The 72,089-nt window shown below is 40.8% G+C and overlaps 3 protein-coding genes and 1 pseudogene across 3 annotated transcripts; 3 read left to right on the forward strand and 1 right to left on the reverse strand.

The window, feature by feature from the left end:
* Positions 1–7,411: 7,411 nt before the first annotated feature.
* On the forward strand, positions 7,412–8,789 carry LOC147461488 (uncharacterized). The gene has a single exon (XM_086505751.1). The coding sequence runs from the start codon at positions 7,914–7,916 to the stop codon at positions 8,787–8,789; it is 876 nt and encodes a 291-aa protein (XP_086361877.1). The 5' UTR covers positions 7,412–7,913.
* Positions 7,484–13,226, forward strand: LOC147461489 (uncharacterized). The gene is made up of 9 exons (XM_086501066.1): positions 7,484–8,011; positions 10,153–10,522; positions 11,375–11,916; positions 12,120–12,242; positions 12,316–12,387; positions 12,466–12,558; positions 12,636–12,701; positions 12,783–12,869; positions 12,963–13,226. The coding sequence occupies exons 3-9, from the start codon at positions 11,683–11,685 to the stop codon at positions 13,224–13,226; spliced, it is 939 nt and encodes a 312-aa protein (XP_086357192.1). The 5' UTR covers positions 7,484–8,011; positions 10,153–10,522; positions 11,375–11,682.
* On the forward strand, positions 9,388–10,927 carry LOC147461490 (uncharacterized; annotated as a pseudogene).
* A 38,514-nt stretch (positions 13,227–51,740) lies between the features above and the next one.
* On the reverse strand, positions 51,741–57,695 carry LOC147461491 (gibberellin 2-beta-dioxygenase 5-like). Its single transcript, XM_086509037.1, has 3 exons — positions 56,485–57,695; positions 52,277–52,628; positions 51,741–52,015 (listed from the first exon to the last, which is right to left on the reverse strand). Exons 1-3 carry the CDS (start codon positions 57,084–57,086, stop codon positions 51,755–51,757), a joined length of 1,215 nt encoding a protein of 404 aa, XP_086365163.1. The 5' UTR covers positions 57,087–57,695; the 3' UTR covers positions 51,741–51,754.
* Between the last annotated feature and the right edge of the window lie 14,394 nt (positions 57,696–72,089).

Consider the following 72,089-nt stretch of genomic DNA (forward strand, 5'->3'; position numbering starts at 1 on the left):
CAGCATCTAGATCATTGGTAATGCTGGTTGGAAGGCTATACAAACAGGGATCATATCAAATCCTTAGGCTTTGTGTTGAATCAAGTGAACAGGACTTGTATCTAAACCAAGCTCATGTACAAACAACGGGGTTTCACAATGGGCATGCACAGACGTATCAAAGATTGATGAGAATGGGTGTATATTGGCCGAAATGGAACAAAGTGTTCATATGCATATCAAATCATGTGTTATTTTCACTTTTCAGAAGCCAATAGAACACGTGACTTTGTTCAAATTATATGTAGCACCCAGATGGAGTAACTACATTATAGAATACCTCACCACCGGGATACTTCCTGAAGGGATGAGTAGATTACGTATCAAAACGATCACAAAAGAGGCAAAAAACTATGTATTGATTGAGGAAAATCTTTACAAGAGGGGAAAGGACAATCAATTGAGAATGTGTGCGATGGAAGAGGAATACGTTCCTATCTTAGAGCTGTTATAGAAATGATATTTTATGATTTATTACAGCTGACAGGTGGAAAAGACTAGACCCAGCTTGGCCTATGAAAATGTATTTGTATATCATGTACATTTTATTATTCAAGTGCTCTTTTATGAGGTTTGGCCAATTATGACCGGCCGGCCAGTTTGTAACCAATTTGACCATTCAAGAAATCTATAAAACAAATACGTGCAAGAGGGAAATGGTCACTCTTGCACGGAAGGAGATTGTACCCAGTGCTTGTGTCTTCTTCTCTCCTCTCCTCCTTTCTCTCTCGCCATGCCGGCGTAGCACTCCGCTCTAGGAGGTGCGCCTACACGCGTTCTGTCACTCTCTCACCGCTCTCTATCTCTCTTTTTTCGTGTATATTGTCGATTATGCATCTATGTGGTTGCCAGGTATGTCGATTAGTCTGTTCTATGGTTTGTGTATGCTATTTCAGGTATTTTGCAAGGAACTCCATGCTTCCGGCTGTAGCAGTGGTATCAGAGCATAGAGCATCGCTCCTGGTGATATGTGGATGTAGCAACAAAGGCTTCTATGCCACATAGAGCTAAGTTCTTCTTTCCATGATTCTTGTCAAAATATATATATATATATATATATATATATATATGTTGTTTTTACTAAGAGAACTCTCTTGTTTTACTGGAAAAATCTTGATGCATGTATCAAGTGATTCGTGCGTGCCTATTTCCTTGAGTACGTGTTCATATTTCAAATTAGTAGGCTCAACAAATCTCTTGTTTAAGAAGATGTCTAGGAGTACATGTACAAGAAATAGCTATGAACTAGTTTGCATGCTTTGCATGTATCTATAATAGATGAAGAAGAAGCTAGAGAATTGTTTGAGGAGATTGATTTTTAAGATTTGCGGGAAATGAAAAAAAAAAAAACCTTTGGTGCTTTTGAATGACACTATGCTACCCATTATAAAAGGGCAAAGGATGCCAAAGATTAATGTGCTCGCCTATGAACCTCCATGAATCTCCTCCCTTGACCAATTACCTTATCCACATTTCTCTCTTTTCATGTCGGCTCCTTCATCCGATTCAGGTGTTTCTCCATCGACCTCTAGATCTCTAGCAAAAGCCGCCCATCGTTTCCCAAGGACTGCGCTTTTTCTCACTCCCTAGGTTTGTGATGTCTCCGGCTCTTAAGCGGGCAAACGATTACCAATATGCAGTAGTAGCAAGGTGGGCATAGGTAATAGAAGGAAGCAATTTGGGAAAAACTGGAATCATCAATAGCTTGCATCACCATCAATAGCTAGAGTGTAGAGCTCACGACGAGCTAGCTCTACCCTACATTCAACCGGAATGGTTGCGGCTGGCTGGGTCCGATCCGTCACCCTTTAGATGACCACAACCGCCACATAATTGCATGCATATGCCACTATCCAGCTGCTGATGCATGTAGCTCACCAGCCACAATAACTGGGGCTCGTGCCGCTTAACACCTAGTGCATGCTTTTCAGAGCCATCAAAGACTGTTAGTACCTACAGCTAGTCTTGCACTTGACTATTGTAACCACCCATTGATTATTGTGCACCACAATCTGGCATGGATTCCCCGTCTCTACCCTTTGCATGCACCAACTAACGATCTCAAATGCTTCTCAAAGTCTAGCCGACAACCTCACACCGTTGCAGCAATAAGGAGCAGTGCATGGGCGCATGCCAGCTCTCGCACAACGCTCACTATCTCTCTCAATAGCCCATGGCTATTTTTTTTCACCGACCGCCACTCACCCACTCCACTCGTGGCGCCAACTTTTTATTAGTGGGCTTGAGTGATGACAGCCGCAATCAAATCACTGGGTTCACAAGGAACTTTAATTCAATTCCTACATAAGAAAAACCTATGTATCTTGTAAAATGTATCTATTCTACTAGTTATAACAAGCTGGATTTCCTATATATATCTAGGAAAAGAAAATGTCTACATAACACGACGACTCTATACAGGAAAACAAGTGGATTACTAGATAACATGCTATTCAATATAAGAAAATGGTCGTAACTTCTATTTCCTATATAGGAAAACCATAGTTAACTAGCAGACTTCTATTAGACAATACTCTCTATATAGGAAATGTAGACACGTATTTAACTACAATGTAGTTAATGTAAAAACTTTTTTTATCTGTAAAAAAAGTTCACCAGAGTTGTTTAGCAATGCAAAAAAAGAACCATCTATACTACTACTTTATATAGCTTAAAAAAATATCGAGCTGTGAGCGTTGCCACGTGTGTCACAAATGTGCGTGCACAACCGAGAGAGAGAGAGAGAGAGAGAGAGAGAGAGAGAGAGAGAGAGAGAGAGAGAGAGAGAGAGAGAGATGCGGTACATCGTGGGTCACAGAGAGAGGATTTGGATATCTGTTACAACGCTCTGTGTGTCACGGGTCTGAGAGAGAGAGAGAGAGAGAGAGAGAGAGAGAGAGAGAGAGAGAGAGAGAGAGAGAGAGAGAGAGAGAGAGAGAAAGAGAGAGAGAGAGAGAGAGAGAGAGAGAGAGAGAGAGAGAGAGAGAGAGAGAGATGCGGTACATCATGGGTCAGAGAGAGAGGACTTCGATATCTGTTACAAAGCTCTGTGTGTCACGGGTCAGAGAGAGAGAGAGAGAGAGAGAGAGAGAGAGAGAGAGAGAGAGAGAGAGAGAGAGAGAGAGAGAGAGAGAGAGAGAGAGAGAGAGAGAGAGAGAGAGAGAGAGATGCGGTACATCATGGGTCAGAGAGAGAGGACTTCGATATCTGTTACAAAGCTCTGTGTGTCACGGGTGAGAGAGAGAGAGAGAGAGAGAGAGAGAGAGAGAGAGAGAGAGAGAGGTGTTCGTCATGGCTGTGTGTGTGTGTGTGAGAGAGAGAGAGAGAGAGAGAGATAGAGAGAGAGAGACGTGTTTGTCATCTGCTGCTACATGGTGTGTGTGTGTGTGTGTATGTGTGTGTGTGTGTGTGTGTGTGTGTGTGTGTGTGTGTGTGTGTGTGTGTGTGTGGTGTGTGTGTGTGTGTGTGTGTGTGTGTGTGTGTGTGTGTGTGTGTGTGTGTGAGAGAGAGAGAGAGAGAGAGAGAGAGAGAGAGAGAGAGATGATGCCCTGTTTGAGTGCAGGATCCCTAAAACCCTAGGGACTAGTGACCTATCACCATGGTGGGGATACTCTATAAAATACTCGCAAAATCCATTGCTCTCAGGATTGGTCCCGAACTCAGAAAACACATTCACCCAGCTCAAACAGGATTCATTGGAGGGAGGTCAATATTTAATAACGTTTTGACAATTCAGCTGGGCATAGAGCATGTGTTATCTTCACAACAAGACATGGTAATTTTTTAGATAGATTTTGCCAAGGCATTTGACACAGTGCACTAGGACTATGTGCAGCAAACCATGCAAGGTATGGGGTTTGGCCCTCGGATCAGCAGGTGTATCTCTCTGCTTGGTGAACATGCTTACTCCAGATTGAGCATTAATGGTAGACTCTCGGACAAAATATACATTTCCAGATCGGTAAGACAAGGATGTGCCGTTAGCCCTCTTTTTTCTGTTGTGACCTCCCACTCCCTGTATGCATACATGGATCAATTGGCACAACACGGCTATTTGCAAACCCTCGAATTAGGAGGTAAAGACATCCCGGGAAAAGGGTTTGCGGATGACACCTTTCTATTTTTGAAGGCCCACAAAATCAATATTCACAGATGTATGAAAACTCTAGATATGTATGCTCTTGCAGCTGGTCTTACACTAAAACTATGTAAATCTAATTTGGTTATTTGACTCTCTGATTTGGTATGGGAAAGGAGTTCCTAAGGGTCATGTTTTTAGACACCTTGGCTACGCAATTGGGGTCATGGTCTCTCAAAAACACTTGCAACAGTGGGTTCTAGAGAGAGTGTTGGCTAAAATTGCTTCTTGGCACTATGATGAATGGCCTTTACATGTCACGCTCAGAATCGTTCATAGTATTCTCATGCCTTATCTGTTGTTTTATTGCCCTTGAACATCTGGTCTGATAAAATTCTTCAGAAATGCATCTCAGTCTTGGCTAGCTTTTTGTGGAACTCCTATCGATCTTCCAATGCTTTGGTTGCTTGGAGAAAAATTGCAGTACCATACTCTCAAGGAGGCTTAAACATCTTGAATCTACAGGTCCATGATCAGGCCAAGAGGACCTCCCTTACGAAGCATATGCTGGCTTCTGATACCGACTGGGCTTTATTCTTGTGGAAGCTGGTTGACAAACCAGTTGTTTACTTCCATGGAATCTAGAATATGTCAGCCTGGGATAAAGTTGTTCATCTGCTCCTCTTAAAACAGGATATGACGTGTCAAGCATGCTAATATCTTCTTGGAAGATGATATGCTCTGCTTTGGTCTGGCAAGGTAGGTCTAGGTGTACAGGAAACTCATTGGGGGGCGGAGAGCTTGTTCTAGAGCTTTGCTTTTAAAACCCACTAGCCAGGTTTTTGGGTAAGGTTGCACTGTCGATGCACAGAAAAGGTCTCAATCAAATTCAAAAAATGGTTGATTCTAACCTCGACTTGAAACTCTTTTCGAATACCAAATGACAATATAGACTAGGGTTTGGCTTCAGAATACCTTGGCATCAACTATGTGCTTAGATTCACGGCTTGCCTCTTAGAGATGCTCTCAATATGGAAGAACGACAGCGGGATTGGAACGTTCCTAATCAAGCAATTAATTGGTGGACCGCTAACACCTCTGTCTTATATGCTTTGTTGTTACCAAAACCAAATATTTTTGTGAAATGTAATTCACAATGGTCCCTTCATTAGGATGCATATTGGTGGCAAAAAACTCTTGCAGATGTATGGTTGATTCCTAACCAGTTTAAATTCAGACTTTTTTTGTGGAGAGCTCTCACAGGTGTATTGGCCACTGCCATGAATCTAAAGAAAAAGGGTATTACCTCTAGAAAATGCATCAGATACTCTTGTCCTGAAACCACTAGACATGTATTCTGGTCATGCAAGCCTGTTATGGAATGGTGGAAGTGGGCAAAATGGAGGTGGTATGATGCTTGGGGGATCTCCATATCTAGGTATCAGATGACCTTTTTCAAGCTCCAAATCCCAGAACATCGAGTACTTGAGTTTGCACTACAATCCTTCAGAGTATGGTTCTTATAGTTTGTATGGAATATGAGAAATCAATGTACATTTGATCGGGACCAGAGTTGCAATCATATAGTTCCCATGTTTGTCATTAGAGATAGGATGACGGAAGATGCTCTCTTTAATTGATCAAGCCTTCAGAGACAAAGTGGTATGGATCATACAAAAGCTATCAGTGTGACAACAGATTGTAGATTACTATAATATAAAAAGCAAGTTCTCCCCCCCAAAAAGAGAGAGAGAGAGCGAGAGAGAGAGAGAGAGACAGAGAGAGAGAGAGAGAGAGTTTTGAAACGTAAGGCGTGAGCAAAACTTTTGAGTATGATTCTGGAAGGAGCAATGCACATTAACCTTAGTAACCGCAACCACAACCCATTCTGTGAGAATTCTAAGTACCTCTAAGCCCATCGATGCGACGTCAATACCTTGCAAAGCCATGAGCTTTGTCCATTGCTTTGTCAATATCCCTTTATTGAGGGTTGTAGCTCATTCCAATATTACTAACTCCCTCACACCGCCTCCATATCACATGCACAAAGACATACACCAACGCTTGTGTCTCTTGTATACAAAGCAAAAAGGAATGTAATTTATAAGCATCGAGACGGCTAGGTAACTCGAAAAGAAAATCAAAGATGATCATTTTTTAAAATTTGAACGTTTTTCAAAATTAAATATTCTTCAAATGAGAGAGACGTTTAGCCATGGCATACACATAACTTTTTAAGAGATTTAGGCTATGCTTAGACTTCGCTAAGAGTAAGTACGGACATTCATCCTACTGCCGCCTTTGAGTGGGTCATTTGCATATTGACACCGCATGTTATTAACGGTGCTCGTTCTTGTAAACATGCATACGTAGGTTATGGCTTGACAAGAAGTAGTAGAAGAACTAGTTGTTGAGATAGCATGTCATCTTGAAGGGATGATCGTTTGGCCAGAGAAAAAATTTTATGTCTTTGGGAGAGAAAGGCCACCGATACGCATTTCAAGAATAGTTATAGATGACACCAGTTGGTGGCCCAAGAATATGGCTTTAGTGCTTTTGAAGGAAACCTTAAATCCAGTTGATTATTACAAAGTAGTTTTCCATGATGTAATTCTATATCTCCTAGGATTTTAAGTGATAGGCTTGCTGTAATTAAAAGCCTCAGTCTGAGCAAGAAATTGTGTCTTGCATGAATGTATACATCATCTATATTAAAAGATCCAACAAGCGTATTCAGATTAGTCTTTTAATGTATGTCGCTCTCTAATTATTGAAGTTGCACAAAGATGCAAAGTTTTATCTAATTTGTATCTGCGATTTAAAGTATGTGGCACTATAGTGGTCCACACTAGGATCATGTGTTAATGTGGTTTATGGGCCACTATAGTCCGTGTAATCATGGCTCACGACATTTAGGTGATACAGGCATGCTGTGATTAAAATCATCTATGTTAAAAGATCCAACAACGTGTATATGCGACTTGTAGTACTTGGGACTACAACCTTTGACACTAGCGTCATGTACATGCAGTCCAGTGCTCTAATTTTCTTGCAAAGTATTACTATGGCAGACATATAGTCCTTTTGCCACCTTTGAGTGGGTCATTCACATATTGACACACGCATGTTATTAATATAATAGTTTTTGAATGCACGGTGCTATCTAATTTGTATCTGTGACTTAGTGTATGTGTTACTACAACCTTTGCCACTAGCATCATGTGCAAAAGTTTTTTTTTGAGTCATATAGTCCGTGTAACCATGGCTCATGACATTTAGGTGATACCTGCATACATGGCTTCCACCTCCAAGACTTTCAAGTGTGCATGCACGTATAAATGTGCATTTACATTGGAAGGATATCAAATGCTGAGCAAAAGCATCTTTTTTCAACATAGAAAACAGGAGGCACTCCATAAAGTTCACCCAGATGTCCATTACAACATAAATTTAGAAGCCCTTCAAGGTCAATCACCTAATGTGAATGAGCTTGATAGTACACCACCTCTCCAGAGTGCATCCGACAATGACACCACACAAAGAATGTGGTGTACATGTTCTGCATTTTGCCAGGGTGGAAAATATGTTGGGAAAATGACATTTTTCAGGCATGCACAACTAAGGAGTGTTGCAGGCAATCTAGCAAGTGAGCTTGGGTTTGTAAATCGAGATGGTGTGGAGGTAAGACACTTTGATGACAATATACCAGATGTGGAACCATCAGATGCTTCTTTGAATGTGGAAGAGGGCTTTGAAGAGGGCATAGAGGTGAGATCGGCAAGTACAACTGGAGCAGATGAAAACTGCCAACAACCCAGATGTCCAGATCATGCACCGCTTGGAATTGCAATTTTATGAAAGATCATTCAATTCCAGACATTATGGGATGAATATACTATTCGGTGACATGGGTGGGGAAAAAATAGGCAAGCATGACTCCAGTAGGGAGGATCAAAGCCTTAGCAAAATCTTGGTTCGACTTGAACATGATTGGGATGGTTTTTTGTTTGGCAACTATAGAGTACCTGCTTGCTGGGAGCAATTGCAATCACTATTTCAAGGGCTTGGTATGGTACAACCTCTTCGATATAGAGTCTGCATGGGTGAAGAACGGAATCGCCATGAGCCAGAGCTCCTACGCCCAAGCAAGGAGGACAACTATGAAGGATGTAGTGTGGAAATTTGTGCATGCATCACTAATAGTAGAAAAAGGAAAGCGAAGCGTGATTACTTGGCATGTTGTGAAAGGTGCCCAAGTTGTCAAAAGCCTCACAAGGAGACACTAGCCTTTGATTATCTCCCAATTGGAAGACAGATTGAGCTTATGTTGAAGAGAAAGTCTTTGTGTCATGGCATGCTCTCCATGTGGAGAAACCAAGACAAGTGGTTGGGAAAGCCACCTGAACTACAACCGGAGTTTATCCATGATTTTTGGGATGGTGCAAAATGTCGTATAGTCCAGCACTTTTGGGACCCACATGCCACATTTGAGCTTCCAGTTATCTGTACAACCCCAGGGTGTAAAAAGGTGTACACAACATTTCCTCCTTCATCCCATCCGCAAGAGATTCAACAAGGGTGGAATGAGCAGACTCAAGAATATATTTTTGTATGTAGAGATTGTCGCAGACGTGTAGTCTCTAATAAGCGATTGATTGAGGTATGGTTTTAGAAATATTGGCATGCTACTTTTATTTACTTTTTTTTTAATTTGATTATTTTCATATGGAATAATAATTTTCCAGGGAGATCCCCGTAACCTAGCACTTCTATTGCATTGGGATGGATTCCAATCCTCTCGCACCACACAGAAAGATAGTGGGGTTGTAGAGATAAAAATTTTGAACATGGGCAAGTCTTCCAATGTTAGTGTACTCCCAGTACTGTTCCTCCCATTTTGCTCCAAGAAAGTATCCCGAAACAATAGTGGTCTATTTGGTGCTTTTCTACGTCCTCTTATGGAGGAATTGCAAGACTTGTTCATGTCAGGAATAAAAGTACACTACAACTATGATGTCAACAAAATATTTGGCATGGGAACTGAACGGCAACAGACATGCATATTACGCGGGATGCTTATGATGGTGAGTGGAGACCATCCTGCCCAATGCAAAATAGGACTCTTCAAGGACAGTGGCAAGCAGGGTTGTCGAAGAGATAACCCCAAAGCAACTCTTGATGCTAGTAATCCAATGTATAGAGGGCGATATGTTTATGATGACAATAGACGACAAGCAAGATATCCACCAACAAGACGCTCCATTTTGGAAATGTCCAATGCAGTAACTCAGGCCAGAAGAGCAACCTCTCAAACTCAAAGAGAGACTAATCTTGCACATGCAGGACTATCTGGAGAGTCAGTGTTGTGGAAGTTCTTTGACTTATATGGATTTGACTTGTCACGTGACTTGGTGTATGATACAATGCATGTTCTTCCATTGAATTTTTTCAGTAAGTATACATCAAATGTCATGCGAGGATTGCAAAATGAATCAAAAAAGAAGGTGGATGAATGTTGCAAGCTTGTATACAAGCTTGCACCACCATCAATTCGCAATGGCAGGTGGCCACACACTCCTAGCAAGTACTTTGAAGGTTTTGAGGTAGAGGAAAATCAAAAATTTGTTCAGTGGTGTTTGCCATATGTATTGAGTGTCATCAACGAGGTATCAAGACCCATGTATGAGCTTGGTCTTCTCCTAATAGACATTGCCCACACATTTTACAATTTTAGTCGTGAAAAGGGTTGGACCAAGGAGAGTATCAAGATAATGCGATCATTGTTCTCATCTTGGCGAGTAAGGAGCGAGGAGTTCTTTGGTCCAAACTCTTCACCATTGGAGCATGTTGCTGGGAATGGGGAATTGCTTGATGACATTATCAGGCATGGATCTCATGATGTATATTGGTGTTACATTTTTGAAAGGATGGTCTCCATATACATGGGAGTAAAGACAAATTAAAAAAATAATGAGATAACTTATGTCCACTTTTACAAGCGCGTTTTGTTTACATGGGTTACTCGCATGCTTCAAGAGGAGAAGGATGGGTTCCTGCCGCACGAGAGGAATTTGTCATTCTTACACCAAAGGTTGATACTCCCAGATGATTTCACTCTACTGCATCCTATGAGTCCACAATGCCCTATCTTCCATGAAAAAGGGCTCTTGGAACTCTCATCTCTAACAAAAGCCAGGGAGCTATGGCATAAGATTTTGGCAGATTATGAACCGGCTTACTGCCACAACATGATTAGAGCCAAAGGGATTGGTATAACCAAGAAGAAATGCACAAAGAGATGCCTTTCAGATGAGGAGAAAAGGTACTTTCAGCAATTGTGGGCGATGACAGTTAGTGAAGGTGAAAATACTCTTGTCACAACCTACCAAAAGATACTTTACCAGGGTGAGGCTTTCAAACTTGTTGATCATGTGACTGTAAAGCAGGACAATGGTGATACTGATGCTCTTCTTGTAGGGCATTAGAAGGCCAAGATAAAAACATTGTTCTCTATCGAGTACAATGGTCAATATTATTTGTATTTTGGGGCAGAGTATTATAGACAATGCATATCCTCACACAATGGGGTTGACGAACTAATAGTTCATCATGCAACTCGAATGAGCATTGTACAACAACAAACTATGCCGTACACTTGGGATTGTGTAAGACCAATCTCATCTTTGATGCATAAGTTCATACCTCTTCCGTTGACAGGTAACAGGCTAGTAGCATATGAGGTGAAGGATTTGATTTAAAGAAAGCGGCTTACAACTCTCGGAGAGGTCGGACATGCACCCCCTTGGTTAGAGGTTGGTGATATTGTTCTAGCAACCAAAAGTGATGGTGAGGATGATCTTGTACACGCAGTTGTTAGAGAGATTGACCACCAAAGCAAAAAATGCAAATTAGCTTGGCTAGTACATGATAGTCTTGATCATTGTACATGGAGAATACAAAGCCAGCAGTACGAAGAGAGAGATTGGAACTCATGCAAAGTAGTGATACATGACTTTATTGTAGTTAGTAGGAGGTGCATGTCTTCAAGAAGTGATGCACAATTAAATTTGACAGTAGTTTGGAGATGCACAAGTGCTTAGCCTTTGATGTATCAAACATTAAAATACTTTAATTGATTGGAAAAAATATTTTTCTTTTGGTTTTTAAGTTTTCTTTACACTTTATATGATTTAAGGTATAACTTGTGACATTGTAGCTATTACATGGCTTCTCCATCTGAAACAATGTCTCTCAAAGACACAATAGCAATGCTAGAGAAAAGGGTAAAAGAGCTAGAATCAAGTGGTGGAGAGTCCTCTAAGGCTGATCATAAGAATAGTAAGGCAGCTGGAAGATTGGCTCAACGGTAAAGCAAGGCTATACAAGTTGCAAAGGAAGACACAGTTGAAAAACCAGTTCCAACATATGAGCAACTCTTTCGCTTCCCACTCAAGAAAAGTGATAGAGATCCATCACTATTGTATGGAAAAGAGTTCCTTGCAAAGTATTACGCTGACAGTGTACATGCAGTCCATTGCTCCAATCTAAGAACTGTTAGAGGTTTGATGAAAGCATTTGATTCCAAGCTTTGTGACCTACGGCACAATCTAGAGGGGAAGGATGAACTTATGAGCTTCATTCAAGAGCACCATGATGAAATTGAGGAGGTGACATTCCGTGGTGCAGAGTACCATTGGAAAGTGGAGGACATCTACACATTTTTCTTGCGTCACAGGCAAGCAAAGCGAAAGAATGAAAAGAAAAAATCAACACTGGTCAATACCACAAATTTAATATCTGTAAGCCACACTATCATTATTTTCCATTGTTTTTAGCTATCATAATAAGATTGATTATGTGAAGTTGTGCTCTGTAGGGAACCGACTTAGTGAATGCAAAGGCGGAAGACAAAGAAAAACAGCTTGTGGGAGTTTCTACATTCTTTATTTTTTTTGTTTATTTTTAATTAAAGTTATTTAGAAATGTTATACATGAATTGTAGATCGAGGAAAATCATTTACAACCTATCAATGACGAAGTGTATCATCCTCATATTGACTTTGAGAAAGACCAGAATTATTCAGAGGCAATTATCATTGGCATGCAAGTTGAAGCCCTTCTAGATGTATATGTCTTCTCAACTTATACTATGTCGAATTATTTTGTACACTTTCTTTAATCTAGTTATTTACTATTAGGATGTAGAAGAAGAGGATGAGGCTTTAGCTTCAAATGGTTCTTTCTTGGCTCTTATTGAAGATGTCACAAAGGTATGTCTATGTTATTGTCCTTTACAATAATTAAACTAGCTATATATTTAATGTTTTTTATTCTGAGAACATGCAAAGGTTGATCTCATTAAAGAACAAATGGATTTTGAGAGCTCTCATGAGGAAAATCAAGTGGATGTGAGCTCTAGAAAGAGCAAGCGTGCACCTAAGGTTTACTCACATCTTTTAACTTTATATGTTTCATATCCTTGTATGCTTTGAGCTTTAACTTTTTTTTTTTGATGAAGTGGAATCAAAAGATGATGGATATGATGCAAACTAAAAAGGCAAAAAAAGATTGCACCAAGAAAAAGGTAGTTGTTATCTATTGCCCAAAATTTCATAGTCTAGAGCTCTAACTAAATTTTTACGCTTTCAATTTTCTATGCATACAGAGTGTACTGAAGAATGTTCTTAATGAGAGTGTTACTCTTCAAAACACAAAGGCCTTCAATGAACTCTCAAATGGGTCTCATGAATATGTAAGGAGATTGATTTTAGTTGTACTCAACTTTTGGCATGGATTAAGCTTTTTCAATTAAGTAGTGACTTTTTACAATTGAACTTTTATTTAGGATATGAACTTTGATAAAGACAACCAAGAGACGATTTTAATCAAGTTTTTAGAGGTTCCAATAGTTGATGCATTGTATATTACGTTAAAGGCTAGTTTCAATCTAGCAAAGCGTAGTACGGATTTCACAGGAGATCGTCAAGAGCAAAGTGTGGATGGAATGCGCTCATCATTTGTAGTGTACCTTTTGGCCACAAACAAAGTTAGAATTTCCAAATGTGACTCTTCTCCACTAAGTGTGGATGATGTAATTGTGGTTGAGTGATGTTATGCTAATTTGATTATTTTAATGTAACCTTGAGACCCAAAGAAAGGGTGAACATTCTTTCATCAACTATTTTCAATTGTTAAATTTATGACTTAGATTGAATTCTTCAAAAAGCTACTCTGAGCTACTCTTTTATGTTGTTCTTTTCTTATGAGGTAGTCTCTGCTCCAAATACCCATTCATAATGAGTTCGATGCAAAGATTTAATTTCTTTGATGCAAGATCTACGACATATTTGTGAGAGTTGTTATTATAATATTATTATTTTAATTATTAAATCAATAAATTTGTATATAATAAAAAACTTAGATTTAGGTTATTCACTTACGTGACTCTTTTTGTCTAGCTATTGTATATAAAACTAACGTGAATATTACTATATAGATTTTCTTCCGTTCGAATTACTATGTAGTTTTTTCTTGTGCATATGTTGGTCAAAATTCTATATAGTTTTTTTTTTGTGCGTGTTGGTCAAAAAGCTACATAGTTTTATTATGTGGGTCATTTTTACTGCATATATATACAATAAAAGGTTCCGTTTTTACTAGTTTGGACTTTTCCTACATATGTTCAAGTTTTATCTAAGAAAGTCTTTTTTTTTGCTATGTAGGAATTGAATTAAAGTTCCTTGTAAAAATCTCGATGTCCATGGATACGAGGACCTGCTCAGCCCTGAGAGAGTATTGCGTCAGTCTTGTGATCACTAAAGAGCTTCGTCAAGGTCAACCACTGCAGAGCTTTGTCAATGGATGCCGTTGCAGGTGGTTGTGGGAGGGGGAAGATAAAGAGAGAGAGATAAAGAAAGAGTTCTTCACCGCACGAGAGAGAAGGATGGCCACTTCAAGAGAAAGGAGGTGTTTGCCACATAGTCAATGGCTGCAGGCGATGAGCATGCATGGTCACCTTTGGGTGGTAGGGAAGTAGTGTCAGATTAAGAGGGAGGCCAAGGTGTGGGGTTGACGGTGGGCAAGAACTGAGAGAAAGAGACAATTGGCTGGCACACTTTCCTTGAAGATGTGCGCCATTTAACAAACATGGCATGCCAAAGGGAGGGGGAGGTGGTGGGTGCTGCATGCCAAGGGAATGGGTGGAGAAGGTGGGCGGCATACTGTTATACGCAGTGGCGACTACAGTGGGGAGCAAGAGAGAGTGATAAGTGTGATCTACACTGATAATAATTACCAGCCAATGCTTTTGCAAGTGTCATTACTACTTCTCTCAAGTCATGCACACTTCGTACGTAAAAATGGCCATGCAAAGTAGAGGGACCGCAGGTCATCAACAACCGGTTGGTGGGCTCAAGCATAAGTTTCATGAAAACTTTAGAGAGAGAGTGGTTGGTGGACACATGGGGAGAAGAGAGAGTGATAGTTGATCAAAGAGAGGATTTATAGTTGGTGAGAGAAGTAGGAGGACCGCAGGTCATCAACAACCGGTTGGTGGGCTCAAGCATAAGTTTCATGAAAACTTTAGAGAGAGAGTGGTTGGTTGGACCACCATAAGAGAGAGAGAGAGAGAGAGTCGATAGTTGATCAAAGAGAGGGAGTTGATAGTTGGTGAGAGAGAGAGAGAGAGAGAGAGAGAGAGAGAGAGAGAGAGAGAGAGAGAGAGAGAGGAGAGAAAGATGAATAGATGGTGGCTAAGGCTAGAGAGATTGAAAGCTACCAATCGTGAGTGTAGGTGCATGTACCAAATGGTGGGTGTAGGTGCATGTACCAAAGGGTGAGTGTAGGTGCATGTACCAAATGGTGGGGTGTATAGTGTGCATTTTAATTTGGCTATAGCCATGGCATTGAGCTGGGCGTTTGACGATGGTGATGGTGATGACTGTTGCAATGGCGGTGATGATATCAAGAGAGAGGGCAATGCGATTATGCAATAAACTAAAAATTACCCTCTTCTTGTGAGGTGATTCCCACAACATGGTCATAAAGGCTCTATCTACTGCGAACAACTATGCAAGAGGATTCCTATGACAATAAAGGAAAAGCTTCTATCATTCTTCTTCTTTCATGATAACTTTGTCTAGAACGTGTTCTAGTTCTATTGCTTCACATTAAAGCATACTATATAATGTCATTTTCATAATTAATATATATATATATATATATACATATATTAGCCAAGGTGACACCTGGATACCGGCTCCCTCCTAAGGCTGGGTTTGCACTAGTTTGAGCCTTGTCGAATAGATCTTTGAGGTCTCTTGAGATTGTCTCTACGGTGTAAATCACTTATTCTTCTTTGTTTCTTTCTATGTTTGTTTAAAATATTGGGGTGAAAGCATGTTAACATGTCGCTCTTTTTGCTAGCATATATTTAAAATTTTGGACGTCCGGTAAATTTTTTACAAATAATATCAAAATTTGTTGAAGGTTGTACATTTGGTTTCCTTGTTTCAAGAGCTCATAGATCTTGGAGATGTAGCTCATGTTATTGTACTAGTTAGCATATGTCAAAATTGTGCTAGTTAGCATTGTCAGGGACATGAAAAAGTGTGACAGATTAACATGCTTTCATGCACCCATTGTCATCTTTGTAAAATCCTCAAGGTTCATCGCTACTCGAGTGTTTACTAATATAATGCATCAACAATATTAATTTCTCGTGACAATATTCAATTAAAATAATTATATCTAAATTACAAATTCCTTAACCAAGAGCAAACATGTACTTCGCTAAATAGATGCAACATGTCTCAAAATGAAAAGAGAGAAAAAAAAACATATGTAAATATTGATATCATGTGCACACTTAGCTTTGATAATAATCTCCATAGCCCTGCATCCTTCTTTTTTTTCCTTATTTTTTTCTTGTACTCCATGTAACATATAGAATCATTGCTTTAAGATCTGATACCACTGCTACAAACGAAGCACACGGTGGCCCTGCAAAATACCAAAATAACATGTTGCAAGCCATTAAATTGAAAAAACTGCATACCTGACACCTCCACGAGCACATAATTGTTTATATATATGAACATAGAGTGATAGAGAGTGAAACAGAGCGAGAGAGCACGTGCAGGTGCACCTCCTAGAGCAGAGTGCTATGCTGGCACAACGAGAGAGGAGAGAAGAAGACACAAGCAGTGGGTGCAATCTCCCCCTATGCAAGAGTGACCATTTCCCTCTTGAATGTAATTGATTTATAGATTTCTTGAATGTTCAAATTGAGTACAAATTGGCCGGGGTTGTCATAAATGGCCAAATCTCATAAAAGAGAACTCGAATAATAAATTATACATAGAATATGATATCCATTTGAAGAACCCTTAGACTTTTCACCTATCAGCTGCACTAAACAATAAAATATCAATCCATTACAGGGATATAACCAGAATGTTGCAAGACTTCCATTCCCTTTAGGCTCATATATCATCGCCGGCTATGCCACAACTCTGTAGACGGTAGCTCGACTACACAGATAGAACTCTCTTTCATAGAAGAGACATAAAGTGAGTACAATGAGCCAAGCATTTGGCCTTTAAGTATGACCATATTTCCCTTCTTGATAATCCAAGAACCATGAGCAAATATGGTAGTGTAGCCCAAATTATCCAGTTTTCCCAACTGACATCAAACTCTTTGTCAATTTGGGTACATGTGTGACATTGTGCAGTATAAACTCAGTGCCATTACACATAGAAAACTTGATGCTTCCCACACCGCATATATCAAACTCATAAGATTTTCCTAGCTTCCCTTGCCATGTGTGGCAGTGTATGTAGAAAACCACTCCTTGTGACGAGTCACGTGAAAGCTAGCATCTGAGTCCACAATCCAATTTTGCACATAACACTCGTCATGAGCTAACAATGCATCAAGACTCAAATTCAATGTAAAAATGAACACATCATTTGGCACGTCAAAAACTATATCAATGGTGGTTGCAGCCTCAACCACATTAAGTTCTTCAATTTTCATGTTGCTTTTGGGTTTGTCAGACTTCACTTTTGGATCTATCACAACTAAACATGTGATTTTAAGTCTTGTTCTCCACAAATGCTGAATTTGATCTTCGTAGGAGACAATCGCTCTTCTTCATTATCCTTGTTCTTCTCTTAATCTTGTGTTTGTTGAACATTTGACATTGAACATGAAAACTTTGCTCCTTCATTTGCTTTCATTTGGCTTCTTTGAAACAACTTTAATCAATGTTTCAGGTATGTCAATGATGACATATTCTCATGCTTGCTCTGCTTCCTTTTTTTGTACTTTGACACCATGCTCTATGACGTAGCTACCTGTCTCACCTTTTCTGCTTTCACACTCACAAACTCATTAGCTTCCTTTAACAACTTTATCGTAAATAAAGGAGTGATGTCATAGACACTTGAAAGTTCGTCTTCAGCATCATGTGGAAGATCTCCTATAGAAACTTCATCCACAATTTGTTTGCAAGTGCTTACCAGTTCTATTTTAGTAGCTTCAAAGAGGTTTTCAATTTCTTGGACCACCAAAACCATTAGAAAGGGTCTTATATGATAGCCATCTTTGTCGCAAAATGTGGTGTTGGTCACCTCATTTACACAGACATCAAGAGTCACCAGTAATTGATCGCATTCAAAGGATTCAAATCGCTCCTCTAGGAATGGTTTATTCATGTAGTAGTCATCTTCTACTAGACGCTCTAGGATGAAATCTTCCTCTCTAATACTTTTGCATTCAGATGCTCCGCACATCCAAATGTGAGCATCCTTAACTAGCCAAGCAGGCAACTGTGTTCCATCATTCATAGTGACAAAAAGTCTTCCATCGGAGTTTAGTTACATCCCTGTAACTATGATCCTTGGTGTTAACCTTGGTTGTCACACCGTTATGCCGCAAGTAGAGGTTGTCATAGCCCCAATTTTGGACCATTTTGAGTTGATGCATAAATCGTCATCCCAAAATAACTTCAAATTTATTTCCTTTTCTAAAATCTACTACCGCAAAGGCTACTATTATTTTTCCAACATTCCCAAGGGTCTTTCCGCATACCCATTGACTAATTGCAATTTCCCGCATAAGGATACTATTACTTTTCCAGCATTCCCAATGGTCTTTCCACAGTTTCATGCACGATTTTCTCAAAGCTGGTCTTCCCCATTACTCCCATATTCATTTTGTAGAAATGGCTATTCCAGCCCCACTATCAAGTATGTCTATCATTTTTACTCCCTTGTACTCGAGTAGTAATGTGGTATTCCCTTCTTCTCCTTCACAATGTCACCCACCTTATTCACTGGTACCGGATTTTCCTGTGGTTTCTTAGGCAAAGTTTCATCCATGGTTTCATCTGTAAGTTGGTCATGTGAAGGAATTTTCAACCCCATCTTTTTTGGGTGTTTAATTTGTCCATTTGTCCCCATAGACGTGTTCTAATTTTTAGCAACTCTGATAAAGAAAGTGTGCATTGTATAGGAGAAGACATCATTTTTGGTGTGGCTTTCCACTGAGCATATACCACTTGAACCTCAGATTTTATTTCAAGTTCTCCTATGAAAGATGGAAAAGTCTATAGAGAGTGTGGCTTGCTCTCTTCAGATGCAACAGACCCAGCATCCCCATATAGAGATTGTATATCCCATAAGAAAAATTTGTGATCCATGTTTATCTTAGGGATAGGTGTTGACTATAAAGTAGCACTACCATTTTTTTTGGTTTCTAAATGATTCCCATAAAAATTGTGGCCACGGATCGTTCACTTTAGGAATAGGCAACATCTCATGAGATTTACCATTATCCGTGGTGTATGAGGATCCTCCTTATCTGTTTTTGCAAGTTTGATCTTGTTATCTAGATTTTGAGAGCAATCTACATGTAAGTGATCTTTTCCGCATCGGTCACAGAATCCTTGAATTTTTTCTTCTTCACCTTTGTGGGCTTCCCCTTGTTTCCTTGTGTTTTCTTTTCCCAAATCGTGCTTTACAGGCTTAGGAAATTTTGGACCTCCAAGATCCATCAGGCATTCAGCAGTTTCTATGAGTCTCTTGCATACTTATGTTCTCCTGGTTTCATCTTGTGGATGTGGATAGCTCAACAGTCTTGGCTCTGGAGTTTGGTTGTTATTGCGCCTTGCAGCATATGCTTGCAATATTGCGTCTAAGTTCTCGTTCACTTTCTCCACCAAGACCAAACCATCTGAATCAATCTTTGACTCTTCCACTCCCTGTGCGTCTTTCTTACTTTCTTGCTCATGTTTAATCCGTTATTTGGTTTGGTTCAGTTCAATTTCTAAAGCTATTTTTTCTTTAAGCCTCTTTGCTTTCATTTTGTCGCGTTTGGCTTTCCATGATTTTCTTCCAATTCTCACTGATAAGTTTTTTATTTCTCTTTGAGGCGGAAATATGTTTTCCTCTTCAACAGGCGCATTTTTTGCAGCTTAATGAGCTTAAGCTCGAGTCAACACCCTTAAAGGAACTGTGGGTTCTACCTCAGATCCACTTGAAGAAGGAATCACTACAAATTTCTATTTGTTGACCCTTGTTTGGACACCCTTGTGCCCAATGGTCACCTCCACATTCATAGCTGGAACCTTCTTGTTGCATAGCTAGTGATTGTGTGTCCTCTTTATACCTGTTTGATCCACAATTTGGACATTGTTCCAATTTTGCATACTCAATGAAAAAAAGTAAACAATCATTAGGTCATGCATATATTATGTGATAATCCAAGCCCAAATTAGTAAGAATCTTTCTAGCGGCTGGACGGGTAGGGGGAATGTGATTCCCTTCTGGCAAGATTTAGTCTTTGAACAACCTGTCATTACATGAGCAAGTCAATCCCTTGATCACATTATTGAACTATAATTTGCACTTTATCATCCTTAGAATACAGTTTATTTACCTAAAAATCTCTACGATGAAGGCGTCAGACCACCTGTAGCCAGATTGCAAATTGAGCATTGCCAAAGCGGTACAAAGAACTAAGATTTTTGCACATTCTACAGTGGCATATGTGCAAGAGTTTGCATTATCTCACCTCTTTATTGTTGCTATCATGCCATTGATATGGATGGGATGAATGAGGTTGGTTTGTAGTATTGCCTTGAATGTTGTCATCTTCTATGTTTTCAATGATGGGATCCATGTCAAAGAACGCGTCTAACAACTCCTCCATCTCTACTTCTTGAAACGCCACATCAAGTATTGGTTGGGAGGACTACGTTGATGGATGTTCGTTTGAAAATTTTATTCTCTGGAATGAAATTGAAGCAATATCTACTTGTGGAGGTTGATCTATTGTCTCTGGACCATGAGATCGATAACGTAGGTCTTGTAGTTGCTCTATGGGAAAGAGATCATTATTGCGTATGTGCATGTCTGGAGATTTTTTATTTTTCAAAGATATGATGCTTGCAATGTGTATAAGGATACACCATCCTACCGTCCATACTTTATCTACTAATGATGCAATAAATAATTAAATCACTTTTGTTATAACTACACAATACTAACTACATGACAGTACATGACAACCTCACATTCTCTAGCCATCCATAATTCCCGCACACCTCGGTTTAGAGGTGCACAAAGATTAGGACCACAGGGTTATAATCTTGTCTTTATTGGTCAATGACTATATATTAGGGTTAACATTTTTGAAGGCTTTGTGCGCTTTTGAAGTCTGATTGCGTAATTTCACTTTGTTTATCAAATTCCATTTGCATTTTGAAGTATACAAGTCATTTGCGAAGTCTGTTTGTGTTTTTTTAACTATTTTTTGCTAGCTCTAACAACCTCACACTCTCTAGCCATGCCCGATCCCCGCACACCTCGGTCTAGAGGTGCACGGAGATTAGGACCACGGGGTAATAATCTCTTCTTTATTGATCAATGACTATATATTAGGGTTTTTGAAGTTTGTGTGCGCTTTTGAAGTCTGATTGTGTAATTTTACTTCATCTATCAAAGTTCGTTTGCGTTTTTTGAAGTACACGAGTCATTTTTTAAGCCTGTTTGTGTTTTTCTTACTATTTGCCGCTATTTCTAACCTTACTATTTTCCGATAGCTCTAACCTAACCGAAGTGCATTTGTGTTTTTCTACTATTGTCCACGTAGCCCTAACCTAACCTATAACCTAAACCTAACCTATATCATAGCCTAACCTAATCTATAACGTAACCTAACCTATAACCTACAACCTAACATATAACCTAAACCTAACCTAACCAAAGTCCGTTTGCGTTTTTTGTAGTACACGACTCATTTTCGAAGTTTGTTTGGTTTTGTTTACTATTTGCCACTAGATCTAACCTAACCTATAACCTAACCTAAACCTACCCTAACCTAACCTATAACCTATAACCTAACGTAACCAAACCTATAACTTAAACCTAGCCTTACCGAAGTCTGTTTGCATTTTTTGAAGTACACAAGTCATTTTTGAAGTTCGTTTGCAATTTTTCTACTATTTGCTTATTGCTCTAACCTAACGTAACCTATAACCTAAACCTAAACTATAACCTACTTCAATCAAAGTCCATTTACATTTTTTGAAGTACACGAGTCATATTCGAAGTCGGTTTGCGATTTTTCTACTATTTGTCGCTAGCTCTAACCCAACCTATAACCTATACCTAACCTAACCTATAACCTAAACCTAACCTAACCAAAGTCCGTTTTCTTTTTTTGAAGTACAGGAGTAATTTCCAAAGTTTGTTTGTGTTTTTTCTACTATTTTCCACTAGCTTTAACTTAACCTATAACCTAATCTAACTTATAAACTAAACCTAACCTAACCTATTGTTTGGCGGACGAAGCTGCGGTTTCTAGAGAAGGAGTCACATTTTAGTGGGAAACCCTTGTAAAATTCTTTTGTAAGAGAGCATCTATAAGCCGAGAACTTGTAAAAGAATTTATGATTATTTTTCTGGGAGCAGTTGCATATTAGAGAGCCAGTTAGAATTTTAGGAGATTTTGTCCAGACAAGCCATTTGTAAAGACCTAAACTATAGAGGTCAAGTTTTGTAAGTTTGAACATTATCTCCTTTTATCAAAAACGGAGAAGACAGCGTACATTTGAGAGCTTCCTCTTGCTCCAACTTGTAATCTTCGCTACTATGGCTACGGTAATCCGAATCCAGATTCGTTTATTGCATTGTGTTTCTCTTACTTTACTCTTCCATTCAAGTGTAATCATTCAAGATTCGGTGTAGGTTTTCAACTACGTCTTTGGAGCCTTAAATCGCTGTTTTGAGTGCTTATATGCGTATTTTATGTTGTTTTGACCCTAGGGGAGGCTTTAGGGACCCTAAAACGACCGCTTAGGATCACCTATTCACTATTTTTGTTGACTTTGGGATGAACGATCGCGATCTTTGTACCTCTCCAGAACGCTGTGACAGTGATAGGATATGCTCCTAATAGTCCCCTGTAGCTTCCCTTCAAGTTTCGTGCGAATCCGATATGATTTGCATGGTAAACGGGCGTGATGACTATAGAGCTGTGTAGAAGGACATAGGCAGATTACTTGGCTTTAGTGCGTATGATTTCCTTGCAAAGTTAGTAGTTGCATCTCATCGAGTTCACTTCATTAGGAATGACACCCTAGTGAGTTTCCATGCCTCATCCTGGTCGCTTCCCTTGTATTGATATTTTATGTTGATGCGTGAGAGCTATGCTATGGACGTCCGTCGTGGCGACCCGCAAAAATTGGCGCTGTCTCCGAGGAATGCACCTTAGGTGATGAGTGATCGAGTTTGCTGTTAGCTTCCTTAAAAGAAGATCAATCCACAAATCCATTTTACACCTCAGTTAGGCTGCTAGACAAGGGTTTAGAGTTTAGTGGAGTCTAGATTCAGTGGACTGGCTAGATCCTCTCTTAGGAGATTTAGGGAGCCGTGAGTGAGAGTGTTCAAAGCATTTTTGCTCTTAAATTTCTCTAATTCGATTGAGTACTAAAATCTCACCCGAAATCCGTCTTGTTTGTTTTGTTTGATTCATTTCTTTATGTTCTTTCATTTCTGTACTTAGGAGTAGGATAAGTAATTTGCATTCTAGTCAGATTTGGGGCAAAAGTTAGAGTTGAGAAACCAGGAAACCATAACTTTGGCAAAAAGGCCATAAGACTCTGAAATTTAGAAAATCTGACCAAACAGGGTTGATATTGATACAAATCACCAAGTGGTAGCACAAAACACTGTAAAACACTTGACAGAGGGAGCAGACTAAATTATTTCATCAGATTTGGCCTAGGTACCACGACGCAATCGGTGTACCCCTGTGCCAGAATTGGACAAGAATTGTTGTGTGCCTTCTTGATAAGATTCTAAACAAGTTTGTCTAAAGCAACCACACCCAAAAAAATCAAAAATCAAGGAAATCAAGCCTCTTGGGTAAAACTAGCCTGACAGACCCAGAAACTGTAAAATCTTGACTTTTGGTGATCCAAATGCAAAAAGACTTCGGGGATATCCTTAAAACATCAGTGTCTACAAGCATGCCAAATTTGGTTGAATTTGGGCTCAGAACTACGATCGCGATCGGTGTACCTAAGTGCCAGATTTTGACCAGATTTCATCTGTGAGATCCTCAGGTGTATATAAACATAAAAGCATACAGGACCAAGAGCCAGAAACCTCAAAATACCTGTCAAATCATCTGAGTATTGATCCAAGTTGAAAATTGATATACTGACATAGAAATTGACTTTCATCAGTATCATATACATCAAATTGGGTATAGACTACACAGAGGGAGAGCCTGTACACAGGACAACCCCAGATAGCTTTCAAATCCCAAAACAAACACCAAAATCAAGTCAAACTGACAGATTCGAGAAAACGGACACTTCCAACCAAGAACTGGTAAAAGCTTGACTTTTTGGGGTTTGAATACATAAGTATTTGGTGGGTAGCCTTAAAATAGCCTAGTGAACAAGCTGGTGAAGTTTCATCAAATTTGGGCATTGTACTATGACGCAATCGGTGTACCTCTGGCCCAGATTTGACACATTTTTGACATGTTCATAAACCTAGACTATTTAAGATATCAGGAGTTGTCAAAATCGAAATTGGACATACTGTGAATAATCTGCAAGCAAAATTGTGTTGAAGTCATTGTGAAGTTGTTGAATCTGCTGACAGTTGGAATGATACAGTGATCTCATAGCCATCAAGTGTTTTCATTTGTAGAGGCTCATCAAGTAACAGTCCATGCACTCGTGAGAGTTGGAATATCACTCCATCTCCAGGTAAGAGGTTTGGATTCAATCGGTAAATTCCACTTTCTTCATGTTTTTGAGATCTGGAAAACAAATCAACAACCAACACCGAAATTTAGCGGATCAAGCAAGTGTTTTATCAACGGAGGAGAGTGTAAACCAAGGTGTAGTACGACCGTTAGAGCCGATCCTTGAAGAAAGTATTTCCGATACTTCTTCCAAGAGATCTTACGAGTATTTCACGAAAAACTTGGGACATTTAAACCTAAATGAAATAGAAAACATGGCAGCAGGACCATCAAACCCTTCGGCCACAATGAAGCTATTGTTCATCAAGTATCAATATGACAACAAGCAAGGTGCCAAGATCTACAAAGATGGTATGGACCGCTACTGTGTGAAAATAGAAGATAGCCAAGTAAGTTCAAGGACTTAGTGCCTGTGAGCTAATGCGAGGTTAAGGCGAGAAAACAAAACTTTGAGAGTCAACACAGACAACGTCTATGTGGGGTTATACAAGTATAATAATGGAGAGGAAGATCTCTATTATAGATGCGAGGAACCCTACGTCAAAGAGTTGACAGAGCGGAAAAAACTTTATGTCTTCACCTACACAAATGGTGTTGGAGGCTCGCCATAGCATAGGCAATCTCCGACAAAATCTATCAATCCGAAGAGAGAGATCATGACCCGGCTAGGGCTTGGAGGCATCCGGTGGTCAAGATGACTACATTGAGATGCTTTCTTGCATTGGTTGCCATATTAGATTTGGTGTTGCACCAAATGGATGTCAAGACAGCGTTCTTGCATGGTGATTTAGATGTGGAAATTTACATGTAGCAGCCAGAAGGGTTTGTTGAGAAAGGCAAGGAAGATTGGGTATGCCAGTTGTTAAAGAGTCTTTATGGCTTAAAACAATCACCGAGGGCATGGTACCATAAATTCCACAAGTTTATGCTTTCTCAAGGCTACAAACGTAGTGAGTTCGATCACTGTCTATATACAAAGAAGGCTAAGGATGGTAGTTGGTTGATCCTTATTTTGTATGTGGATGACATGTTGATTGCTGGCAAGCACTTGGAAGAAATTTCATCTTTGAAGTCAAAGATGGCAAAATCGTTTGACATGAAAGACATGGGTGAGGCAAGTCATATACTTGGTATGCGCATTGAGAGAGATAGATCAAAGAAGTTGATTTGGTTATCTCAAACAGAGTATATTGACAAGATTTTGCAACGTTTCAATATGGAGAAGGGAAAGGCATTGAGTGTTCCATTGCCACCATATGTAAAACTTAGCAAACAAGATTGTCCTGTGTCTGAGGAAGAACAGGCTGAAATGGATAAGATTCCATATGCGTCTGCAGTGGGTAGTTTAATGTATGCAATGATTGCTACTCACCCAGACCTTGCATTTGCAGTGGGAGTAGTAAGTCGATACATGTCAAACCCAGGCAAGAAACATTGGGAGGCAGTGAAAGGAATATTGAGATACCTGAAAGCTACAAAGAGTATGTGTATATTCTATGGGAGTCAGGAGCTAAGTGTAAAGGGTTTTACAGACTCAGATTATGCAGGTGACTTAGACAACCGAAGGTCTACGTCAGGGTATGTCTTTACATTGGCTGGTGGAGCAGTATCATGGCGTTCTAGATTACAAGATTGTGTTACTCAGTCTACTACAGAGGCTGAATATGTTGCAGCATCAGAGGCATGCAAAGAATCAATTTGGCTTAATCGACTAGTAACAGATTTGGGAATCAAAGAAGAGATGCCTGTGTTATATTGTGATAGTCAAAGTGCTATACAATTGGCTCGCAATCCAGTTTATCACTCAAAGACAAAGCATGTGGATGTGAAGTATCATTTCATCAGGGAAATGCTCGAGGATAAGCAACTTCAGCTTGTCAAAGTTCACACCACAGAAAATCATGCGGATCTACTTACAAAAGGACTTCCCTTAGAGAGCTTTGCGCATTTTCGCAAGCAGTTAGGTGTAGGGTAGTACATCACTTCTCTACATCTCTTGTATATTAGCTTGTATAGTAGCTTATCTCACAATTAAAGTACCACATTAGACTTTAAGTGGGAGGTTGTTGGGGTATAAAGCCCAATGTGGTCGCCCAGGTAAGTGGGCGGGCCGCAAGGTATGTACACATATTCTTTTGTTAAAACCTAATAAGAACTCACTATGCTCTACACATTACAGTAGAGCGATTTCACCATATCGTCGTGCTCTTCTTATCGTACTCTCTCTCTCGCGTCGCACTTCCGCTCGTACTCCTTCATCACCAAAGTCACCCGCCACACTACGGTTGCTTCAAGAATCAATTTCCAACAAGGGGTAAGAAGAAATTTCAAGCCCATGGAAAACAAGGATCAAAGGGAAGAGCAATACTCAAAACTCTTTCCAAGGCAACACCAACACCAACAACAACAAGGCCAAGGAGAAAGGAGCTTACAAAGGTTTAAAAAAACTCTCTTTCAAAGAATTAGAGGCCTTTCGTAAAAACCATAAATGCTTTAAGTGTGGGGAGCAAGAACATGGTTATCGTTCTTGCCCCAAAAGAAATTTATGCAAGACGGTCCTAGAGATCCCTGGTTGAATCTCCAAAAGAGGATACTCATTGCAAAGGCTCATTCCTATGCTTGGGGAAAGTAAGGGAGCATGATTCCTTCATCTTGTTTGACCCTGGCTCTACTCACAACTTCAAATCAACACAGTTGATCACCAAGTTGGGCATTCAAGCTTTCGAGATGGGAGATATTGTAACTACTGACACAGCTTTCAAGGGACAGCAAACCTCTGTTACTCCCTTGATTGGGAAGTTGAGGCTTCATGTCCAAAGCTACATTGACAAAGAAGACTTTTTTTATCTCTTCTCTCCAACATGAGGATGTTATCCTAGGGGTACCATGGTTTAATTGCATGGCTGCCAACGTGAAGTTCCCTGAAAGGAGAATCTATTTCACCTACCGGGAAAAGAGCATGTACATAGATGCTACTAATTTGGGAAACACCATATCCCTGGTAAATACGCTTGATTTTGATAAGTCAATGAAAAGCTCTATTTTTGCGTATATGATTTTTGTTAGAGAATCAGTAAATGATTCTAATGTTTTCACAAGTAGCAATAAATAAAATCAAGAGGAGGAATTAGAGTTTTCTAATTTCCTAAATGGATTCTAAGATGTTTTCATTGATGACATCCCTAGTGAGCTACCTCCAAAATGAGGGGATGATGACCATGCAATAGAGCTTCTACTTTATTGAGTTTCACAAGCTCAACAAGAGGAGATCATGAGGCAAGTGCACGAATTGGTGAAAAAAGGGATGGTAAGGCCTAGCTCCTCTTCATTCTGTTCACCAGTACTTTTAATGCAAAAGAAGGATGGCACATATCACGTGTGTGTTGATTATAGAGCACTAAATAGGATCACTATTAAAAAAAAGATTTTCGTGCCGTGGGTAGAAGATCTATTTGATAAGTTACAAGTTTTGGTCTGACAAATGCTCCAGCCGCATTCAAACTCACAATGGACAAAAATCTTCAAGCCACTCAAATTCTCTTGAGGAGTACAAGTGACACCTCCAGGTAATCTTTCAAGTTGTGAGAGAGAATAAGCTCTTCATTAATCAAAAGAAAAGTGAATTTTTCCTACAAAGATTCAATATTTAGGTCACATTATCTCTCAAGATGGAATATGTATGAATCCATCAAAGTTGGAGGTAATAAAATCATGGGCTAATCCAAGCAATCTACATGAGCTAAGAAGCTTTATTGGTATGTGTGCATACTATAGAGGCCTCGTAGAAAAATTCTCTCAAATAGCAGGACCATTGAATGACTTAACAAGGAAGAACATTAAGTACTCATGGACTACTAAAGAACAAAATGCTTTTGACAAGCTCAAAGAGAAGCTTATCTCCGAGCCAGTCCTTATGCTTTCGGGTCTCTCAAAGCCATTTGAGGTCCAATGTGATGCTTGTGGTGATTGCCTTGGAGCAGTTTTTCTTCAAGAAGGGTATGCAATAGCATATGAGAGCCGAAGGCTCAATGCCGATGAACGGGTCTTGGGCATATACAAAAACGAGACTTTAGCTGTCCTAAATGCCCTAAACACATGGAAGAACTATCTTTTGGGGGTTCCATTCATCCTACGAATGGATCACAAAGCCTCAAGAACTTCATGATGCAAACCAAGCTCTCCGGCAAACTAATGAGGTGGGCAAATTTTGTTTTGCAATTTAAATTACATATTGCTCACATTGCTGGCAAGCAAAATCAAGTGGTCAATGCACTTTCACAATAGCCAAGGGTAAAATGTGGTGTCTATAGCAACTCAAAATGATCTATCTTTTATGATAAATGAGTATGCTAATGACCGATACTTTAAGTAGGCAATTACAGCCTTTGCATTAGGGAATAAAAAAGAACCATTCACCTTGAAGGATGATTATCTTCCAAATGACAATAGGCTATGTGTTACTCACCCATACAATGAGAAAGTCATGTATGAATCCCATGCTTCTCCTTGTGCGAGGCAAAAAGTGATTCAATAATCTATTTTTCGAGGAGTAGAGCTGTATTTTTGTTTGTCTACCATGATAAGTAAACATACAAGAGTATGTTTCAAAATGCGTGGTATACCAGAAATTGAAATTTTTCAGTCTCGACGGGCTGAACAAGAAAACACACTCTATGCCTGTCAAAAAGACTATTAAGGCACATCAAAAGCCAACCCTCTTTAGATCTCAAATTTTCTAGTATCATGGCTTGCCAACATCCATAGTGTTAGACAAAGATCCTAGGATGACCAATAATTTCTAGAAGGGTCTCTTTGAGAATCTAGGAAGTAGATTAAATTTCTCTTTTGGCCTATCATCCACAAGCGGATTACCAAAGTGAAATAACTAATCTAATTATTCTTGAATCTACTAAAAGCCTATGTCAAGGAAGTAGATCAACGTTCTCAACGAGAGAAGGACCTACCTCTTATAGAGTATGCGTACAATGACATTGTACATATTTCTATGGGGAAAGCACATTTCAAGGTTAAAAAGGGAAGATCCAAAAGTCCCTTACTACTTAAAGTACATGTGGGAAGATCTTCGCTGCTGCTGATGAATACAGCCAAAACTCACAAGAATCTTTTCCAAATATTAAAGAGTTTATATCCATCTCAAAGTAAAGGCAAAATGGGATTCTTCTAATAAGCATAAAAGAGCCTTAGCCTTTAAGGAAAATGATTGGGTCTTGCTAAAGTTTCTCAAGGTTCATCTAAGGCATACTACTGGCAAGAATCCTATGGGCCACCAAGAGTATTATGCTAAAGCAAATAGATACTATGGTCTTTTTAAGATTATTAATCAAATCAATGAGATGGCTTATCAATTAAAGTTTCCCAATCATTGGCTCATGCACAATGTTTTCCATGAGAGCTCACTTAAGCCTTACAAAGGAGCGCCACCAAAAGAAGCAATAGTTGCAAAACCTCCAAAAATCAAAGATCAAGAAGTACTTCAATATGAGTCCATCCTACTATATGAAGACAAGGTATGAAGAAGTTTAAAGATTATCCTTTTAAAGATGCTAGAGGGATGCAAGGAACCTAGCTTAAGGATAATATGAGCCTTGTCAATGCTTACAATGCTAAACTAGAGTAAGAAAATGAAAATGCATTTTAAATGAACAACATTTTTTTCTGATAAGACTCGTTCTCTTTCTTTTATTGTGCAAAAAATTTAAGAAGTATGCATGCTTAGGATCATGTTTGTGGTGACGACGTCTCCCAAGCACCAAGTAGAACTTGTCACTCTACTTTGGAAGTATGATATGGACTAAAGAGCAGGCATGCTTGCAGCAGCTAAGTCTCCAAGGCACCAAATGGATTAGTCATCCATTTTGGAATGATGTCGTAGGGTAAAAAGGGATCCTCTACCTACTAAAAAACATGGACTAATGACTAGGATTGACTAGGCTTTATCTTCTCTACCTCATAGTCGAGGACAACTATGATTTCAATAGAGAGGTAATGTCATAAAATATAATATATAACTTTACCAAATGATATTCTCATATTAAATTGCTCATTTAATATAGAAAGACAAAAGGGAAACAAGAGTTAGGATATAGATATGTGCTTCTACACCTATCTCAACAGGGGACCAAAAGGAGAAATGGTTTCATCTCAATAGGGGTCCATAAAGAGACGGTCTACCAAAGAGCAATGTGTAACAAGTGATTCTAGATTTACCTTAGCAAGGGACCAAGAGGAGAGATGGTTACATCTCAATAGGGATCCAAAAGTAGGTAGTCTAATCTAATGGAGCTTAAAAAACCTTAGGTTACCTTCATTAAAGACCTCCAAAAGTTAGTGCTAAAAAGTCCTTTGACCTTAGGCAAGTTACGGTTGACCTTGAGGTAGGAATCCTACCCAAGCATGAGGTGTTTGTCGGCTTGCACTAAAGTGCTTAAATTGTTTGTGGGAACCTTGCCCAAGCTTGAGGTGATTATCATGCTTAAATGATTAATGTTCTTGAAGTGTTCAATTCAAAGATAAACTCTCAAGAGGCATAAATGGTTTCCATGCTCAATTGACTAAGTGGTTGAAGTGTTCAATTCAAACCAAATGACTTAAGAAGCATAAAAAACACATGTCAAGATCCTTCCCATGTGGCCCTCATGATGTGCTTGAATCCTATTAGATAGGCTTTAAAGGGGTCCAATGAGAATTTGGATGCATAAAAAGAAATAATTAAGTTCTTTCTTTCAAAGAGGAAAAAAAGGACACATCTCCAAATGACTTAAGAATCATAAAAGACACATGGAAAGATCCTCTCCATGTGGCCCTCATGATGTGATTGAATCCTATTGGATAGACTTTAAAGGGGTCCAGTGAGAATTTAGCTGCATAAAAATAAGTAATTAAGTTCTTTCTCTCAAAGAGGAAAAAGAGGACGCATGTCCAAATGATATATTTAAATAATACGCGAGAGAGAGAGAGAGAGAGAGAGAGAGAGAGAGAGAGAGAGAGAGAGAGAGAGAGAGAGGTGGACCAAGCATGAGAGGAGGTATACTCTCCCACACACACATACACACACACATTCTCTCATTGTGTGGAGTGCAAAGTGCAAGAGCTCCATCTCCTTCTCCAAGCTTGTTGAGAAGTTGAGAGTCTACACCAACAATCTTGGCTATGGAATGCAAATCCAACCAAGAGCCATGGTTCAATGCTTAAGCTTTCCACCCTCTTCATCTTCATTACTATGCTATTATGCTATGCTAAGCAAGAAGAGTGATGATAAGTGAGGAAATATTTCTTTTTCCTAGGAATTATTCTTCTTCCTCTTCCCTACTCTCATTCCCCGCTAGCTCTCTCCACCTTCTAAGGTGCTTGAGGCCTTCGGACTGAGGCTTGGGATAATTAATGCTTTTTGCAATGTTTATGTTATGCGCGTGATTTATGAAGATTTCCATCTTCATAGCATCACTAAGGTCACAAGGAGCACAAAGATTGTATTGTACCAAGTCTCTCTTGATGGGAGAATCTGTAATACAAATGCCTTTTGGAGGGGGGATTGGCTCCAAGTAAATCCGGTTCTCAACTATTGTCATGTTCTATAATACTCTCTCTCTTGCAAAATTATTGTTCATGCCAAGTTAATTAAGTACTATGTTTATGTTTCTACCATCAATTAAGTTCACCCCCCATGTTCTCAAAGTAATCTCACAAAAATACTCATTCTAATTCTCTTAATTTTGCTATCTTCAAATTTCATAGGTCATTTCCATTACAGATAGGCTCAAATAGATAATGAGGGTGAAAAGTAAAAATTAGAGATACCCTTCACTTGGCTAAGGACTGCCCATCTATGAGAGGCCTTGCAAGAAAAATGTGCAAATGGATACAAAATACCTGGAAGGCTTTTTTCTTCAAAAACGATCTACTCTTGGGAGGAAATATTTTGAAGAGCCAAACTATCTTAATCTACACACACATTGTCCACTAATTTTATAATAGGCAATTCTAGAGGTCTAGGAACATGTGTGTCTTCAAACATGACCTTTCAATGACCAGCTTTAAAGAGATTATTCAAGAAAGCAAGGAAGTGATCACATCACAAAATGTAACTATGTAAGTACCTTGCAAAAATCAAGGGCTTTGTAGATCTAAAATGTATTTTGTGACCTCTCAAGGTACTTAACATGCTTGAGTATTATTATACATTCCTTTTTGTGTGAACATAATATTTGCAGTCCAATTCTAATTATGGCAAGAGATGCCTTTCTCCCATGGAGACTTTGGCTTTCTAAAATGAAAATTAGAATATAGACGATCTTACCTCCTCTGCTTCATGACGTTTTTAGCTTGCTTCCTTGTCTCAAGAGCGGTATGCTCTTGAGGCAAGGGAGAGGGTAGGCACTTGAGGCTAAAAGGGAGAGGTATGGGTGGGGACGTTTACACATCAAAGGAGTCTGATGGTGTGGCATGAAGGCAGCCTCATTGATTTGGGCAGGGATTGTCCCCCAGTGGAGACCCCAACTAAGTGCCCTACATGTATTGTCAAAACATCACCAAGAGTCTCGTTTTGGAAGATGAGGTGGAGGGCACCCAACCCACCCCAAATTGGTGTATCAAAAGGTTCGTTTTGTGGTGGTCTATGTGCATATCCATGAGATCTTGAATCTTGGTAGGACTTGGTTTGTTGGTGTCAACAATTGGTGGTGCAGATTGGGCTTGGCTTCCGCATGACTTGTGATTTCTTTGATTTGGTTGCCTTCGATGTCTTTTGGAGGCTTCACTTGCATGACTCACTGAATAGGTTTTGATTCCTCCATGATTTGTTGCTTGGCTCACATTCTATTTGTGGGTAGTATCTAAAAATTTCTCTTTTTGCTTATTGTGGAGGTCTGGGGTGTTGTTCCCCTTGGTGATAGCAGGTGGGCCCATGGTGGTACCCTCTCCCTCCTCGGCTCCCAATCAATTGGTGATGAATTCATGCGCTCCCCCCATACACATTGGTGTGCTGCCATTTGGCATATATGTATTCTCTAGTCTTTGCTAGTTTGTATTTCCTTTGGTGGCCCTATGAACATGTTGTAATTCTTTTGGGATACTACATGCTACTCTCGCACAGCTATGGTGAGAGAAACTTGTATGGATTTTATGTTTCACTAATTCAAATATCTCCATTCATATTTGTGAGTATGTCAAAAAGAGAAGAGGCTTACACAAGAACATATTCAAGTACGCAATATATATTTTATCAATTTTTCAATTGATTGGACCTACTTTTTGTGTGAAGCATTAAATAATGCTCTATCTTTTTGCCAAACTCACAATTGTCACTACAACAAAAACAGGTGTTATCGATGATGCCCGTCATTATGCGCATCGCTATGAAACCAATTGCTATTAGCGACGCGAATAGCGATGCTCATAGCGACGGGCATAGCGATGCATATAGCGACGACCATAGCAGAAAATGTTTTTCTTGGGCAGAGGGCAGGTAGCCTGGCCTGTGCCCAGTTAAAAGATGGACACAGCCACAGCCAGACTTCCTGCCCTCTGCCCAAGAAAGCGAGCAGCACCAAAATATCAACCATGCTCCCGCGCGCAGAAATTTCGGCAGAGTTCCCTTTGTTTTTACATAAACTTTTCAAAAAAAACCATATCATGTATACGCCTCCTACATGCTATCCATGTAGGATCTCACATGAGATTTAAGGCCAATGAAAGACAACCGTACCAACTGAAAAGCATAGCCATAACTTAAAAGCATAACCATAACGAACCATAACCATAACTTAAAAGCATAACCATAACGAACCATAACCATAACTTAAAAGCATAACCATAACTTAAAACCATAACCGGCTATAACCACTTTGATCAAAACCATAATGCAGATAACTATAACCATAACAAAATTAACAATAACCATAAGCATAACCAGAAAGAGAAACAATAACTGTCTATACAATGACAATGACAATAATCATAACCATAAGGGAAACAATAACTGTCTGAACACTAACTGTTTGTACAAAAAAGAGACACAGAAGCGTGTCTGTGTCTCACAAAGCATATAGATGAAATCTGGTCCACTAATGACTAGGCGTCGCAACCTACACATAGGACAACTCACAAAATTAGTATTGATATTACTTCACATATACTGACTTAATTAAATCAACTCACACATATTAACGCCTCACCTCAAGCGATCAGCGAGACTGTAAGGCCTCCCAGTCTACACGCTCTCCTGAAGCTTCAAGATCATTCAGTACTTCATAGATACCTCTGCGATATCCATTTAACTCCTCCTCGCATGATGGAGCTCGATGCATCGCAAGATTCTGCGTTTATACAAAAATCAAAGTAATAAGAATACATGATTCATCGCGTTTTAAAAAACACCATAGTTAAGATTGGATTAGAAACTCACAAACTCATAGCGAAAGGTGTCGAAGCCTCCGCTGCCAAGATGAGATGTCCCCCTAGTCATCTGTCATACCTGTGCGGCCTCACACTGCTGTCTGAACCACGTGGCCGTTGTCCGCTCATCCTCCCTGATCTGCAGCCACATCTCGTGTGGGATGTCCGAAGGCTTCAGCAAGCCGGTCCTGAAAGCCTTCTGAGTTGCATCTCGTCGATGTTTGATGGTGTCCCGTGCAACACCCTTGATCCACCGCACCGAAACAACGGAAGAACCCAGAGCAGGCTGGTACTCTCTCAGGATGGTCTCCACTATGTAAGTGACTTTTTCCTTGTCTTGATGATCCCAAGACGTCAGAATGCTGGTCGAAAACTGCAGCTCCACGAGCTGGCGAATCCGCTGTCGCATCTCAGTCCCGACTCTATCCATGTCAACAGAACCATCTCCCCGTACAGTATAGAGCTTGGAGGCACTAGGATTGTGTGCCCCCCAAGGTGTCCGAGGTGTGCCAAGAGGTGTGTCGAGAGGTGTGCCTGGGTAAGACGGGGGTCGTGAGCGACGAGGGGTTGAAGCATCTGTGGACCCTCCTCCACAGCAACCACCACCTCCACCTGACGATCTCTTTCTCTTCTTCGTACCTTTCAAGCCATTTTTGCATCGGCGCTGAATTTAGTATACAGAACTTCATGATCTTTTCTCGCATGGCCAGGTTCATTTTCTTCGGCACCCCTTGCCCTTACGGATCCTCTTCCACCAGTCTTGCATCCTCCTCATCTCTCCACAGTCGAGGCATTTCTGGGTCAGAAACGGATAGAAATTCGGTCGTCAACACAAGAGACTCTTGCACCAGCCATCCTTCTGCCATGCTCCCCTCTGGACAAGCTTTTTGGCGAACAAAACCCTTAAGTGTTTTCATGAACCGCTCTAGAAAGAACATCCAACGGCTGTGGACTATACCTGCCACTGCAACCTCATCTACTACATGGACGGGCAAGTGCATTTGGATAGTTAGGCAGCTCGTGGGTAGATACTTCTCAATCATGCAAACTGCCTCAATGGAGTTAGCCCTTGCGACTGCAATAGATTCCTCCCGTATCTCCTTGGAGGAGATCCACCGCACTAGCTCTGAAATCTTGTATATGCAGGTCCGCAGTTCCTCCGTTAAACACCCCTTGATTGCAATTGGAAGAATGAATTGCAAGAACTTATACCAGTCGTGCGATTTCAACCCTGACAGTTGATCATCACGGGTGAATGCATATATCCTGTTGGCGTCCTGAACTCTGAAATCACCCTTTTCACTTGTCGCTCTTCGTTTTTTAGCAATACCCATGGCGCTCTTGGAAGTTTTTTTTGACCAGCTGCATTTGTGAAAGGCCACAGCTCTGGCATCTTTCCAACCGACTGCAAATCATCTCGTGAAGCTCGATTGTCTTTCATTCCCATGATTGTCTTCCAGAGGAGCTCTCCCACATTCTTGAATATATGCATTGGATCCAGCAAATGGTTAATTAGTAGATCACCCCAGTACGGCAATGTATGGAGAATGGACAAACGTTTCATTCCTGGAACAGGTTGCCCCTCATGTTGCTCCCATCGGCGACGCCACTCTTGTACATGCATAGGACGACATTCGACACAACCAAGCTGGCCTTCGCGCAAGTGATGGCCATCTGGAAGATAACGGTGGTGGCCTTGATAAATTGTCTTTCGAAGAGAGGTACAATCAAGCTTAAAATCAAATGACCCTTCTTGATAGCAAGCCACGGCTGGAGGTTGTAATTGATAAGGCACACAGGCCAAGTGCTCCATGACGAGCTTCTCAAGCCAAATGGATTGACTCCATCCATTGCCATGCCCAAACGCAAATTGCGTGGTTCACTCTTAAAATGTGTCTAGGTATCTTCAACGTGCCTCCAAGCATTCGAATCAGCGGGCACCCTAAATGTTGCGTCAGTGGATCTATTCGTAGAATGCCAGCGCATCAACTTTGCAATGGAACCACAACGAAACATGCTTTTTATCCTAGGAATAATATGGAAATGCCGCAACACTTTAGCTGGCACTGTCTGTCATAATAATCAATATCTAATTCTCCTAAATGATTTTCTCATATTAAACTGATCATTTAATGTGGGGAAGGCCATGGGAGAAAAAGCTAGAATATTGGTTAAGCTAGCAGACTGGCCACAGTAGGGATCCAAAGGAGGGAAAATAGGGATCCAAAGGGGGGGCCATCTGCAAAAGAGCCATGTGCAACAATGGGCTAAAAAGACCCTAAGGTTCAGCCCATTAAGACTTCCAAAATGCTAAGGTTCCAAAATTCAAAGGTTGTGTCCAAAGGTCAACCCTAGGGAAAATTGGATGCTTTGTGTGTGCCCTAAAAGTCTTTGCACATCCCTACGTGGGAGGGGGCGAGCCCTAAAGGTAGGGGATGAGAGAGAAAGCCACACACACACACACACAGGCTCCCTTTACACAAAGGGAATGAGGGACACATGTCAGCTCCCTAGGCCAGATGCCCACAAGGTGTGCCCAATTTCTATTGGATGACCCTTGAAGTGGACCGATGAAAATTAAGCTAGAGTAAATCTAGTTTAATTAATTTAAAAACATTTAATAAAAGAAACCAATGAGAATTAAGTCTCCTAGAAGACTATTGGGTAGTCTCCCAAGGGGTCCAATGAGCATTCAGGAGCCCCATGGCTTGCCTGATTCCTATTGGCCAGGAGGCAAAGGGGTCCAATGAGAGTTTAGTTTAATTATTTAATTACCTAAAGCTCTCACAAAAGGGAAAAGGGGGACACATGTCAGAAGGCTATCACTTATGTTGCTTAATTGTAATTGGCTTGACTTCGGGAGGGCCAATGAGGCTTCAGGAAGAGCATTTAGCAAGAGGGCTCGCCCAAGAGAGAGATGGGGCTGATTTTTGCAAGGCATTATCACACACACACTAACACAAGCTCATGTGTGAAGAAAGAGAAGACTATCTCTTCCCAAGCTTTAATGGAGAACTCATCACCTACTCCAAGCTTGTGAGATAGAAGCCTACATCAACACTCTCTTGGCATGTGGATGCAAATCCAACCAAGAGCCAAGCTTCAATGCATGCTCATCTCCTCTACCAAGCTAATTACTAAGCTAAGCTATGCTACATATGAGTGATTCTGTGAGGAGATGTACATCTTTCTCGTAAGATACTCCTTCTTCCTCTCAATCTACTCTCATACCTTGCTAGCTCTCACCATCTTCGAAGATGTGTGAGGTCTTGGGTCTGAGAACGGGGATAATTCAAGTTGTGTTTGTTAAGTGTTTTGCTTAGTGCATGAAGTTTCCATCTTCATTGCACTAGCTAGTCTTGAAGGAACATAAAGAATTGTATTGTACAATGTCTCTTGATGGGAGAAACCATAATACAAAGCCTTTTGGAGGGGGGACCGGCTCCATGAAAATCCGGTCCTCAACTGTTGTCAATAGCTTAATTGCTCTCTCTTTTGAAAGTATTGTCGATGCTATCTAACTAGGTGTTATGCTTTTTGTTGCTCTCTCCACCCAAGCACTTTTGTAATTCTCATTAGGAATCTACTCTAATGAAATGCCCACTATGTTCATGCTAATTTCCGCTACACATGAGTTATTAGGCCATTATATGTTACACTCTCTTGCCAACTGCATCTTGTTTGTAGCGCATTGCTCCGCACCTTGGACACGACAGACAATCTGCGAATTCATTGCGAAAAAGAATGCAATCATTTGGACATGCATGAATCTTGTTGTAGTCCAAGCTAACTGAGTTTAGAAGTTGCTTTGCGTCTGGCCTAGAGGGAGGCATTTCATTGCTAGCCGGGAGAAGTTGCTCCCGCAATAACTTGTTTAAGCTACATTAAATTAAAAAGCTCTCCGAGCACATCACCGTTGCAATCGAAAAATCTCTTTTGTAAATTACGTACCTAAACAAAGAAGTGACGCTTGCATCTGACCACCCGTACACTGACCGAAGATTCAAAAACGTCAGACAAGTATGAAGCACAGATATTTTGGCGCCTCCATAGATTGGTTGACATGCCAACTTCCTCAACATGTCTTCAGGAGATAGGCGCACGGTTTCTGGTGCTTCTTCGTTCCCGTTCTCCTCGCTTGTCTGGAAGAAGGCATCCAGCATCTCCTCCATGCTGTCGTCTTCTATCTGTAAGCCCTTTTCTGCTTCCATCCGTGGCTCTATATTGGTCGGACCTTCACGCATAATGTTTTTTCTCTATCTCTTAGATGTAGGTGCTATGTCGCGGAAATCAATGCCCGTTCCGTAGGAGTCGTATCGCAGATTCTGTACGGTTTCTCTAGCAAACTCTCCGTACTTGTGCACATGCTCATTACATATCCTACGCTTGCACAGGATTTGATACTTGCAGAGCGTGCACGAGCATGCAATCTTTTCCTCCATGTTAGTTGATAACATTGCCATCTACAATGATTATGAATGTTGTTTTAATATATATATATATATATATATATATATATATATATATATATATATATACTCCTCACAATGTAAACTACCTCGCATTCTCTAGTCTTGCCCAATCTCCGTACACCTCGGTCCAGAGGTGTACGGAGATTAGGACCACTGGGTCAAAATCTCGTCTTTATTGGTTAAATCCTATATGGGTAGACACATACGTGCACTCCCAGGTGTACATGGCAATGCATGTAGCAGACAAAACCCCTTTACCTCTTTTAGTTCCATAGTTTCTTCTCTATCTATGAACCCACCTACCTCCATTCCGAGGTAGCCTGTCAGAGAAAGCTTTCCAATGCCGCACTTGATGAAAGCACAAGCCATGGAAGTTCTTAGCCCAATGAAAGTTTTCTACCTGATTGTAAACCGGACGGGGCCTCCATGTCCAAGCCAGAAGATAATGTGGAGATGGATGAGCAACTTGAGAAAGATTCAGAAGCCTTGCATGGTTCTTGCTCAAAAAAGCGATCTCGATCTCTCTTTCTCTCTCGATCTCACTCTCGCTATCTCTCTTTCTCTCTCTCTCTCGATCTCGCTCTCGCTCTCGCTATCTCTCTTTCTCTCTCTGATTCCTTATTTCCTCTCTCTCTCTCTCTCTCTCTCTGTCTCGCTCTTCACTTCCCTACCTCTCTCTCTCTCTCTCTCTCTCTCTCTCTCTCTCTCTCTCTCTCTCTCTCTCTCTCTCTCTCTCTCTCTCTCTCTATATATATATATATATATATATATATATATATATATATATATATATATATATATATATATATATATATATATATATAAAATATAACTCTCTTTCTCTATCTCTCTATTTCCTATCTCTCTCTCTCTCTACTTACCTCTCTCTCTCTCTCTCTCTCTCTCTCTCTCTCTCTCTCTCGCTCTCTACTTCCCTATCTCTCTACTGATCGAACGAGCGACTGAGCTAGGGAGATCTAGACGTCCACAACTGCGGAGTACTACACAACATCGACAAAGGGTGCATCAGAGAATCTAGCTAGGTCACTTTGGCTCGACATGCATAACACCTGGTCAAACTACTGACCATGGAGGAGATTGATGAGATCCGCCAGTGACAGCTACTAGATCTTCTATGATCTACCTATCCCAGCTAGCTGGTTTAACCGTTTAGTCCATACCCAGCAGTTTAGGATTCCATAATATTTTATTTTGTCATCTTCTTACTCTGACTTTGTATCAGATCCATCACATTGTAACTTTCTTGTCTCATGTCTCATAGGTCACTTTGGCCTTTCGAAGATGTTAATATAACATTTCATTTCATTTCTCTCTTTAATTATTTTTTTTAATTTTAATTTCCTAAGCATACATTAATTCTCTATCTCTCTCTCTCTCTTTGATTACCTACACACACACACACATTTCTCTCTCTATCTCTCTCTTTCCTACACACACACACACACTTCTCTCTCTCTCTCTCTCTCTCTCTCCCCTACACACACACACACACCTCTCTCTCTCTCTCTCTCTCTCTCTCTCTCTCTCTCTCTCTCTCTCACACACACACACACACACACACACACACACACACCGCTCTCGCTCTCTCTCTTTCCTACACACACACACACACACACCGCTCTCTCTCTCTCTCTCTCTCTCTCTCTCTCTCTTTCTTTCCTACACACACACACACGATGTAGAGAGAGAGAGAGAGGGGTTTGGGGGGGGGGGGGGGGGGGGGGGGGGGGGGGGGGCATAATACCTGCGCAGCAGGTGGAGGCCAAGATTTGAGCAGAGCGCAGGCGAAAATGGCCCCTGCTGCTCGCGGGTTTCGCTTTTTTCTCCCACTTTTTTTTTGCGTCGCTATACGCGTCGATATACGCGTGGGAAGTAAAGCCTTTCCACGCGTATATCGACGTACATTGAGACGCATATATCGACATATATAGCGATGCCCGCTAATTTCGTCGATATACGCGCGTCGATATCTCCATGTTGTGTTGTAGTGTGTGAGTGGGTGTATCTATTATGAACTTGAAAAAATCTACAAAGAAGCCTCAAGCTCGTAACAAGCCTTGAGGCATCATTCAACCATTCCAAACTACAAAGGGTAGCCAACAAGACAAGGTCATCTACTCATGAAGGCAAGGTCACCTACTTAGCAAGGCGGAGAATTTACTTTAGCCTTTGGAGACTTTAATATGGTAGAGAACAAAAAGGCTAACACAAGCTCCTCAAGTTTGCTAGCAGTGTCTGAAAAAACTAAATAACTAAGCATGTGTGAGAAATGGACTCTGGTGGATATGTGGGAGATTGGGCTGCGGAATAACATGCTAGGCTTCACTTACACCAGACTGCAATATGCCGGCACGACATCTCAACTTAGCAAATGTTACTATTCTCATCAAGCCGGCTAGGTTCCACCGCTACCTGAGACAAAAGTGGTGACCTCTAATTGTTTGACGGATCACTTGCCCTTGTATAAGAAACTTAGAAAAGTAAAAGAAGAAGGACATTACCCTAAAGGGTCAAAGAAGTTGCTTATCACATACGCAGACCTCTTCGAAGACCCGTGTATAGAAAAGCTTGACCAAAAAAGCTATGAGAAAGCTCTCTAAAGATGTTGATGAAGATAATACTAAAGCTTGGGATAGCTTTGTCAAGGGTATTCAAAAAGAAGTGAAAAAAATAGGCCCTAGAATGAAAAGGCCCATGAGGAATTCCTGAAGCACCTTGAAGATGAAGTGGATTTTCTAACCACTAAGGAAAGAGAGGGGTCGGCCTCTGAAGTGGACCACAAGAGGTGACTAGAAGTTAAGGTAGATCTAATTGATCAACAACTTAATGAGGTTATGAAGGCACGCATGCTATCTAGAGAGGCCTATCTTCAACTGAAGGCTACCAATCAAGAGCACTTTTTGAAATCTCTAAAACTGAAGAAATGTTGGGGCCTTATTCAATCACTCATAGATGGGAAAGGAAATGCAGTGCACAACCAAGAAAAAATGTCTAAGCTGATGCTGGACTACTTAGGTCAAATCATAATTCAGCCTAAGGCTCACTCCTAGAAAGTGGGCAAAGCTAGATGAACTCTTCTCATGAGCGTTAAGAACACAATATCTCAAACGGATGCCAATCGTCCAGAGAAGGATGTTATTGAAGATGAATTCTCTATTGCACTGCAAGCTATAGGCAAGGAGAAGTCCCGTGGTTGGGACAGACTAACAGTTGAGTTCTTTAAAGAATTTCAAAAAGATCTTAAGGCCCCAATCACAGCATGTCCAACAAGGACCTTCTAAAAGGTGATTGGGAAGTAAGCATAAAAAGAGGCCTCATTACATCGATTCCAAAACAAAAAAAATTCATCTTCCAATTGAAGAATTGGAGGCCCATCACTCTGACGTCATAGTGGCTTATAAGATTAGTCCCAAATCTATTTCCCTTAGACTCTCTCCCTTGTTGGACAAAGCCATCACCCCCCACCAACATAGATTGATTAAAGGATGATCATTATATGACAAGATTCTTGTGGCAATGGTTGGAAATAAATATGCAGCCTTCACCAAGCAAGAGTGCATCCTCCTCTAACTGGACCGAGACAAAGCCTATCATCAAATCACATGGTCCCTCATAGAACATGTCGCGAATTCGATGGGCTTTGGCACATCGATATGTAAGTTGGTTCTCATCCTTAGCGTTGGGAGCCATTTTGAGCTTTTTTTCAACGATAGAATTGTGGGTTGTTTTGTAGTCAAAAGATCAATCAAGCAGGTTGCCCACTAGCCCCGTTGCTATTTGCCATCAGCTCTCACCCTTTGGTTACAATGCTTGAATCTAGTGCTACGAGAGAGGAAATTCAAGGGCTATACCCAATAATGACCAAGTTCTACTGAAGCTCTTTGTAGATGTCCTAATTACTTTTGAAAGCCTACCCTCAGCTGATCAAGAAGGCCCTAGAAATTGTACAAGCTTTTTCCACTACCTTGGGATTGAAGTGCAACATTGAGAAGTCATGAATGATCCTATTCTCTATAAATGACTCATTTGGTCCGACTATGGGAATAGGAGAGATGGTGTCAAAAGAAATGATAAATAATTTTGTCTAAGAGGATCTAAGAGAGAAGTCATAAAGATTGAGAAGTCATGAATGATCCTATTCTCTATAAATGACTCATTTGGTCAGTCTATGGGGATAGGAGAGATGGTGTCAAAAGAAATGATAAATAGTTTTGTCTAAGAGGATCTAAGAGAGAACTTTATTGTCAAAAAGATAACAGTATGATAAAACTAGTCCATCACAAGAGTCTATTGGGAATTTTTGAAACTTCAGAAGTATTTTGGGAATCTCCATAAATTACAAGGGAATTTTGGTAATTTTTCTTTGAATCTATCTTTTTTTATGAAAGCATTAAAATGTTCTTTTGTTTTACTTTTACAAGGTTTCTTTATATTTTATTTTATTCTTTTTTATTTTGTTTTGTTTCCAAGTGATAATGTGTAATGTGCACATTTCACCTTATTATTCAAGTGAAGCCTTTCCTGATATATGAACCATTCTTGATTAGATATCTATAGTGTATGTATGATGGATACTATAAAGTACATTCTTTTATTTTATTTTCTTTTCAAATGATAATGTGCAATGTGCATCTTTCACTTGATTATTTATGTGGGATCTTTCCTAATATATAAACCATTTGTGATTATGCATATACAATAGATAATACGATTTTATATGAAAAGACAACAAAAATTCCATCTGATTCTAAGCACTCATTTAAACTTACTCTTCATAAATCTCATCCTCCTCTTAATGTACCAAACCTTCATGCCTCCTCAGCTTGTTTTATAGGAGTGGTTGCATGCAAGGTTGATCATTGACAAACATTCTTGCTCATCAAATTCCAGATATTTTAAAAATTTTGGAACCAAGCTAGCTCATAGTTTCACCCATAAAGACTGGCAAACACCCCAAAAGAAAATTGTGGGCATAAAGCAACCCTTGTTTAAATCGTCATGAAACACTACCTTTAAAGGTATTTAGGGGATTGGAAAAAAAAAGATTCACACTTTAGTGTAAAAACCATAAACTCCTTCAAATTTTGACCAAAAAAATATAGTCGTACGATTGTATACTTTTCATTGGTTGAAAAAGTAATTACCAAGGACAATTGCTTGTTGGATGAAAGAGGATGAAAGAGGGAGTGGAATACAAGAGAGTACAACCTTTTTCAGTTATATCTTGAGGAAGATAGAAAACATTTCTCTAAATGAGCAAGAAAGGACATCTTGATTCCCACAAGAATCCTTGGTAGATCTAAAAAGCTTCACAATGTTAACAAGAAGTTTTGTCTTTATTGATTTTTGAACTTTCTGTAAAACAAGGAAAAACAAGTCTCGTTCACTTTTGCACCCAGATTTTATGGAGTCATCTCTTGCATCTTGCACTTGACATGTGTGGATGCATGTAGTGTGTCCATGTGTCGCACAAACAAGAAGCGGTTTCGTTTCTTTTTCAACATGGATCCATGGTGGAGGCTGGGTCTACATACTAGTATCTTTTGTACATGCACTTTAACCTACTACATTGACATAATTGATATTAAGATGCCTTTCTCCTGTGTGTGTGTGTGTGGGGGGGGGGGGGGGGGGGGGGAACACCTTGTCAAAGCTTTGTTCTAATGACAAGTTGATTTTCTTAAAAGCTAGCACTAAGGTGTTGAGAAAGGTTCTACACTCAAATTGTTCAAACATTTACCACAACCTCTAGTTCTATGTTTGATGTTAAAAAAATAGAGATGGATTTCTTTATCAGTTAATCATTTGAATGATCCATCCAGATGGTGAAGAGATACTGTCTCAAAAAGGAAAGGCATCTGCCACCTTGGGACCCACTAGTAGTAGGAATATCTCACAAAGAAAGGTTCATGTGGGTCATGAATAAGGTTATGAGCAAGAAGGTTGGAATATGTGCTCCTTCCATTCCATATTTGGGTGAAGGTGATGAATTCATTTATGATCTCAAATCTATCCTTTGTTGGGCCACTCCTCAATGCGAAAAATGGTAATGTGTCTAAACCCAAGGGACAAGGCTTGATTGTGATCCTCTACCCTGCAATGCATGCAAAGTTTGACTGTGCCAAATGTATGGTCTCAATCACAAAACAAGACCACACACTTGGTCATTATGAAAGGGGGCATGATTGATAAGGTGAAGACCTTTTCCCAAAAGTGGGCTCGTGGAAAGAGGTTGGGGTTCACAAGAAATTGATGGCACCTTGCTAGGCAAACCTAAAACTAGGCAGCACACCGTGTGAGCTTGTAAAAAAGTTTACCAAAGCATCTCAGGTGCGTGAATGGGGAAAGGATGCCAGATACTTCAAAAGATCCATAACAAACTGGTCCCCATGGATCTCTAAAGTGGGAAGTTAATTGTTCTATCCTTTACGGGGAGAAATTTCCAAAAAGTCCAATGAGCTCCTCATATTGGGCAAAACTGGGCTACGTAGTCACAATCCAAAAACAGGGTGGAACATGGATGCCAGTCCATGTTCCTCCACCACCAATTCCAAAAGCCTTTTGGGCAAAATAGTCCTCTCAATACTGCCTATCAACTGGTGTAATCACAAATGGAAAATGTTTCCCAACATGGATCACGATCTATATACCTTACAATGCCAAAAGGATGCAAATTCTGGGACTACAGTTAGACACCGGCTAGTAGGTATCATCCTGAAAATTTGAGAGAAAATGGACAAAAACAGGTTAATTATAGAAGAATATGTCAATTTTTCAAATTTTTATATACAAGCTGGTTCATATTGCAATGTTGAGAAATTTTAGAGTGCTAAGGGCTAATGTCAAAGTGTTTTGTAAGCTTAAGGAAGGAAAATTCAGGTATGATCAAGTATGTCACAATGTAGTGCAAAAGTTCTTGTCAAATGGACAAAATTTGTGAGCATGGCTAGGGTGATCAAACAAAATTCAAACGCTCTTAAAACAAACAAACAACTAGTCTTGGGAGTAAATTTCAACTTCCAATCATGGGAACTACAAAAATCCAATCAGTTTGACCACAAAGTTCAATCAAAGCTACCATAAAAAATATGGAAAAGTCAAACCAAACTAGGCCATACAGCGGAAAATTAGGTAAACTTAAGAAATGTAAGATCCCCAGCCCACCAATACCAAGATTGGGATGGGGGTCCTTGACAGGTCTCTAGGCTTATTAAAAGTGAGAGTCGTTAAACAAGAAAAACTCCACGGAATATACCTTTACCATTGACAATGGCTTGGGTCTTTAGACCTAGAAGAAGACCAGATCCTGTCTCACAGTGGAAACGGAACAACATCTTAAAAGTCTAAGACTATTTCAGTCCTATAACTTCCACAATTTGGGTTAAGGTATTCTCAACCAACGCTTTTTTCCCCCAAAACAGATGTGAGGACATAGCCGCTGGTGAACTCCTCTTCCAAGTGAAGAAGTTTACTAAATGTTTTTAGTGTGCAAGAATGGATAGTTACCTGACTAATCAGGTCCAATTGTCCATGATTGACAACCTTAGTCAATCCCCACTTACCACCCCGCACTCACACATGATTCTTTGGTTTCCTATTACTACCACATGTGTTTTAACATTTAAAGTAATGGATTCCTTTTTAAACTTTCCATCATAGTAATTCATTAAGACAGGTCATGGAAATTAGTATTGTAAACAGTCTTTCAAAAAAAAAAACATCTTTAGACTTAAGACAAGTTACCGTCACTTATAATATATCTTGACAACCCTAACAGGTACTCCACTTGTCTCAAGCACATCTATACATGGGTGAAACAAACATTACCCTTTCTTTTTTATAAATAGGGTGGAAACCCATCACCCAAAAGTTTGGGCGCCCTTTCGCCAAACCAGTTGCCCATACAACCGGGCAGTTCCCCTAGGATAAAACTGATATCCTAAGTATTATCCATAAACATACACATGTAGGAGGTACACACTCCACGTACATGGGGGAAACCGATTCATCCATGGCTAACAAGCCATCATTACTCATCACCTGAAGTGAAAATATTCCAAGGAATCAAAAGTGTCTGAGACAAGTTGTCTTAAGGATGACCAATCATTCTCTCCTAAGTCAACCAGCCTTATCCCGAGCATTTCCTTCCTAATTTACAAACAAGTCCACATAGGTTTCTTGGAAGATGTCTTCCGCTCCATCCAGTTTTACTTTTCCTAATTTCTTACTCCCTCTTTACGTATCCAATGTTAATGCTTAAAGAAAACTTGTTATGTAGCTCACTAAAAGCTAAAATGGTAGCAAAGTCAAGTCTAGAGGAAAGGGATAAGAGGTCCACATTTGCCAGTAATGAAGTTTTAGAAATCTGAATTATGCATGGAGAACTTTTTTAGAGTTACAATCAAAAAAATTATTGTGCATGATTCATGATAAAAGGGATTAAAAAAGATAGTAACTCCTCGACTACATACTATGCCCAAAGACATAAATTTGGTTTGCAGCTACAAGTGGCATTGATAGGGATGATCACGCATGGACATGGAGAAGGGTATTATGGTCACTTTGTGTTGAATGGATTATGGCCATCTGATAATTGCACCATGTTTATGTAACCTTGAGCATATGAAAACTCATATGTAGCATCAAGGAGTAGCGTCCCACTTCTTCAAAGGCTGAGCTCAAGGAAAGATTTAGATTGGCATTACCTCAATGATAACAAAGACCTTATTGGTGTACAAACAAATGCAACTACAAGTTCTTAAGCGGCTAGCACTATGAGGGCAGGGGGCATTCAGAGTGGTTCACATTAAACTACTAGAGAATTTGCTTCTACAGCTTAACAGTTATGCAGGTGAAAACAAGAATTGATGTACTTTTGCTTACTTGTCTCTTTTGGTTGCAAAGGGTGTTTTCAACACTGTTCAATTAGACTTTTTGATGGTTGAACACACACATGAAGACATAGATGTTATGTTTAGCAAGTTCTCTGAAAGATTAAGAGGCCAAACCTTCACTTTGCTACATTTGGTGGATACACTAAGAACTACCTCAACCTCTTCTCTAGCACCTTTCTTGCTTACGTGTGTTCCTGATTTCAAGAGATATGCAATGGTTGTCTTTGTGATGGACATGATGTGCTTGCAGGTCATTCACCCCCGTTTCAATTTTGCTTCTTCATGAATGAGGACACACCATTAATGCAATACAAAGTACATGTTTCCACATCAAATAGGAGGCCAAGTGATGGTATTACACGCTAAGGAAAGCAAGCCAATGTTACCAGTTGGTGATCCTCCTTGTAACAGGACTTGATTTTGAGGTGTTTTAGTAGTAAACTTTGTTTTTCTAGGAAGTTTTGGTCGTTTTAAATTTAGTCCACTGTGTAGAAGGATGTGTGGATTGTTTTCGTCCAATAAAATTTTTTGATTCGGAAGGCACTTTCTGGGGCATTTTCGAAGGTGTTAACGTGGGATTTTGAAAAAGTGATGTATGAAGCGATTGAAGCCTGTGTTATAAGGAACAACTTTGGTTCTTTGAGTCTTTAGAGATTTTGATGTTTTGATGCTCGTTGAGGGCCAAAGATTAAGAAAAAAGTGGGATTTGCTGTTTTTGCATCGTTTTTGTAGAAAATACTGTTTTGCAGGTTGATTTTCAGCAAATCAGAGCAGGCTATGGAAATTTTCCATCACATAGCCGTCGAAGAGCGCAGCAAGGGCAACAAGATTGTGTGAGACAGACTTGGGCTGTTTTGGCTCCGTTTGGGAGTTATGTTCAGTTGAAGACAGCTAAAAAATTTATGGACTTGAAAATTTTTTATTTTTTTTTTTAAGGTTTCAAAAATCTAACCTTTACGGATCGCTTCGCGATCACGTTTTTACCTTGTTCTCGCAGGTATACTTGGCGCGCAAGTCGAGTTGACCGAACGTCAAAAATAGAAAAGCGGCTATTTTGAGAGGTCGCATGCTTTTGGAGGGGAAAAAAAAATCAGAATAGAAGGACGGGTGGTGCGTTTTGGGGATTCATTCACCGATCTCTCTTCTGCGAGTGCGAGTGAGAGTGCGAGTGCGAGTGCGAATGAGACGTTGCATGCAAGTGAATTGAAGCTCGGGGGTGGTCGGGAGGTTCGAGCTCCGTACAACGGAGTGCGCCCATATATTTTGCTCCTCTGTTGTATCAAACACTATCAATACAAAGATTTCTTCCTCTATTTTGCTATCTATCTCTATTATTCTGTTCCTGTGATACTCCTCTATTATCAATGGTAGAGTATGTTGAAGGCTATGAGGAGATCATCCAAGGGTTAAAAGCTTACATTAAATTAAATGTTGGAAATGGACCTTTCACTCAACGCTATTACAAACCTATGATAGACTACTGGAATGATGTAACACAAGAGCTTGATAAACATATCCTCCCAGAGGTCGGGTTGTACATGCATTTTTGGCCCAAAACTCAAGGTCAAAGCTTTGTTAACTCCATGGATATCCAAGTGGATACTAAAAGATTCTTAGGATATGAAAAATTCAATGATCATTATTATTGGCGAGAAAGAGAGAAACCAAAGGAAGAATTCAACCTATTTATAGATGTCCAATAAGGAGACTTTGTTCTACAACACCCTTCAGATCAAGATGTGTATCCTATTTGGTTTGCAATGGTTATGTCGAAGATTGACATGGATAAAAAATCACATAACTATAAGAAAATCAATGATACAATATTTGGCACCATGTGCAAAATAAGTAGCATGGCAGATGCTAAGGTATATGCTAATTGTTGGAAAGGCTTTTGGATGGAGAAGAAAGAAGATCCTTGTGTTTGCAAAGCTATCAATGCACTTGTTTGTTCAAGGAGACCTAAAAATCCAAAACCATATATAAGAATAAAGAAACCAACTACGGAAGTCAAGAATTCTCAACAAGGGTTGCATAAAGTAGAGAAATCCAATCCCATCGAGATGCATGTAATCCTTAAAAATCATAAAAACCCACATCTTCTTTTTCATCTCTCTTTATTTATGGTGTTGTTAAACACAGCCTTTTTCCAAGAACCATCAATCTCTTTGAAAGCTCCTTGGTTGCATGTCCATGATTGGGGGGGAGAGAGAGAGAGAGAGAGAGAGATTTCCAAAATATGAAAAAAAAAATCCACATTATGCAAAATGCTCCAATTTCAAAATTCTCATAATGCCAAATGACATTGTTGTGTGCTAACTTTTCCCATTTTATCCAATATGCTGCTGAAATTAAAACTTGGTAAAAGCCTATACTAGGAAAAGGTAGCACACAACAATGGACATTTGAAAGAATTTATTGCTCTATGGTGACACAACATGGGTCAAAATGAATGTGACGATGCTTTTGTTACATCACAACAACTCAAAGATGACTTTTTTGTTCGAGATGTCCAACAATGGAAGAGCAAAGTGAGCTCCCTCCAAATGGGATCACCTATGCTTGAATGTAGCGAGTTCTTTTTGTGACATGAGTAACAACATGTGCTAAAATGAGGATTTTTAGAAAAGCAGTAAGATACATGTTAATATTCTTGAAACTAGTTCAATTGAGAAAAACATATACAAACGCATCAAATTGATCAATGTGTCTAGCAACATACCAAGCGCCAAGAGAATTTTGTTCAAATTTAGATCTAAGATTAATTTTTGAATCAGTGTTAGAAAAAAACCGGGGTCTAGTGTATTTTAACCGGGCTGAAATGATAAAATCTCGATCACATTCTGAGCTTGCCTTTAAGCAAACCGGCAAATTTACACAAGTCTTTGACAAGTGATCGTCTCTTAGATTCCAAGTTGCTCTAGGTTATTTTTATCAATATATAGTTGGCACTTGCAAGAGCATGACCATTTGTAATAAACAACGTTGAACGGATTAAAAATGCTGGGAGCTTAGGGTAAGTCAAGTGCCAAGTTTTGACAAAATATGAAATCCCTCAAACTGTCAAACAACAATTCGTTGATGGCCTCTCTCTCTCTCTCTCTCTCTCTCTCTCTCTTTGTGTGTGTGTGTGTGTGCACAAGGGGGCTTCGCTACATGAAGTTTTGCGCATCAGCAGATTAAGGGAGTTGCCACCCCGTCTTCTTCACGCACACAACAAAGCTCGAACCAGAGAAATCGCTCTCTCTCCCTTACTTTAAAGCTAGCCACAATGTCTAACCGTGTTGCAAGTCGTGCTTTCAAGGCTTGGATGCATCAACTGAAAGATTCTCTCCCCATCAAATGTTATTACCGCTAGGTGATTGTAGCACTCATGTGCGTGCACATACCCATATAGCCAGCCTACCATACCATTGAATACTTAGTTGTTGAGTGGGCCATTAGAAAGCATGTTTTGTCAAGTTGATGGACTTCAAATGGTGTTGTAGCTACTTGTGTAGAGCAATTCTAGAAATCAAGACAAGAGACAACGAGGATCAAAATGTTTTCTACATAATATTAGATTTGTTTTGTTGATCATTTAGCAATTTAAATTGGAGCAAATTACTTTTGCCCCTTGGCCTATGAGCGTACATACATTCTCGATACTCTTTCCATGTGAAGGGCTTATAAAGTGGAGAGGAGGATTTGAGCGGAGTGATGATGGTTTCATCTAGTGGATTCAAGAAGAATCCCATTGATAGTCTTGGCTTTACACTGTTACATACTGCCCTATGCTCTACACTCTTGTACACATCATTACTCCACACCTGTTGAATTCAAAAAACAGAAATTGTTAAGGATGTAGCAATGAGCTTACACAAAGAAATTTGCAAGTCATGTCATTAGATTAGATCTTACATACATCCAACGAAAAAAGTTGTTTTATATCAACCAATTCTAAAGGTCCTAGCATTCAATCCCTACTGCATATTTGGAAAAACCATGTTTAGAGGTTGAAATTTGCAGTACCTGAAGAGAGAGAGAGAGAGAGAGAAGAGAGAGAGAGAGAGAGAGAGCAAGGTGGGTACCTGAAGAGCATCGCCTATGTTGACGACAAGGGCATTGGGCTTGGGGCGGATAGCCATCCAGAGACCGTCCTTGCAGATCTGGAGGCCACCCACTAGGTCCTGGTGTAGTAGTGTGAGCAAGTGCGGGTCCGAGTGCGCGCCGAGCCCGAGCGTGAGCGCCGGTTGTGGGCAGGGCGGGTAGTAGTTGAAGCGCACTACCGAATTGCTGCTCCAGCTACCCACCCCGTCCTCCACTTTGCACCTCATCATCCCATCTTTCTCCTTCTGTCCTAGCGCCAGCTCCCCCACCAACACCTCTATCAACTTCATGCTCACTCGTCCCATCGCTCTGCTGAACTCCTTCACCACCCTCCTGCACCATCAACCAACCACACACACAATTTACAACTTTTCATTTTTATTTTTTTTCCCTAGCCAACATTTTAAAACTTCTTTCTTTCCCAACAAACTAGCTTGTCGAGATAAGATTAAAATTTAACAAGGCCATTAACAAACTAGCTTGTCGAGATAAGATTAAAATTTAACAAGGCAATGGGCTGGATGAGAAACCTATAAACCTTTTAAATCTACTTAACATAATATGGAGGAAGGGAGTCCTCTTTAAACATGGCACAAGTTGCAACATAAAAGCTACTTATTAAAAAAGAGAGAGAAAGAGAAAGAGAGAGACCCCGCTAAAGGCGGTCCACCATACTAGTTAGTTATTGCCCCCTCCCCCCGCCCCCCTCCCCCCTTTTATAAGTGACACGAAGTGTCACTCGACCCCGTGTCACTCGAGGGATCAATGGCGGAGGCGTATTTTTGACGAAGCGAAGAGCTTTGGGCGGTCCGATCAATGCAACAAGGGGAGGCAAGATTTATATAGCGCAGGCCTCACATAGCTTTCAACGTGGTGCGCTAAGCGAGATGGATTGAGTGTGGGAGTGTGAAGAGGTAGGTGACAAGGTCGAACCCCGATAACGAACAGGGACCATTCCCTTTTGCGCTTCCTCGAAATAAATGGACAGTCGATCTGTTGCTCACAGTTGATCCCTTGAATCAACCCTGTGTCACCTATTAACGAGCGCCCCCCCCCCCCCCCTCCTTTTCTTTTTGAAAAAATTATTCTTTTTTACATTTTACACAATGGATATTTTTTCGCATGTTTTACAAGAGGACGACAATCGCATACACATTTTTAAATGCTTTTTCTTGGCATGTAAATGCATCCTTTATTCAAAGGCCTCACGACTTCCTTCTACTAAACTTTTTATTGTAAATTGTTTTTCTTAGCTTGTAAATGGGTCTTTCCTTTTTAACTTTTTGTTGGCTTTCTAAAACAAGTCTCAGAGGAGAGGAGAGGAGAGGAGAGTTAGACAGACGTTCAAAATTTTAGTAATTATTATTTAAATTATCTTTCTTTTCATGTGAACAATTGAAAGTTTTAGCTTGTCAATGCATTCTTTCATTTCACAACCTACCTACCATTTGATTTTCTTTTTGTTTTAAATGTTTTATAATGTTAACGTGAACCTTCACTCCCTTTTAAATGTCAAAGCTAACCGTCGCCGTGTTCTAATGGCAAACTCGAAATACGTATCAATGAATTTCTTTCTTCGTTCTCTCTGTTCTTGTCAAACACGAAAAAAATTTTGCTGGAAATATTCTTTTGTGTGAAATAACTTGATTACGACAAGTGATGACATGTCAAAAAAAGACCTTTGGCTCACCGAGTAAAAACTTGACATTTTGAATTATTTTTCTAAATTTCAAGATGACTCGATGAGTGTTCACCAAAAACTTTTCTAGCAACCAATGAAAAAAGAGAGCATTGAAAATCTACCAGTCTTTAGAGAAAATTTTAAAGATTTTTCCAGTTTCAACACTTAAATCCTTCAAATTAATCCAGTCCCCTTCAAGGATAGAGAGACGAGATCAAGCTTCTTATTTTTTAATATTGTGGATGATTGCCACGTAATGGATTTCATCCTCAGTTCTCTCCTTCACCATGAGCCACTTACCTACACAAACGGTCTTCAAAGGTCTAAGCCTTAAAAAGGCGAGAACTAGAAGCACTTGGCAATATAGCCTCATCCTCAAAGGTCTAAGACTTACATCAGCTAGACCCACTCACAAGAAGATTTAGAACTATTCTCATGTAGGAAAACGGAGTCTTTTTCATACAATGCATAACATCATGAGCTTCTGCTCGAGAGGCACCACATACCTAGCTAGGTACGATTGGGGGCAGGGGACCGCCTGCCCCCCCACCGGGGCCGGCGATCCCCTGCCGCCAGTCGTACCTAGCTAGGTATGCGATGCCTCCCTCACATAAACTCATGATGTTGAGGCAAGTCACAATGTGGGAATTATTGTGAGAATTCGTCCAAAACTTCTTGTGACTTAGGAATAGCCTCATCCGCTCTAACCTTTAAAATTTCCAGGCACATAGGTATAGTAGCTCTTTTCATTATCCACTTTCATATTTTAAAGGATTGCTTTTTCCTCGAGTAGGTTGGATATAATAATATCTCTCGCAGCTCGCTTTCTCCTTGCCCCACCCGGCACCCTAAGTTTTCCCACAAGCCTTTGCCAAAACAACAAGTGTATTTAGTGAAATAAGATTCCCAATGAAGTCCTTGATTATATATAGGTGTCATCGGAGATTTTTTTATTAATATTAAAACAATCTAGTTGTAAAGCGACCCCCAAAGAGTTGGACATTTCAACTAGTAGACTGCTTATTATAGAGAATATTTAACACCAACGGCCAAAGATTCTCGAATATGAAAAGATTCTTAAACAACCAAAACCATTGTATTCATCATATAGTATTTGATCGTTGGGGACTATAACAAGGTGAAGGTTCACGTTGGCATTATAAAGCAATCAAACGAAAAGAAAGTCACGTAATACAAGGCCGTGCAATGTGAAATGAAAGGACTTTTTTCACAAACAAAATATAGAAGAAGATTTCAATGCTTCACACGATAAGGTACTTCCCGACAGTCACAAACAGAATAAAATTTAGATGCTTCGCATGAGAAGGTAGTATAGAAAATAATAAAATATCAAATGTATGCATAACTCTCTTCTTCTCTAAGACTTCTTTTAGAAAGGAAAAGAAAACGCCCTCAAATGATGGCCAATGAGAATAACTCTTTTGTAGCAAATCGCACACATCATGTACGAATCGATAGGAACGTCCGTATGAGCGCACAAGGTCGCTTGGTCGCCTTTGAATCCATGACCCGGGTTAGGAAGAACAAAGACTACTCAACCAACCAAGCTAGCTCCTTTGAACAAATGTGTGCAGAACACTCGTCTTTTCTAAGGCTTCTTTCAAAAAGCCAAAACCCGGCCTCAAATGATGGCCAATGAAAATAACTCTTAAAAAGTGTGATATTCACTATTACTATTTATAGTAATTGCTTGACAGGGAAAGGCTCCAATCTCAAAATTGGACTAAATATGCTTCAATATTTTAGGGGCTTTGCCAATGCAACTTGATTTCTAAATTCAATTGAGGGCTAACCATAGGGGAGAAAACAAGTAAAGTGAGCACTCTTTTTATAGAGGTGGCTACACTTGAAGTGACCCTTGCATTTGAGAAGTCAAAGAAAAGCACTCCTTTTATATAAAAAATAAAAAATAAAAAGAGAAAAGTGGCAACACAGGAAGCCACTCTTGGAGAAGTCAAGAGTTTTGAAATGTGAAAGAAGGAAAGGGCTGAGGGAGAGTGATTCATCAAAGGTGCAAGGGCCCCATGTAGTGTGTCATTAGGAAAAGGACACTATAAGGGGCATGGTGTTCTGCCCAAATGGAAAGGACAGCGAGGGAAAAGACTGTGTGAATGGAGGACCATAAGCTTATATGCAGGCACATACACATAGTAGGGTATGTGCGGGTGTTTATACATACACACAAGTGAGAGAGAGAGAGAGAGAGAGAGAGAGAGAAAAAAAGAAGAACAAGAGAGTTTTAACGTCGTAGGAAACTATCCCAAGAGACCTTAAAGATCTAGCGGACGAGGAGAGTTGAACTCAACGAGAGAGAGAGAGAGAGAGAGAGAGAGAGAGAGAGATATGCATATACATATGCATTTATATAGCAAAGATAAATCCCCTATCCACAGCCACCATACAAACATAACCCTCCCCCTAATCGCCTTCTAACAATGCACTAAAATCTACTTATGAGACCACAACTCAGCATTCTCCATTTCTTACCTGAAGTCCTTATTGCCATCTTGCCAAACTTTCCACGCATAGCCGTCCATCTCTTCTGCCATGGACGGCAGATGCAACGACTCTATCCACGGGATATCGCTCTTGAGCCGCGTTCCTGCGCCACCGCATGCATAGCCCATCGGCTTGCCCGCATTTCCGTCACGGAGGATCCGCCTCTTCTCTTCGGGCTTGAGTAACTCGAAGAAATCCCGGGCATGCCGCTCCATTTCCTTGATGAGATCCTCAGGCACTCCATGATTGGTCACTTGGAAGAAGCCCCACTCTTGGCTTGCTTTGGCCATCTGAGTGGCCACACTCCTTTGTGCTTTCTGTCTTTCCAGGGCGGACATGGCGCCATCAGCCGGGACGAATGTGAATGCGCCCATGTCGATGACTGGAATCATCTCATCGTCCCCAAATTGGTTGTGGGCAATTAGGGGCCTCTCCCGCTCTGTCCACACATAGTCCTTGAGATTGGGAGCAGAGGTCTGCAAGAGGGCTGCAAATGCTGCATTCAATGCTGATCTTGAAGAGGCCGAAGGCAAGCTTAGAAAGCTCGCTAGGGAAGGCCAGATGGGGTTGTCTTGAGCAAGGGCGCCCATTTGGTGTGTGTGTGTGTGTGTGTGTGTGTGTGTGTGTGTGTGAGTGTGAGTGAGAGAGAGAGAGAGAGAGAGAGAGATCTGCGTTTATCGTGAAGATGCAAACCCCCCAGAGGACATTGACGTGGGTTATCGAGAATCGCACTCTGAGAGCTACATAAAATGGGCGCGAGCGAGAGATGAAGGAGCGAGAAGTTAGAACTAAGCAGAGCAAGTGGAAAGAGGGAAAGCTTAAGTTTGAAGGAATGGAGGCAAAGGGGTGTGTGCGCGTGCATGCACGAGGAAGCAATGAATCAGAGAGCACGAAGTAGAAGTAGTGGCAGCACCAACAACAACCACCAGAACCGGAGTAGCAGCAGTGGCGACGATGTCACAAATGTCAAGCCGATGGGTGAGTCATGGCAATGGTGGAATGAGCTGTGTCTGTGTGTGTGAGAGAGAGAGAGAGAGAGAGAGAGAGAGGGGAGGGGAGGGAAGGGAAGGGAGGGGAGGGGAGGGGTGTGAAGAGAATGAGGAGGAGGGGGGTGTAGTAATGTGTGGTAAGAAGTTGGTTTTGCACCGAGCTCACACAGTTGCAATTGAAACTGAGATGCACCAACTGACCGACCCCGGAATGATAGCATTCGGGGTTGAATTTATAAGAAAGGATAAGGCTGGCTTATGTGCACACAAGATGAGAAGATACTACAATGTGTTTCAGATGCACCTACTTTAGCGGTTATATAAAATTGTAGGCTTCTTCTTCCCACTGTGCCCACAAGGGTCCATGGGGCCCATGAGCCCAAATATAAAGAAAAGAAAAGAGAGGCCTCTCTGTATAGATATACACGTACATTTACAAGCATTAATCTTTCTCTAGGGTGCATGTGCGCACCCTAAGCGATGGTATTTCCGATGGGAGAGCGCAACAGCCCGACCACAGGCCCACCATGCCCCTGTGTACACTCATCGTTTTCCACAGCGCTTGGCGCCGTGTGAATCGGAACGTGAGAAGGTAGTGCAACAATGTTCACTTGCGTTCTTCGTCGTTGAAGTGGCACGAGGAACTCCCAATGGTAGACAGGCTTTGCGTCTTCTGAAAAGCAATAATTTGTTATGTTGACCTGCTCGCCTCCGATTGTATACGCTGCATGTGCGCAACCTAGCCTGGATTAGGCGTTCGCTCACCCCTCATCGGATTCTGGCCGTTGATAATGCATGTGCGCACACTATCTCCACACACACACACACACACGCACGCACGTGTGTGTGTGGGTGTGTGTGCACTAATAAAAAGAGAAAAATGATATAACCTTTCTATCACCGGAGTGTGGTAGATTGGTTATGCCATTTCCTTCTTGCATGGCAGGTCTTAAGTTCAACTCTCCTCGTGGGATCGGTCTTCAAGATCTCTTGAGATAGATTCCTACGAAATTAAATTAAGATACTCAACTCTTCTTCTTCTCTCTCTCTTTCTCTCTTTTCTAAAGTAAACCAAAAACACTAAAAATAGAAATCCCTCTCTCTCCACACACACACACACACACACACACACGCGCGCGCGCGCGCACAAGCACAATGTTCCACAACATTTACAACCAATACTCTCTCTCTCTCTCTCTCTCTCTCTCTCTCTCACACACACACACACACACACACACACACACATTCTTAAGGGTTTCTTCAAACGAGCTCGACGATAAAGAGCTTGCTTTTCACCTCTCCTCCCCCCTCGTTTACAAGAGGCGACAACATAGTATGGTTTGAATTTTCAGCTTTTTTGTCAACCACTGAGTTGTAGCCTAGTGGTGCGGTTGCAGCCCGTGAACCCAATGGTTGGAGTTCAATCTACACACAACACGATTCACATTGAAAAGCACGTGGCAGTGAGGGATTCTTGAGGGGGTGCTCATCTTAGGATTCGCACCTTGGTTTGACAGCTACCTACCCTTCTACGGAAGGCGAATCGCGCGCCTGGATTGGATGGGCTGGTTAGTGGAATTGAAGATTGGTAGTCTGTGCAGTTATGCTCGGTTGTTGGTGCTCTATGCGGGTACATGCAGGTGGTCTTGTGGTGTTTGGTGTCGCTAGAGTGTTCGGATGGAGTTTGGCCTGAGCTGAACTGGATTTGGTGCTGCAATTGTGTTTTTTGGTGGATCTTGTTGTGGTGAAGGCCTTGAGGAGGAGGAGGAGTGTCCTCCCTGCTTGTGGCAATCAAGGCCTCGGTCCATTGTCTCAAGGTGCGTGTCTTGCCGTTGTTAGCATGGATGGTGGGTGCGGGTGCCGTCGGCTTCTTCTTGGCGGTCGGATGCGGCTTGTGATGTGGGTCTTCTGTTTTTTGGATGTTGGTCCTCGCGAGGCACATTGGTAGCTAGTGGCAACAGCTTCCATGTGGTAGTGAGTGTTCGGATGGAGTTTGGCCCTCCACAATGGCTTATGGTGAACCCGATTTGGTGTTGCAATGGTGTTTTTTGGTGGATCTCGTTGTGGTGGAGTCCTTGGGGAGATGGTGGCAATATTCTCCCTGCTTGTGGCAATCAAGGCCTTGGTCCACTGTCTAAAGGTGCTTGTCTTGCCTTTGTTAACATGGGTGGTGGCTGCCGTCGACTTCTTCTTGGTGGTTGGATGCGGCTTGTGATGTGGGTCTTCTATTTTTTGGATGTTGGTCCTCGCGAGGCACATTGGCAGCTAGTGGTAGTAGCTTCCAAATGTTGGCAGCTTGGAGTACCCCGTGGGTGATGGAGCCCCGCCTCTATTTCGGTAATATGTTTCGCTTTCGAGGGTGGCACCCTTATCAGCAGCCAATGTTTTTTTGGTCCAGTTTGGTCATGAAGTGATTGTAGTCGTGTTATGCTATTGTGATGCCACGGCTCATTTTGAGCATGGCTACTCATGTACTTCTTTTTCCTAAATAATATATATACTACTCACAATTGTGAGTACTCCTAGAAAAAGAATTATATTACCAACTCCAAATTTGGTTTTCTTAGTTACCCTTTGAATAACAACTCTTGAGTTCAAGACTCTTCTAATAGGCTGATTGCACTACCTCCTCTACAAGTGGAAGGCTACCGGAATAGCTACCAACGATGAGCACAAGTGATGGTTTGAAGCTAAATCTCACTTGGCTAACGAACAGCTGGAAAAAATTAAGAAGGCGAGATTGCTATCTAGGGAAACTTTCCTGCAACCAGAGCCTTCTAACCAAGCACATTTTTTTAGGGCTCTGAAAGTGAGGAAAAGTCGAGGCCGCGTGCAAGTGCTCAATGATGAGAAAGGGAATACAATTCAAAACCAAGATGAGATGGCTGCACTTATGCTCAAGTATCTCAGCCAGATTATCGTCCAACCAGAGACCCAATCTCAGGAAGTGGAAGAAGCCCGGGCGTCTTTACTTGGAAGTGTAGAAAAAAAGGTTCTCCAAGAGGAAGCCAACCGCATGGAAAAGGCCTTCTCTGAGGAGGAATGCTCAGCGGCACTTAAAGCTCTTGGCAAGGAAAAGTCCCCCGGCTGGGATGGACTGACGGCTGAATTCTTCAAGGAATTTTGGGATGATCTCAAGGGTCCAGTCACACGCATGGCCAATCTAGCTGTTTCAGAAGAGACATTGGATGCAAATGTTAAGAGACGGCTTATCAAGCCCATCCCCAAAACATATTTGCTGCTCTCAACTTAAACATTGGCGTCCCATTACGATGATGTCAATAGCATACAAGATTATTGCCAAGGCGATAGCTCTCAGACTTGCCCCCCTCCTGAGTCGGATCATCTCTCCCCATCAACACGGGTTCATTAAAGGGAGATCTATATATGACAATATCTTAGCAGCAATGGTAGGAAAAGAGTATGCATCCTTCTCCAAGCAAAAGTGCATCTTGCTGCAGCTGGACCTCGACAAAGCCTATGATAGGATAGAATGGTCCTATATAGAAGAAGTCATGGGAGCTCTAGGCTTTGGGCCTCGCCTTTGTCGCCTCATACGCACACTAGGCGTTGGTAGCCAGTTAGAGCTCCTGTTTAATGACAGGATTGTGGGATCTTTTGAGGTTAAAAGGTCTATTAAGCAAGGATGTCCCTTGGCCACCTTGTTGTTCGCCATCGGGTCATATCCTCTCATTACGATGCTCGAGGCCAGTGCTATGCAGGGAGAGATTCAAGGTCTGGCATTGCCGGGCAACGACCATCTACTGGCCAAAATGTTCACAGATGATTCGTTCCTATTCTTGATGGCGTGCCCTCAAGTTGTCAGGAGAGCTCTGGAGATTGTGCAAACATTTGTCGTGGCCTCGGGATCCAAGTGCAATATAGAGAAGTCAAGACTAATCTCCCTGTCGAAGAATGACCCTTTTGACCCTGCGGTCTGGAGAGGAGAGATTATCTCAAAAGGGAGTGTATTTAGACACCTGGGAGCCCCCGTAGGGGTGGACGTAACCCACAAACAAAAATTTCAATGGGTCATTGAAAAAATAAGCGCCAAAATGAGAAGGTGGGAGTTTGTTCTCCTACCTTTCTAAAGCCAGATTAGAGTGATCAATGCTTTTATGATCCCTTATCTTGCTTTCCTCAGCCCCGTGCTCAAGATGGCTAAGTGTAACTGGAAAGAATTCTTAAAACCAGTGAAAAGGTTTCTTTGGAAGAACAACACGAAAACCTCCCGGCCATGGCAGTGGGCTAGATGGGAGGTAGTTAACTGCTTGGCCGGTAGACCAAGGAGGGCTCGGCATTCTTAACCCTGTATCTCATGCTGAGGCCCTTTGTGCCAAATTTATGGTCTCATTGGCTAAACAGGACCAAGCTTGGTCTATCATGACCAAGGAAATGCTTGATGCAGCAAAACTGGGATCGAAACGGGGAAAGTGGAAGGGAGTTGGGATGCACGACAAACTTCTCGCCCCGAAGTGGTCTTATCTTAGATCTGGTGGACTCTCAGGGGAGCTGATGAGGAAGTGCAAAAGTGTTGTTGAGGATTTGGAATGAGGGGAAGTGACCAGATACTTTAAGAACTCCATTTTTCACTAGTCCCCTTGGCTCTCTAAAACATTGGGGTCGCCGCAAAGCCCTTACTGGATAGAACTGGCCAAGAAGGTCAATAATAAGGGACTCTTTTGACTAGAGTATTTCTAGGATGGCAACACGAAGTGCTGATAAAACTACCGACTCTTTAGCCATCCAATTTCAACTGGATGGCTTTGAGATCTTACTAGTCTATAGGATGATTAAAGAGCTTGATAAGGTGGTGATGCCAATTTGTGAATCCAACTTTGAATGGGACGCTTGGAGATGGCCCGGAAGTAGCCTCTTTTGGAGACCACGCTCTAAAGGCATTTACCATGCATTAATGCATGAGGCTAATTGGCGTAGCCCCCTCAACAGGTTATGGAAGAGGCACTGAACGGAAAAATGGTGGGAGGGAGTCATGAAGAACATCTGGAAGCCAAGATGGCCTCAATATATGAAGATTTTTCTATGGAAAGTGATGTGGGGTGCTCTGCCGACGGGCGTAAAGATACAAGAAAGAGGCATCGGGTCCGATCGTTGCTCGGGGTGTAGAATTGCCCGTGAAGATCTAGCCCACCTTTTCATGGGATGCCAGGCAATCAGGGGCATGGCTGGGAAAATATGTAAGTAGATTCAAAGGACATGGCAAATTAAGTTCTTCAAGAATGATCTGTTCTTTGGTAGTAACAGGATGGGAAGTCCTGCTCTTCTCGTCTGCGCTCAAATAATCAGATACTACTTCTTGCACCATATTGGGAAGCAAGGAACCGCCGCGTGTTTGAGGGGGATCTAGCTGTGGCAAGCTTTTGTGAAATCATGCAAGAGAGCAGAGGACAATCCACATGATTGGAGGCAAACAAACCTCAGAAGATTGGTCTAGAACAATACATAACATCTTGTAATAAGTAAAGCCGGTGAGTAGGAGTGGCTTCTCTACCAAGCATATAACTTGTAATCCTTTGACCCTCAAGGCTCGGTTTGAGCTCGAGGATTGGTGTATATTTCTGTTCTTAATACTATCCACTCACAATTGTGAGTTTTGCAACAAAAAAAAAAAAAAGACTCTTCTAATAGATCGTTGAGGTCTCTTAGGGTTGTTCCTACGATGATGAAACTTCTTCCCCCCCCCCCCCTCCCCCCCCCCCCCCCCTTTCTCTCTCTCATGACCCCCCTTCTTGAGACGATGGAGACTAGTGGCGTGGTCCCATAGATCATACTAGTACGGCTGGCCGCCTTTGACGACCTCTCTCTCCCTCTTTATCATGTGTCCTCTCTCTCTTTCTCTCTCCCTCTTTTGGAATCTAACCTTCATCTCGCAGCTTGCGCCACATGTAAAAGGGACTCCCCTCCCCCATATTATGTTAAATAGATTTTGGTATCCCGAGGATAATAAAAAACCATCATCATCATCATCTCTCCCTCTCTCTATAGAGTCTTATGAACAACTATCCTACGAGATGTCTTCGCCCCTCTAAGATTGTTTGCAAAAAATGAGTACGTGCGCCAACCATTGCCTGCCAGTGTACCTACCATTAAATAAGGAGTAACCTTTTAGTGATCCTCCCACCCCCCCCCCCCCCCTTCTCCCCTTTTTAAAAATAAGAAAATAAAAAAATATCTCAGTTGGCAATTATTAGACTAGATAAATTATGCACTTGATAGCAACATCAAGTACATTATTTCACCCAAAAACAAGTCACTATATAGTTGCTGAAAGCAAAAGCCCGGATTTTTTTACTGAGGAAAGCTTATTTATTAGAATTTAGGAGTCAGCCTCAATCTCAAAAGGCAAAACAAGTAGAGACCAATTTTCACACGAAAACCATACATGAAAAACACACAAACAGGTAGTTGAAAATTGCCAAAATACCCCTCCAGTTTGAGGAAATTCCCAAAATATCCTTGTATCTATTTTGGTTGGAATGTTCAAGATTTTCTAATCTTCATTCGTTTTTGACAATTGAGATCCGTTTTTGAGTGCTCAGCATGTAATTTGTCACCAGTTACGATCGTAAAAAAGGCAATTATGTCTAAAAATAATGAAGCAATTCATCTCCAAAGCCTACATAACCAACGCAAATTGTAGTTTTAGCATCTTGTACAATAGACAATCACTTTTCTTGTGAAGACCTACAGAAAAATTTATTTTTCGAGAAATTTAGTCTCACAACCAGGGGTATTTTGGGAATTTTGGAAAATTTGAAGGGCATTTCGGGAATTTATGACAAAATATCAGGGGCATTTTGGGAATTTTTGAAATTTGAGGGGTATTTTGGGAATTTCCTCAAATTAGAGGGGTATTTTGGTAATTTCCCTTTTTTTTTTCCACACATGATACCACAAAGACTAGCACAAATACGAAACACTTGATACCACAAAAATGTCTAGGTCTTGCATCCATTACCTAAATGTACCATCAAGATAACTGAGTCAATTGCGCGTGTGCGAGAGTTGCATGGGAGTCCTGGATCATTGGAGTGCATGATCTTCAAGCTTCAAGTGATACATCTAGGCGACGTTGTCACTTGCATGTTAGCCTATCAATAAAAACACATCGCATTCCATATCGCATTAAGAAATTTGATTTTATGAGATATATTTAGGTGAGCTAGATACTCGTGTGATCCTTGAGCTCTTGAGATGGGCACATCTTGCCTTACAAAAGGGGCCCTCTTAAGACCTATCAATTTATGGATGCAATAAAACATGCCTTTTGAGCCTAACAGTTCATAAGGTGGATTAATAAACTGGCCAATGTTATTGACCGCCGTATCACATGCTCCGTCCCTAAGCCCCCTATTAAATTATATAAACAAGCTTCTAAGGTCAGTGCCACCATGTCCTTGACATGTCTTCCCATGACTATGGGAGCCTTCATGTGTCAAGTACTCCACAAAAGACTCACAAAAATATGCAAGTACCCTTATTGAAGCCTTCAATTCAAACTTTTTCTTATAGCCAATTCAAAAGATACTAGCCTTGAACCTTGGTTTCAAACCTTTTCCTATTGCTAATCCAAAAAAAATATACATTGGATACCATGAACCATCCCCCTTGCTCCCCTACATTATACTCACTACATATGACAAGTTCTACTTTCTTTATTACAAGCTTCTTTTAAGCTTGCGTGTCCCATGCACTCCCATCACAATAATTGACAATAAAGCATCGTGGATATGAGCAATGCTTTAGAGTAAACCCACTATGTTCTCAAAACTTCACATAGGCTAATGCATCAATACGGTGTAGATAAGGGCATTTTGATAACGTGGAAGTTCATTGCATCTAGATAAGGGCATCCAGATAAGGTAGATGTCTATACAAGACTAAACTTGGTCAAAGACCAAATTTAGAAAGCCTTTGAGATCAATTTAAGCTAGCATAGACGAACGCATCATATCTCACAAATGAACACGTGATGGGTGCATGAGAGAGGTGTATTAAAAAAAAGGGAAAATTACCAAAATACCCCTCTACTTTGTGGAAATTCCCAATATTCCCCTAAAATTTCAAAAATTCCCAAAATACCCTTTTATCTATTTTTGTTGGATTCTTCAAGATTTTCTAATCTTTATTCTTGTTCGACAATTACGATCGGTTTTTGAGTCCTTAGCATGTAATTTGTCGCAAATTACCTCGCAAAAAAAGGCAATTATGTCTTAAAAAAATGAAGCAATTCATCTCCAAAACCTACATAACCAACTAAAATTTTAGTTTTAGCATCTTGTATGGTAGACAATCACTCTTCTTATGAAAAGCTACAATTTTTTTTGTTTTTGGAGAAATTTACTGTCACAACCATGGGTATTTTGGGAATTTTGGAAAATTTGAAAGGCATTTTGGGAATTTATGAAAAATTATGGGGGTACTTTGGGAATTTTTGAAATTTGAGGGGTATTTTGGGAATCTCCACAAATTAGAGGGGTATTTTGGTAATTTTCCCTATAAAAAAAAGGGAGTGGAAAGAGCTAGGTCACTGGTATAAGATAGATACCCTTTACACAAGAAGGGGTAGCTGTTGGTATAAGATGACATTACTTTTAGGCACACATTCACACAAGAAGAAGGAAGGGGGAGGGGGATATCGTTACCTATTACCCTCCTCGTTGAACTTGTAGATGCCCTATAAAATTGGACTAGGCTCCTCGCTAATATCGTTTTTGTCCAAGTTTAGCATGCTTCAAGATCTTTGCAAGATGAACAAGATAATGAATTCTCTCCTCTGTTTTGCATAAATGCATTTTAGTATGGTGCACCTATTGCCAATGATTAGAATCTCCGTATGAAAATTTGATGAACATAGTACATATCATTGCTTCTTAACAAAATTCTACAAGATTTATCTAGTATCTTTGAGTAGAATAAAAGTACAATAAAAATAAATATAGATACTAAATTTCATAGGGTGTGTGCTTTAGACAATTTTGTAATCTGTCATATGATCGGATCAGCCAATCAGGATGTATCTCGGCCTCACAAAGTCACCCTACCATGCTAAAGCGTTGTAAAGTTATCTGCTATGAGTCCCTTTCTTGAGCTAAGAAGCTGTATATTTTTGCTATTCTCTAATATATTCCAAAGCACGCATATGGTAGAAAACAAAAAAACAGGATCATCTCATAAACTTTCTTGAATTCATTCTCTGTTAAGGGAGATAATCTGCTCAGTTGTTAAATCGGCCTCTTTGAAATGTAAGTTGCGTACACAAGGAAAACAGAACGTATACAGTGGATTTGATTCTGAAAATTTACGCAAATGGAGACATGATTAATTATTTTTTTAAGAGTTAATTTTCCTTCATTGAATTTTTAAGTTAATCTCACAATGTAACAAACCTATAAACCATCATTTATTGTCTAGATTTCATGCATAACGAGAGGAACCAATGAAAGGTGACACAAAGTCCCTATAGAATAAAGTATTTTATGGTGGGTCAAATATTCCACCATAAGTAGCCCTATCATTGCCACAATGGAGAAAGGTGGAGCCACCAAAGAATACACATTCTTGCATCTTCCCCCTTTTTCTCTATATGCACAGCAGATGAAGTTGTTGAATTATTCAAGGCTTGTAAAAGTGAGTCAAAGGTGGTCAAAGGGTCAAAGAGAAGCAAGGATGCTCACACAAGGCATATAAATCACAAGAATTTTCACATGAATATGAATTTTCTTTATTGTATAGAGGTGTAACAGTCACCTAAAAAGGGCTAAATGTTAAAGGTGTACAATGAAGGAAAATTATGCAACATGTCCATATAAGAGCTGACTGAAGCATGGAGTAAGGGGGGAGATGAGGACCGGAGCGGCACGTATACCAAATTTGATGTCATTGCATGCAATGTGACACTATATGAAATGGCTAAGGTATCATATGCATCACTAAGAGAACGTCACAACAACTGGTCCTACATGCGGTGACCCTACAAGCGGTGACATAACGAAAGGATTCTCAATAAAAGTGAAAATTTGTTGGTCAAAAGGCGGTCAAAAGGCCAAATAAGAGGATCACTCAAGGCATAAGAAGCATCAATGACACACACAAAAATCTGACACTTCATTATTGGCAAAAGTTGGAACAATGGTCAAAAGGGGTGAAATTGATGAAACATAAAGGAAAGAAGCAAGTGTGCAACCTAGGCATGAAATAGTAGAGTGGATCATGAGGGTTGCAAGATGTATGCCAAAAATGTGAATGCATTAGTACTAGGAGCTACAAACTCAAAAGACTAAAGGGGTTTTGTCATTGGGTAAATAAGTGTCCCAGCATGGTAGTGCGATTGTATGCATACCAAAAAGGCAGTACATGAAAGTGACAAAATTGCAACGTAGAGAATGCTAAGATGAAGATCAAGCTAAGATGAAAACCAAACAATCCTATTTTGAATATCACATGGTTGTAAATGCAACCTCAAAACCTGCAACTTTTGGTCTGACCACTGCTCTTGTAAGGATCATGGCACCATGGCCACACCCTTAGACTCTCAGAATACACACCTGAAGCTCCACCCTTATACAGCCAACCCTCCCTCCTATATGGAGGACCCCTATACTTAGTGTGCACTCCTCGAATAGGGAGCTCTTTGGCCCCCATGCCCACATCTTAGTAACCAAGCTAGGCTCGTAGCCACATGACCCTTGTCTTGACATAGCTCCCCCCCTCAAAGAATAGTTTTTGTTCTCGAAAATTTCAATCAAAAGTCTCCTCCTAAGAGTACATGAGGTAAATGCGCGCAGTTTTTTTTTTCCAATTGATAAAAGCCAAATTATCCTATTCTTAAAGTAAGTGTTAACATCTTAAAATTGTACACTTGACAACTAGAATTCATAGAGAGACCATCCCATTGATCAAAAGGGATCTCAAACTAATACTCAATCGAGGTGCCCTAATTGAGCAAAAATTATTGCTCCTACACTTGAAGCGATTCCTTATGAAAACCTAGAATTCTTATAAGCTTATGAAAATCAATTCAGCAAATGATTGATTTTGCCAAAAGAACCTCAAACTAATAGAAAAGCATACCTCAATTGAAGTGCCTTAACTCCTTAAAAATTATTGCTCCTACTCCTGAAGTGATTCCTTTCAAAAACCTGGAATGCTTACAAAGTTATGCAAAGAAAATGATTGGCAGTTGAACTTACTTATGACACATTAAAAAAATTGGGCGCATTATGTTTAAGTTGATGAGTACATTTACTCTCCACATGTAGAGTGAATCGCAAAACTGTTGTTGTCCTACTAAAAAGAAGAAAAACCTTGTGTGGGGTGACTAACTGAACTAAACAGAATGGGATCCCAAAACTTTCTTACTCCACAATTTGATGGAGGTTACATTGTGTTCAATCATGCTTGCCAATATCCGAACTTACATCCCTAAACTTGAAAACTCCTTACCCATACGGGTGCAGCCAAGGATGACGAATTCGATAGATTATGAAAGGAATTAATGCTAACCATCAGCTTGGAGTTGCAAGGGAACAATGATCATTACATGAGTCATTGGAAAATAGGGCTATTGGAGAAAAATGTAGAGCTTAGCAATGCTTTTCTTGATATGTATGCCAAATGTGGTGCACTTTAAAAAGCAAAAAGAGTGCTTGAGGAGTTTACTTTCTAGAATATCATCACTTGGAGTACCATTATTGTGGGATACGCTAAACAATGGGGTGATGGGCAATGCTTTGTTTTGATATGTAAGCTTGATGTGGTGCTTAACAATGTTTAGTTGATAATTATGCCAACAGTGGTGCACTTTGGAAGGCACAAAATGCTTGACGAGCTTCCTGTTGGGGATGTAGTACCTTGATGTACATTAATTGTGAGCTATATGCAACATGAAAATGGGCCATTGGAGAGAGATATAGATTGGCACTAGTTTAGTCCATATGTAGGCCTAATGTGGTGCGCTCGAGAACGCATAAAAAGTGCTTGAGGGGCTCATTGTTTGGAATGTTGTCTGTTGGAGCACATTGAATGTAGGACATGCCAAAAAGGGGTTCTTGGCAATGAGAAGGTGGGAATGATGACAAAGTTGGCCAATTTTAAATTCAAAGTCTTTTGTAAAATAAGAGGAGAAAAGAGGTGAGGCTAAAAGGGAAAGTAAAAGCCACTAGCAAGGGCGTTGGTATGCATGAGGAGTGGGAAATGAGCCACAAAATGCTGGTAGGCATGAGGAATGGGAGATAAGCCACTAGGAGTGGAGAAAAGAAAAAAGAGGTGTGCATGCTTAGGGCAAGTAGGAGCATTGGTGCCAAGGGTGCATTGTCGAACATACACAGGCCACAAGAGAGTGCTCAATGGTGGTGTAAATAGTCAAGATTTTCAAGAGCTACCAAGGTGTGAAAAAGAAGGGCCACATGAGGGCTGTTAGATGGGGGCATAGGAGGAAGGAAAAGCCACCAACCACCTAGTGTGCGCATGAGAAAGTAGGTGTCTATGCATGAAGGTTGAGACGATGGCCGCCAGAGGAGAAAAGGGGAACATGGAGGATTAGAGAGGTCTCTCTCTCTCTCTCTCTCTCTCTCTCTCTCTCTCTCTCTCTCTCTCTCTCTCTCTCGGCACTCAATGCCACTTGAAACCAATGCCATAGCTTTTCTATATTGAAGGTTTTTTAATCAAATAATTGAGAATTTGGCCTTATATTACCTAAGGGATTTGACCTACAAAAGGAAGAAAAAGGGATGCTACAAGGAGTAGAACGGGCAGCAAGAGACAAGGAAAGCAACATGTAGAGAAAGGAGCCCAATGAAGAAGGCAAAGAAGAGGGATATGTTGGAATTAGGGTTGCAGAGAAACGCACACAACTTGGAGAAGACGAAGGAAGCTCAAGGCACACAATAGAGAGTGTGTTACTTAATGTGCAATGGAAAGATAGATAGCCCTAGAGTGATGGGCATATATACAATGCTCGGGGGAAAAAACCTCCTAATGAGGGAAAAAATGCCCCGGCGGTCCTAATGTGTTCACACACATCACTACCACTTGTATATGGTAATAAATCCCCCCTGGAGTGATGTGGTGAACGAGAGCTGGCACATGAGTAAAGGGAAGTGCCATGCCCTGAGGACATGATCAGTCCACAAAGGGAGTAAGCCCAAAGCTTTGCGGAAAGCTTCAAGCTTCTCATGAGACAATGCCTTTGTGAAAAGATCTGTAAGGTTGTCATGTGTTGGCACATAAGCCAAGTTGATCTCTCCTGCTGAGAGCCTCTCCCTGACATAGTGGTAATGCACCTCAATGTGCTTTGTGCGAGCATGAAAAACCGGGTTCCTCGCAACTGCCAATGCGCTTTGACTGTCAGTGTAGATAGTGTTGGCAATGTCCTGTCCAACACCCAAATCAGCCATAAGGCATTGTGAGCGGGATGAAAACACACACAGCGCCTCTATAACTACCCGACACACACTCTTGGAATGATACACACACACACTATGGGGAACCACTCAGCTTAGACAACACACCTGGCCGAGACAGGGAACACACCTCTGGAGTGAGAGGAGAGAGACTATCCACTTGCCCACTCCACACAGACACACATACACACATACACACCCAAAAAACTCAGCTCAAAAGAGGAGAATTTTTGATGTTTAGATACAATTGAGCTTGGGCCAACACCAATGGGGCAAACAGCTCACACAATATGGGTAAAAGATACCAGATACAATCACAAATTGGAGAAGAAGCTTCACTCACCGGAGAAGATTACACAGAAAAACAGCAGAAAAAGAGTGAGGAATTTGGAAAAATGGACAGTGCCATCGCGTCCGGAATGGCCCAAAACCCCAGTTTACAATGTCAAAGTGCTCAAATCCGACCTCGGATGAGCAGTTTACGGCCAAAACAGGCTCCAAAATGAGCAAAAACACACCTGCGGCTGTTCCTCCTCTCTTCTCCACGTTTTTTCTGGTCTTCTCTCTGTTTTTTCAGTTCCCACACTTAGCTTTATTAGTTGGGCACCCTTGGCCTTTTAGATGACCTCAAACGGACCCCGAACAGGCCAAAAACTGACCTCGCAGTGCATAGTTGTCACCTTTTTGCATCATCCGCACACCTGGCACTCAGCTTTTTTCCAATAATGCATCTCGCCACCACGTGAAGTGGCCCCAGAAAGTGGTCCTAATGATGACCTTTCTGCATAAGTCTCACCAGAAAACACCCACGTTGTGTTCGTCCTCATCCGCGTGCAAATATTGACCTCGTTCGCCCTCCTGACGCCACTAGATGCCATCTGACGCACCTGCTGACCTCACGTCGTCGGCCCGCGGATAGTTTCCTCGAGAAGTTTTACGCGCTAACAACTCCTCCTTATTGTAGAAAAAACACACTAGTATTGATAATAGTGAAAATCGCTGCACTATGTACATGCTGTCCTACCTGTACACATGTGGGCCCCACGTGACCACCTGGCTCTGCAAAATGGGCAATTCCTTATTTGATGCACCATGCATGTGTATGTACATATGCGCAATTCCTTGCTCAAAAAAACTCCTGACAGCGTCTGAGCCATACACACTCAACCGTAGCTGTGAA

The sequence above is a fragment of the Adiantum capillus-veneris genome, chromosome 3 (genome assembly GCF_014529385.1).
Source record: "Adiantum capillus-veneris isolate H3 chromosome 3, ASM1452938v2, whole genome shotgun sequence".
Taxonomy (NCBI): domain Eukaryota; kingdom Viridiplantae; phylum Streptophyta; class Polypodiopsida; order Polypodiales; family Pteridaceae; genus Adiantum; species Adiantum capillus-veneris.

Bases quoted from the DNA above. Each gene is read 5' to 3' on its own strand.
- LOC147461488 (XM_086505751.1), top strand. From the start codon at position 7,914: ATGAAAACTGCCAACAACCCAGATGTCCAGATCATGCACCGCTTGGAA.
- LOC147461489 (XM_086501066.1), top strand. From the start codon at position 11,683: ATGAAAGCATTTGATTCCAAGCTTTGTGACCTACGGCACAATCTAGAG. The intron at 12,243-12,315 runs GTATATGTCTTC...ATTTACTATTAG, and splicing joins AAGTTGAAGCCCTTCTAGAT to GATGTAGAAGAAGAGGATGA. The intron at 12,702-12,782 runs GTAGTTGTTATC...CTATGCATACAG, and splicing joins AAGATTGCACCAAGAAAAAG to AGTGTACTGAAGAATGTTCT.
- LOC147461491 (XM_086509037.1), bottom strand. From the start codon at position 57,086: ATGGGCGCCCTTGCTCAAGACAACCCCATCTGGCCTTCCCTAGCGAGC. The intron at 52,629-56,484 runs GTAAGAAATGGA...TTGATGGTGCAG, and splicing joins GATGGCAATAAGGACTTCAG to GAGGGTGGTGAAGGAGTTCA. The intron at 52,016-52,276 runs GTACCCACCTTG...TGAATTCAACAG, and splicing joins ACATAGGCGATGCTCTTCAG to GTGTGGAGTAATGATGTGTA.